This window comes from Lactuca saligna, chromosome 1 (assembly GCF_052625555.1).
Source record: "Lactuca saligna cultivar CGN05327 chromosome 1, ASM5262555v1, whole genome shotgun sequence".
In the NCBI taxonomy this organism is placed as follows: domain Eukaryota; kingdom Viridiplantae; phylum Streptophyta; class Magnoliopsida; order Asterales; family Asteraceae; genus Lactuca; species Lactuca saligna.
Window position 1 is genome coordinate 33,788,933 of NC_136417.1, and position 71,859 is coordinate 33,860,791.

Consider the following 71,859-nt stretch of genomic DNA (forward strand, 5'->3'; position numbering starts at 1 on the left):
TAGGATCGTGCACCCTGAACTCGACACCCACTTCCAAGCCATTTTCATCTTCAAGGTGTTCATGCTCAAGCTCTTCCTGGTGAATGTCTTCAACATCAGCTTCATCGTCCCCTTCAAACTGATTATTCTTTAACATTTTATCATCACATAAAATGTTAAGAAAAGGGTCGTCACACAAGTTAGATGTAGGATTGAAGTTATCTGGTTCAACATCCAACAATCCTAAGTCAAGACGATCATCATCAGACTCTTCTTCATCACGTACGTATCTCAACTTTGTCTTCTTTGTCGCCTTTGATTCTTTACTTTTCATTCTCCGTGATGATTCTGCCATCGAACCCTTGAAAACCTTCAGAAACCCTCTTTCAAAACCCTCTTGCAAAACCCTCTTTTGACGATGATGTTATCGGGATACCCCTTTGTTAGTCAGACATGAGGGACAAAGGTGGTGGCTACTATGCACGTTCCCAAGAATTAGTAATCAAGTGAAGAGATGCAACCGGCAAGGAGGTGATTACCGGTTGTTAACCGGGTATTAACGGTGGCAAATAAGTAACAAATAAAAATGATAGGGTTAAATCGAAACGGATATGTATAAATAATGGTTTTTAAGGTATTAACCCTTAAAATATCATCTGAAATAACAAAGTTTTTTTTTTTTTTCAGTGGGGCGTCTTGTTTTCTTTTTATTATCCGAAAGATTATGTGTTTACTGTTTAGGGTTCACAAAATAATCGAATTACATTGTTGCCCTTGAAACAATTTAGCCCTAAATCAGATTATCATTTATCAAAACCTCACTCCTCTTCAGTCTGTCACTCTCCTTGATTCTTCCCTTTTCACGCAACCATCGTCAATCGACCTACGTCTGGTCCGAGTCGCCGTCGGAATCGTCGCAGACCTGCTCGGTTCTCCCTTTTCACGCAGCCATCTCCTTGTGCTTACAGGTAATAATTTTGCCGAATGCCTTGCTCTTTTATTTTGTATTAGAAATACAATTCATAGTTTTTGCACTGTTATTTTCATATTTTCGGTGATATTGATTCCTGAATCCTGATTTCAGATGCTTTACACAAATTTTACTTATTAGCGTATTATTCCTGAATCCTGATTTCCTGAACACCACAGATTCGTTTATTGTTTGATTATTGCATTTTTTTCCAGATTTTTTTAAGTTTCCAGTGTTCTAGTTTCGGGGATTTCAAACTGGGTTCAGGGTGTGGGGAAAATTGCAGATTGTTAATATAAATGTAAAATAAGTGGATTTAACCAAGTGATGATTGATACAAATGTAAAATGACGTATTTATCCTTACCGTTTAATCAGCTATAGAGTAGAGTATAGAGACATGAACAAGAAGGAGGTATTCAAACTAGCGAAAGGTTTCCGGGGAAGGGCAAAGAATTGTATCCGGATAGCTAGAGAAAGGGTAGAAAAGGCACTTCAGTATTCTTATCGAGATCGTAGGAACAAGAAACGTGACATGCGTTCCCTTTGGATTGAACGCATCAATGCTGGCACTCGCGTCCATGGTGTATGTTATACCTCTATCCTTTTGTATGGAAGAAATACCAATGATTTGTTTATTATATTTATAGCCTCTTACTTTACTTTATTTGTATGTTGAAAAATCTACATAAGTATATAGCAATATTATCTTAACTTCAATGTATGTCACTCATTTTCTCAAATATTGCACAGGTGAATTATGGTAACTTTATGCATGGACTAATCAAAGAAAACATCCAAATTAATCGTAAGGTTTTGTCAGAGCTCTCTATGCACGAACCATATAGTTTCAAGGCTCTCGTTGATGTTTCTCGCACAGCTTTCCCTGGAAACCGCCCACTCTCAACCACACCAAAGAAGGAAGGCCTTGCGATTCTAGTATGATTTTTTTTTTTCCAACAACTTGTAGTCAATAATGTTTTAGAGTTCATCATTATAATAAAAAACGTTATACTTATACCCATCAGTATCTTGTGTTGACATGGTGCCTTTCTTAGAAGTAGACTAGAGAGTGCGGTAATCTTTCAATCTTACAAAAATTCTATAAAAATATATTTATTACTTTAATAGTGTAGATTTTTATAACATAGTAAATGAACTTTTTAGAAAATTCTATATAAAAGAAATTAATAGTCGCGCTACCTGGTCAGCCAAAAAGCTTAGAAAGTTCTGATATTGTGTGTAAATACCATCATAAGAAGTTTGTATTAGCTCATAGCTATATGTGGATATTCGATACTATATCTTATATACAAGATCAGTAACTCAACTTTTCAATGATTAAACTAGATCAGTAACTCAACTTTTCAATGATTAAACTCGTACACTTATTTCGTTTTTTTAAAATATGTAAGTTGTATACATAATTGGTCGTGAATGTAGATTTGACTATTTTTTAGTACGATAAAAAGTGTAAGAGTCCAGGCAATAGGAATATGTTTGATAGTTTAGATCTTTCTAAAAATAATGCTATCATATACCTATTCTATTTCGATTACTTATTTTTTTACTTCTTGATTACAATAGTTAGTGGTACTATCGGTGGTAAGGAGAAAATGTCTCCTTCTCTATGCCTTGTTCCCGAGTTATACTTAAGGAGGGAAATGGATAGGATACGGAGGGAAAGTGAGGCGTACCGAAGGAAAATCGTGTTCCTGAGTTTCATTAATGGAAGGAAAGCAAAGGGAGGGGAAGGATTTTGGAGTCATATTTTCCTTTCAAATTTTCCTTCTAAATTGAACGGATTTAGAAAGAAAGTGAAGGGAAGTGAAATTTCAAGTTTTATTTTCTTTTTCCTCCTAACTCGGGAACACGAAAACATAAAATTTTCCTCTCATTTCTTTTCATTTCCTTCGAACTCGGGAACACGGTATAATGAATATTTTCCTTCCCCTCCTTCGAACACGGTATAATGAATATTTTTCTTCCTTTTCCTTTGATGAATTTACAAAAAAACTGGGGAATACATTGACACGACCCAACCCAACCTATATTAAACAATATAATCATTTTTTTTTAAAAAGTGTTTCATAAAGCAGAGCTGAAAATTTAGACCTGACAATTGGGTTGGGTTCGAAGGGTCAGAATACATTGACACGACCCAACCCAACATATATAATATATGTGTTGGTGGGTTGAAAACATCAACCCAACCCAACCCATATAATCCGTATAAGTATATGAGTTCGTGGGTTAGTAGTCGAACCTAATCGTATAACATATTTAATAAGCAACAAATTTTAAAATCAAATTAAAAATTACAAACAAAATGAAATCATAAAGTCTTAAATATTCAACATAAAATCATAAACATGAGTGACAACAACGAGTGGTGTTCGATAATCGGAGGATGCGAAGACGAGTGATGTGCATGCGACACTACGACAGTTAGTGACTCAATGCCTTAATCAACGGAGATGGGAGATACAGAGTCGTGAGTTGGAGATTGATGATTGAATTTCTTTTTTATTAGGGAATTCTTAGGGATTAGGCATGTTAATTCAACTTGAAGATGCTTTGTAGTTTTGGAATTCGAAAAACGATTAAAGGATAATCAAATATTCAAAACTGATAAATAATTAAATATATTTTTTAAACATTATATATATATATATATATATATATATATATATATATATATATATATATATATATATGGAAAAAAGTTCAATAGGGAACCATAATTATTGTTTCTTCAAGGAACTAATTTTTTTTTTTTTTCAATTTCTAGAGTTTATTCTTTATCGAAAAAAAAATATGAAAATATCTAAATTCATATATTAACATTGTGAAGGTAAAAAATATTTTTCGGATTCACCGTGTGAATCCGGATTCACGTTGTGAATTTGACGTAAAAAAAAATCGAATTTTATATCATTGAAAAAATAATAAAAAGTTATGAATTTCTATATTTTTAGTTTTTTTTTTTATAAAAAATAAGTTCTAAAAGTTGAAAAAAAATTTGGTTCCTTGGTTAATTATGGTTTTCTATCTAACCTCACCATATATATATATATATATATATATATATATATATATATATATATATATATATATATATATATATATATATATATATATATATATATATATATATATATATAATCTGGTTGGCGGGTCAAAAATCTCAATCCAAACCTATTTATTTTCGTGTTGGGTTACGAGTTGGATCGAGCATTCTCACCCCTATGAAAACTTATGTTTTTAAATACTAGAATTGCATTAAGGCTATGAGGAGTGGTTATCAACAACCCATCGAAAAAGCATTGTCATATCTGTGTACCATGTCAGCTTCACCACCAACTCACTGAACATTGAAAATTGTTATAACTTAACATTTTTTTTACGATTAAATTAAATAAAAACATAATAAAATGTTTTACATTAATTGAAATGACATTACATCAAACATAGAAAAATAAATCTAAAAAAATAGAAAATTAAACCTAAATTACTAAAAAAAAAAAAAAAGAAATTTAAATTACTAAAAAATAAAAAAATTAAAAAAAATAATAAAAATAAACCGAAATTACTAAAAAAACATAGAAAATTAAACATAAATTACTAAATAACATAAAAAAAAACATAGAATCTTGTGATATTTGTCGAGAACTTCTTGTTGAATTTTAAAAAATGCCCTTAAATTTTCTGGATCGAGATTCGGTTGCGGCACCGTATTTAAAATTTGAAGATCGGTGAATGTCATTTTTCGCCGACGGGCTTCCTCCGTTCATTCAAATTTTATTTCTAAAAAACTTAAAGTTTTGTCTATTTTCTTCGCTAGTACGTCCTCGTTGGTTGATTTTCCGCTTGAAGATGCCACATTTCTTGCTTTGTCCCTTCCCGAAGGTCGACAAAGTTAGACGTCCGGTGGACCCTCCCCCTTGGCGTCGAACTCATCATTGAGGTCGAGGCTAACACTAATGTCCTACTCGGACGTTCTCGCCCTTTTGTTGAAGTCGGTGGTAGATCACGAATGCGTCGTATCCGAATAAAGGACCTGTTTTGGACTATTACGACAAACTTCCATTTTGCATTGACCGAGTCGTATGTCCGAGTCGTTTGCCTTCCTAATAACGCGTGGAAGTGATCTAAAACACGATTCCAAAAACTTTGTCACGTTTGCGCGTTGCCGACATCCCCGTCTTCTGATAATAAAATCCAAACTTTAGCTGAAGTTTCCTCCTCGTCTTCGGTCTATTGCATACTTTTCGTTTTCCTTGGATCTTCTGATTTTTTTTTTTTTGCCTTAAACGACTTCGTTGTGTTGCTTCAACCCGTTCGTTGTCGTCGTCATTGTCGATGTTTATAGGTTGAGATTGAGATAATAAAACTTATTATGATTGTGAAGGTTGTTGACGTTCAGAAGTTTAAGGTTGAAATTGCGGAGAAGGTTGTTGTTGAATGGCTTGAAATTGGGGTTGATTGAATTGTAGTGGTTGTTATTGTTGGTAGTAGTGTGGGTAGTATGAAAAATTGGTGAATATAGATTGTTGTTGGATTTGAGATGTTATCAATTTGAAGTGTTCGGGTGTTTGAGTATTTTGATTGGATCCATAAAATCATGTGAGAAAGGTGTATTTTTTGTTGAATAAGAGTGTACGTATGTTTGAGATGTAAAATGTGTATATATAAAGAAATTTATTAATAATTGAGTGATTATTTATTTATTTATTTTAATTATCAAGCCGTCAAATATCACCCAACCCCCCTCCTCCCCCCCCCCCAACGGTCAAAACGAGAGGCCCAATCAAATCATCCGTCTTCGCATCCACGCCACGATCAAAGTGTCGGTTTTGGGGGCGGTGTTCACGCGCCTTGAAGGACTCCACGTTAGCCTCTCACGCGTCTTCCACTTGCTACACCGAATAGCCTAAACGAAAAGTTAAAGGTGGTAGAAGAAGCCACAAATTCTTGGTGTCTCCAAAACATTTAAAGCATCTCGTTGTTAAACCTTCAATGCATACAACTTTAAAACCTCGTAAAATGAAAAGCTACCAAAACGTCTATTCGATATCATGCAAAAATCTTATCAGTATTTAAGGAAATAATGTGGCATTAACTTCCATTTCCTTTGAGATCCACATCGAGCCTTGCAAAAATTTTGCAAAACCAAATTGAAAGCGGATTTCCACATTTTGGGGAACAAATTCTTATGCTACAAAATCGAAGTGATTTGGGAGAAGAGAAAACTTGAAAATGAGAAAAGAAGAATCTATTAGTTTTAGAAATAGAATGAGCTATTGGAGAAGCAATTTTGAAAGATTTTTACATCAACAATATCAACAAGCATATTCTTCATCTAATTAAGTGAAATTCAGTGGTTTGTTTCTTTGATCTTGTGGCATAAGCACTTGATCTCCGAACTTATTTTTTTGGCTTTATAGGGGCACAATATAAAAATTTTTGGTCTAAATGGTCACTATCATATGGTGAACTCGCTATTACAGGTTGATAGAGATTAAAGGAGCAGATCGTTTTTCTAGTTTAGGGACCCATAAAACTTGATAAAAACTTTAGGGACTGAATTGACCAACCCTAGAAACTTTATAGGGTATTTGTGTCATTTCCCCAAAACTAACTTTATAATATTTTAAATGGTTATTGTGTAAAATTTCACAAATGATCACTAAGTAAGTTTCATAAAATGACAAAAATTATCCTTATCTACAATTCTTTCAACTTAACGAATCTATCTACGGTAAGGATCATTCGTGTGCAAGATTTGCTCTTTAAGGACCATTTCATAGAAAAAATTTCATAGGGACCGTTTCAAGGAAAACGGTAAACCTAAAGGACCAATTTGTGAATTTTTTTCAAAAAGCTTTATCTTATACGACACGCTTCTTTTTTCAAACTAACGCGGCTCTTTCTATAACCTGCTTCTGCCCTCCTCCCACGATCACACAAGCAAAAATGGCTCACATATCGACTTGGCAATTGCAAAGAAAGTTGGTCCCTGCTGAAATGGAGGAACCAAAACTTGACCCCATTAAGAATTCAAGGAAAAGGAGAAAGACGGAGAAATCAGCTTCAACGAAGGTGAAAGCTCACAATTAGAAGAAACCCCGTCCGAAAAAACCCGGATATCAACGTAATTCAGTTGTTTACGACCGTTCTTGCTCGTTTTCATACGGAATCATCACGCAAGTTGCTATAATTTTAGTTTGATTTTTTGTAGGTAGGAAATGGGGCTGACAAGCAGCTGAAATCGTGCCATCAATGTCATAGGAGTGAAAGAGATCACGTTGTTGAGTGCAAGAAATGTCAATCGAAGAAATATTGCGTCACATGCATGACTAAATGGTAGTAATTTTGAACTTGTAATTACATTTTTTTAAGAGAATCATGTACAACTTTGTGATTATGTGTTCGAATTGAAATAGATACCCCAAGATATCGGAGGAGGAGTTTATCAAGGCTTGCCCTTTTTGTCGCAAAAATTGCAATTGCAAAGCATGCTTGCGTGGATATTCACCTAAAGTTAGTTTTTTTTAAGCAAACTCTTGGTTATTGTTAGTTTGTTACCTGTGTAATTCCACATACTCATAACAAAATAGTTTATGCAGGTGATGCAGGGGTATTCTTGCTCCAAACCTGATAAAATTCAATACTCAGAGCATATCATACAAAAAGTTTTGGCTTTTGTGAAACGTCTGAATGCAGACCAACTAGGGGAGAAGTTAATAGAGGCTAAGGTTAAAGGTAGCTTATTTTGATTCCTTTTCTAAGTAAGATATTCAAATACTTAAAACTATAAACAAAAACCATATTTATTACTTTCCTAATATTATCTCATTGGACAGGATTGTCTCTATCATACTTACAATTGCAAGACGCTGAATGTGAGGTGGATGATAATATATACTGGTAGGAGTCTTGCTCTCATGGGATGACTACTTAATATTGTTAAAGAATGTTATTGTGTTAATTATATAAAGGTATTAGAACTTATCTTTTTGTTTAATGACAAATGTGGAGCATATATCTTTGACTTATATAGAAGCTGTGAATGTGGTAATGATTTATGCCTTGTATGTTGTCAAGATTTACGTGAGGGAAATATGGGTATGAAATCTGGATGGAAGTTCTCTATAGATGGTAGCATTAATTGCCCACCAATTTATATTGGTGGGTGTAATGAGGGGATCCTTGAGTTGAAACGTATAATGCCTGTTGATTGGGTTGTAAATATGTTGGAGAAAGCACAAGAGATATACAAAATCAACACAAGTGATGATATTGATATTCATCAAACTTCTACCAAATGTGGCATGTGTTGTTATGATTTTGAAGCTAATGAAGAAAATTCTAATGGATATTATTTGTATTCTCTAAGTGCTAAAGACATTCAACCTCAACAAGACATGCAACATTTCCAATTGCATTGGTCAAAAGGCGAGCCTATAGTAGTCAATGATGTGCTTTCAACTTCCTCAGGGCTAAGTTGGGAGCCAATGGTTTTGTGGCGTGCTTTTCGTGACATCACAAAAAATAACAATCGTTCCCATACATGTGAAGTGAATGCAATCGACTGTTTTGATTGGAAAAAGGTGAGTGTTGATCTTCACAAATTCTTTAGGGGATACTCAGAAGGTGGATTCAAAAAGGAGATTTTGAAGTTAGAAGATTGGCAACCTTCTTGCTTATCTGAAGGAGAATGGCTACGTTATTTTGTTGAATTCATTAGCTGTTTGCCATTTAAAGACTACACACACCCTAAAACTGGCTACCTGAATGTGGCTGTTAAGTTGCCTGATTTGTCTTCCAAACCTGACATGAGTCCACGTATGGATATAGCTTATGGAAACTCTGTTACAAAGCTTCACTATGATAAATCTGATACTGTATGATTTCCTTTCTTCTTAAAATCCTATTATGCGTATGATTCTTTCTTCCTTGCATGTTTTTTTTAAACTTGCAGGTGAATGTCCTGACACATACTGGATCTCATATCCTTGCATCCACAAAGCTTAATAATACCAAAATGGTGAAACATCAAGATGAAGCTTTAGTTTGTGAGGAGGAAGGTGCTCTGTGGGACATATTCAGGAGGCAAGATGTACCTAAATTAGAGAAATATCTTTAGAATCACTCGAGTGACCTTATGCATGTTGATTGTCTTGCATTTGAGAAGATTGTTCATCCTATACATGATTGGATATTTTACCTGAACATAGAACATAAAAGGAAGCTGAAAGAGGAATTGGGTATGTCTTGATCTTGAGTATGTATTTCACTATTTTGGTGATTGTTTGTTATGTTTATACAGATTTATTGATCCTGATTAGGAATTGAACCATGGAGCTTCAAACAAAAGCTTGGTGATGCTGTTTTTATTCCAGCTGTTGTCTGTATCAAGTTAGAAACTTGAAGGTCAGATTAGGTTCTTGCTCACTAATACTTAATACTTGCATGAATGCAATATCGTTTTGTTTGTTATTAATTTTGCTGATTAAAAAAAACATCTCCTTATAGTCTAGTACGAAGATTGAACTTAACTTTGTTTCACCCGAGAGTCTTGGTGAATGCATCCGCTTACAACACGAATTCCGTATGCTTCCCAACAATCACAGGACCAAACAAAATAAGCTAAATGTAAAGTCTCTCACGAATTATAGTATTACTGATATTAATAAGTAATTTTATTATCTAACTTGCTACTTTTCTGCGGTATATTTAGATTGGGAAAATGATGCTATATGCATTAGACCATGCCATGATGGATTTGGCAGGGTTTAGTGATTCAAACAACCCCATTTATGATCTGAAGGTACATGAGACTTCAAACGGTACATAAACCATGACAATTAACCTATCTTTTAAATTTTCAATAATAGCAACGGTTGGGTGAATGATACTGAGAGCGGTGACAATTCTGACCAGACCAGCAGTAATAGTGGTTGACTGATCATACTCATGAAGCTTCTAGAAAATTGATGCCTGATGAAGGATTGTGTCGGGGGAATGTTGTTGGGACGGAGGTGAAAAAGCTACTGGAGGCTGTTGAACACCAATACCCAGACACATTTCAAGGGGTTCAAATTCGTGCAAAAGAAATGTGGATTTCCATTTTGAGAGAATTCCATGTGGTCATCAAAAGTTTTCTGGAAACATCCGTGGGTGAACTGGCGGAGGACCGGTTCGGGAGGATCTTAAATTTGAGAGGTTTGGATTTGATCTGTCGCGGGCCCATAAAAGGATGGACATGGTTGAGAAGCTTAAGTTTGGAAACGAGCCTTTACAACAAGAGTTGATGGTGTTGAAAGAATCATTAGAGCCATTGAAGGAAAGGTTATGTGGGAGATGGAAACAGTTTGTGGAAGCTCAGGAGATGTTGAAGGTGGCTCAGTTAGAATATGATAATGCTTCAGATGCTCTAAAGAAGAAGGCACGGGAGGTGGCACACAAATTTGGTGATGAATATGATCAGGTATTGAAGGGCCATCTTGGTTTCGGTATTTTGCAAGGCTACTAAACTAGCTCACTTGTGGACTACAAGTATTCAAAATCTATCTTTTGTAATATCTAACTTAATTATTAGAAACAAACCTCGTGCCACGCCATGTTGCGGAATTTTTGTATATTTAGGCAAGAGATAATTTACAGTATGATTAGATCTAATTATAACAAGTTAAAAACTTTAAAAATAATTTAAGGCCAAAAAGAGAAAAATGATAAATGATATGAAATACATCAATAAATTGGAAAATCCATCCATTTTCATCATCTTTGTATTTATCCAGTTTTGATGTGGTAGTAATCTTTTTGTGCTAAATAAACAAATCGTAAAAAATATTTTATTAATAAAAGTACATTTCAATGATTTTACTGATGTGTAAAAATTAAAAAAGTTTAATTGTAAAATCTCATAAAAACTATTTTAAACGAAATAAAGATAATGCTTTTAATGTGGATATTACTATTAGCCGAAGATATCTTTCAGATATCTTTCCTCATATTGAGAAAGTATTGTTATAGTTGATAAACTCTTCATTATAGATAGCGATAGGATATTGTATAAATATGGATTGTAAATCATTGGAATGAGACGGGTGGAAAATTATCAATTAACATGGTATCAGAGCACAAATATCATTAACCCTACCTCGCCTCCTGTTCTTTCCTGTACGCCATTTTTTTTTTCTCTTCTTCTTCAATGGACCCAAAATCTCACCCAGCCATCACAGTCACAAACATACGGAACTTCATTCCGTTTATACTGGAGATGGAGAGCGGACAGTACACCTCATGGGCAGAATTATTTCGCATCCATTGCAGGGCTTTTCAGGTTGCAGATCACATTGATTCTACCGTCATCCCTCCTTCAAAACCATCTTCTTCTTCTTCCTCAACCTCAACAGAAGCTGATAAAACCTCCACTGAAGCCGACAAAGCTAAAGCATCTGAGTTTGCAGCATGGTCACGACTCGATGCTATTGTTCTCCAATGGATCTACAACACAATTTCTAATGATCTGCTGCACACAATTTTGACACCAAACACCACTGCGTGTCAGGCATGGACTGCCCTTGAAAACATTTTTCAAGATAACCAGAGCACTAGAGCTGTCTATCTTGACAGCAAATTCGTCTCTACAAGACTTGATCAACACCCTAACATCTCCTCCTATTGCCAAGCCATGAAGATGCTTGCTGATCAACTGGCAAATGTGGGAAACCCGATTTCCAACCAACGTCTTGTTCTTCAACTAATTGCTGGTCTCAATGAAAGCTATGAAGGGGTCGCGATGATCATCCAGCAAACAACACCCTTACCTGATTTCTATGCAGTTCGCTCCAAACTCATCATGGAAGAAGCACGAAAAGCTCATCAGGCTGCTGCCACTGCTGTATCCCTAACCGGAGGCACCTCCGCTACCGCCTTGACTGCTTCAGCACCAATGACTCATCCAAATTTTGGAGATAGCAGCCGCCTTAACCACCAACAGGCAGATCCCTTTACCTCTCGTGGACGCGGACGGGGTCGAGGAGGACGCGGTCGTGCACGATCTTCCAACGGGCGTGGACGCGGTACCAACAATAACCAAACCCAACAGACATACAATCGGGGGTCCCGTCCCTATCAGCCATGGACTACACCGCCACCATGGGCTTTTCCCAACTATACACCATGGGCTTACCCCCCTTGCCCATATCCGACCCAGCAATATGGATCCTCCAGACCTCCATCAGTTTCCCCTGGGATTCTAGGCAATCGACCTCAGCAGGCCTATCCGGTATCAGAAATCAGCCACACACCAACCGATCTTGAGCAAGCTTTTCACACAATGGCATTACACCCACCTGATCAGACTTGGTATGTTGATACCGGAGCAACGTCACACATGACTCCCAACACAGGTAACTTCACGTCTTATATCAATAATGGTCTTTCTCAGAATGTCATTGTCGGTAATGGTTCCACTATTCCAATTCAAGGCACCGGTAATCAAACACTTCCTTACCCTTTTCCTCCTTTTATTCTAAAAAATGTTCTTCACACTCCAAATGTCATTAAAAATCTTTTATCCATTCGTCGCTTCACTATTGACAACAATGTTTCTGTAGAATTTGACAAGTTTGGTTTTGATGTGAAGGACTTCCAGACGCGGACTCTAATCCTCCGTTGCAATAGTACCGGTGCTCTCTACCCTTTCAAGCTCCAGTCAAATTCCCAAGTTACACAACCTTCTACTTTTGCTGCAATTACAAGAGACCTATGGCATCATCGCCTTGGCCACCCGGGCGCGGATGTTTTATCTTCTTTACGTTCTACTTTAAATTTTCCTAGATCAAAACCTTTTTCTTCTGTTTGTCGTTCTTGTGTGTTGGGTAAACAAATAAAACTTCCTTTTATTACTTCTCAGTCAATAACTCATTTACCTTTTGACATTATTCATACGGATCTATGGACCTCCCCTGTGTTAAGCTCTAGTGGTCACCGCTACTATATTTTATTTTTGGATGACAAAACCAATTATTTATGGACTTATCCTCTAGCCAATAAGTCCCAAGTTTTTTCCATCTTCATCCAATTCTTTGCTATGGTCAAAACACAATTCCATTACACTATTAAAACCATACAATGTGATAACGGTCGTGAGTTTGATAACCATCAATTTCACAATTTTTGCTCTCAAAATGGCCTTCAATTCCGCTTTTCTTGTCCGCACACATCTCCTCAAAATGGAAAAGCTGAACGTAAAATACGATCCATTAATAATATCCTTCGCACTCTTCTCACTCACTCAAACGTACCCATGCATTTTTGGCACCATGCCCTCCAACATGCTACGTACCTGTTAAACATTCTTCCCACCAAACTTATTGCCAATCTAACCCCTACACATCTTCTATATAATCTTCAACCCTCATATTCACACCTTCGTACCTTCGGTTGTCTATGTTACCCACTTACTCCATCTCCGACCATCCACAAACTCCAAAAACGTTCCCGACCCTGCATTTTCTTAGGCCACCCCATCAATCATCGAGGGTACAAATGTTTTGACATGCAAAATAAAACCATTATTATATCCCGCCATGTAATATTCGATGAAACTATTTTTCCCTATCTTAACCTATCATCATCGACCCCTACAACCCAACTACCATCAGACCCACACCCATTAATGTGGTCCGACTCCATTCAACCAACCCCCAACGCAGCTACGCCTCCCCCATTGGTTGACAACAATGCTCCGGCAACCACCCCATCACCTCCCCTAATCACTTATTCACGTCGTACAAGGCCTACCCTTCAACAACCGCCTTCCACAACAACAACCCCTTCTGGTTCGAACCCCCTACCAATCACCTCACAAACACCTTCTGTTCCTCCTACTCGTACCATCCACACCAGAAGTATGTCTGGCATTTCGAAACCCAAACAACACTACAACCTCCATACTTCTACCTCTCTCTCCCCTATCCCTCGAAACCCAATAGAAGCACTTAAAAACCCGGATTGGAATAAAGCGATGACAGACGAGTTTCAGGCCCTTATTGATAATAAAACGTGGGAGTTAGTCCCGAAACATAACAATATGAATATAGTGCGTAGTATGTGGATTTATCGTCATAAAACTAAGTCTGATGGTTCTTTAGAGCGATACAAAGCTCGTTTGGTTTGTGATGGCAGGTCTCAAAAAGCAGGTATCGACTGTGGTGACACTTTCAGCCCCGTGGTAAAGCCGGCGACAATTCGGACTGTTTTGTCCCTAGCTCTTTCTAATGAGTGGCAAATTCACCAACTCGACGTGAAAAACGCATTTCTACACGTACATCTACATGAAACGGTTTACATGCATCAACCCCCCGGATTTCGTAATCATTTGTATCCAAATCATGTATGCCTGCTTAAAAAGTCTCTCTACGGACTTAAACAAGCACCACGAGCTTGGTACCAAAGATTTGCTGACTACGTATTCACTATGGGGTTCAAACATAGCAAATGTGACCATTCACTATTCGTATACAAAAAGGGAACCCATACGGCCTTCCTCCTTCTATATGTAGACGACATCTTACTCATCACCTCCTCACCCGGATTACATCATAAGTTTATGATTTTATTAGCAAAAGAGTTTGCCATGAAAGATCTTGGACCCCTAAGCTACTTTCTTGGAATTTCGGTGTCTCGTCATAAAGATTCACTTTTTTGTCACAACAAAAGTACGCCACCGACATTTTGGAACGAGCAGGCATGACCTCATGTCACCCAACTTCTACACCAGTTGACAGTAAGGCCAAATTAAGCAGCACCGATGGAACTCTTTTGCCTGATGGGGGAATACAATATCGCCAGCTGGCAGGGGCTCTCCAATACTTGACCTTCACACGGCCAAACATAAGCTACGCAGTTCAACAAGTTTGCATGCACATGCATGCACCCCGAACATCTCATTTTAATGCTCTTAAACGAATTTTGAGGTATATTAAAGGTACTCTTGCTCACGGGTTGTATCTTCACAAATCACCTTCTAGGAAACTTATTGCCTATACCGATGCCGATTGGGCAGGTTGCCCGGACACGAGACGCTCAACTTCTGGTTACTGTGTCTACTTGGGCGATAACCTAATATCCTGGTCCTCCAAGCGTCAACTAACACTCTCCCGATCTAGTGCAGAAGCAGAATACCGGGGAGTTGCAAATGTCGTTTCCGAAACATGTTGGATCCGAAATTTGTTGTTGGAGCTTCATGTCCCTCCAACTACAGCCACACTAGTCTATTGTGACAATGTCAGCGCTGTTTACTTATCATGCAACCCGGTTCAGCACCAACGTACCAAACACATCGAGCTGGACATTCATTTCGTTCGGGAAAAGGTCGCTCAGGGTCAAGTCCGTGTATTCCACATTCCCTCTCGTTATCAGATTGCGGATATCTTCACAAAGGGTCTACCTTTCATTCTCTTTGACGATTTCAAGCACAGTCTCAACGTTCGTCATCCTCCCGATTCGACTGCGGGGGTCTATGAGACGGGGGGAAAATTATCAATTAACAATTACCAAATGAAATTTATGGAGAAAATATCATAGTAAAATTTAAATATTTAGAACCCTAAGAGTAAAAATTGGATAAAGAAACTAAAAACATTTGAAGGATGTTGGGGTGTCAAACCAACAAATGATGGGATAAAATAATATTAATATAACTTAAATCACTGCTTTTTCTAATACTAAAGATAGTATAGAGTAAGCTGGGTCGGTCCACAGAGATACGGGACTTTTTATCTTGCCATATTTTCACACATAATACAAGTAATATTGAAATGGGGGTTTGTATTTAAACTTGAATTAAACTTCATAAATAAGAAAGATTGAAAATAAACGCAGTAGAAGAAGTACATTTCCGATTCTGACTCTTATATATGTATTATGTTGAAAGATGTAATATGATTATAACTCATGTTCAATCTAGGTTGGTAAGTTGGATATTAATAAACTCTAATATCCAAATTGGCAAAAGTATTTTATTCAAAATAAGCTCTTTAAATAAAATTTCATTTAATTGATTCAACCCAAATAAGCTCTTGCATTAAATCATTAAATGACATTATGTTCTTGCATTAATTACCAACAATGTTTAACATTCCTCTTAAGCTTGGGAATATAAACATTTAATCTTTGATTGCACTAATTTTGATCTAATTACAACCAAGTAAGTGAGTGTTACTAACATCAAATCATAAAACATATACGAATTTCATGATTTGATTAACTAGATTGAATAGAACCCTAGTTCATTGATCAAGTGAAAAAGAGAACTAATCAAACACATGATTAAGATCAAATCAAAGATTACTAGATGTTAAACATAAGTCAAATTCAAGTTACAGTCTAACAACACATACTTAAGAATTCAGATTCGGAAATGATAATAAAATCAACCACACATATCTAGGTTGGACTACAAATCAAACAGGTTTAAACTTCAAATTGACTTACAAAAAGAAATTAAAGTGTTTTCCAAGTGTTAATCTACTTGCAAAAGCTCTGAAAATCGTCTCTTCTCCTCCCAAAATCCGACCTAACTCCCATAAAAACTGATTGTCTCGATTATAAGAAGACAAAAACCACTTTAAAACTGTCGAGACGTTTACACGGCCCGTGTAAATCAAAGGTGAGGGTTTACACGGCCGTGTAAACAAGAAAAGTAGAATGCTTAATTCTTCCAGGTCTTCGAAGTAGAATGTCCTTGCATATACGTTTACACGGCCCGTGTAAATCAAAGGTGTAAATTTACACGGTCGTGTAAACTCCTGTGAAGCCAAATTCTTCATTTCTTCATTCTCTCTCTTCAAAGCTCCAAAACTTCTACAACTTTGTCTCCAACTCTTGATAACTTCCTCCAACAAGATCCAACCTTCATAAGTCCCTGAAATATCCTAAAAGCGTGTGAATGGAATTGCATCATGAAAAATCCCGAAATTATACAAAATGCATGAGTCTAAACCTAAATGTAATGCAATTTTATGAACTAAAACTATAAAAAATGAATGCATGAAATGCACCTAACAAATCTCCCCAAGCTTAAACCTTTCTTGTCCTCAAGAAAGAACAAGAAGATTTAAACTAGAAAAGAAAAAAAAAGAAAATAGAATAGAAGAAAAGAAAATTAAAGTTAAGACTATTTATAACTTAATGCATGAAATCAAAACAAGCATGAAAAGATCCAACCCAATTACCCTGTTTTGTACCATAGTTGAGAATGTACCTGTCATGCCTCGAGTTAACTTTGCTTTAGTCTCAAAATATTAAATGATAATAGAAACAAGACTTTGGCTACTCCCTAGTACAACTCAACAGAATTAAAGATTACAACACTTATTCCTTTTCAATATTATCAAGTCAATTCTTGGAACAAATTATGGTCTTACTCTCGTGAAATTATATATGACAAAACATGCTCAACCATCTTTGTTTCATAAAATATAACAATGTTCGATTCCAGCTATTTGTTGGTCAACAACAATCTTTTTCTGAAAAATCTTTTCTAAAAATTCCCTAATATTTATCTAGATTGGTTACAAACTTCAAACCACTTACACCAGTTGAAGTAATTAACATTCAGTCCAATGTCATAAATTCAAATCCAAGTCCAAGGGAATCTTTTGACAGCCATTTATTTTTCCTAAACACAACATCTAATTAAACTATAAACACAACTATGTACAAACTTTCTAATTACACATTTTTTTTTATAAATAAAGCGCATGGCTTTCTTTGAAATCCATGTAGCAGGCTTTCAACCAACACATCCAAATCAAATGACCTTAGTGTGCTAGATTTAAAGAAATCCCTCGGGTTTACTTGCCCGAACCTCAAAGACCACAGATTAGCTTTATTTACTATTATTAAGTTCATGACTTTCTATGGAACCCATATAGCGAACTTTCAACCCAATCAATCCCAAACAATTTAGCTTTAGGTGATTAGGTGTAGAACACCCCTCAGAGTTTACTTGTTCGAATCCCAAAGGTCACAGATTAACTTAATAATAGTTTTTTTTTTTTTTTTTTTTTTTTTTTTTAGAACAATATAACACATATACAAATAACTAAGTTAACACATAACACTCTTATTAATTTGTTTATTTGGCCAATTTCCTTATATTTCCGTCCTTGACTTTTCTATTGTGGGACATCTCACGGTCTATTACCGTGAGGACTTCTAAGACATTTTTCGGCGGACTAAATGTTAACATGCAAAAACCCGTAAGTATAGTTGAAATCTATGTCCTCAAGCAGGGTATATAAAAGGGAATAAGTAGAAAGGACTTTTAAGAGCGCTGGAAGGTTGGACATTAAGATTTTGCATTCTTTTTATGAACTTTTGAATTTGGCATTTTAAGTTCAATTGAGCATTACTACTCATAAGACCGGTCATACGTCCCAAAGAATTAACTCACACCTGCTGTTATGCTTCAGTGTTGACAATCTTCTCATTTTCTGTTTTGCACAAGTAGCTTCGGGAGATGTGCTCGTGTGTGATTAACTTGCTTTTAGATTTTTTTCAATAAGAAAAGCAAGCCAATTTCAAGGCACATGACTCATTTACCTGCTCAACTGTTTTGAAAAGATTCGGTTGCTTGGGATTGGATCTTTTTTTTTTTTTTTTGAAAAATTTTCCATGCAGAAAAAAATGAAAACGAAAATGAAATGAAAATTAATGCAATATGTACAAAACTACATGCAACCTACATGCAACGGGATTTATGCATGGATGGATACCCCTCCCCAAGCTTAAAGTATAGCATCGTCCTCGATGCTTGGAGAGAGGCGAAGCCGTCCTATTGAGGACCGGGCGGAGGATATGGAGGGAACTGTGAAGGGTAATCTGTAGGATAGTAGGGAGGCCAGTGGGGTTGGGATGCTGATGGCTGCTGCGACTGTGTGGGGAGCACAAGAACTCTATGGATATCACTCAGCAGATGGTGAATGTTGCGGTTGTGCTGCTCTTGAGTAGCCCATCTTTGATCTTGCTCAGCCCACCGCAACTCTTGTTGGGCCCAATGCTCTTCCTGTAAGTTACGGTAGTCCTGAAAATCAGAAGTGATTTCAGCGACACCCGTATAAAGATCCAACGGTAACCTAGTGGCTTGCTACCTGGAGGTAGATCTACTAGTTCCCATGTATGATTTTGTAAGATAGATTCTACCTCATTTTTGATGGCTTCTTTCCATTGAGGTCCCTCAGAAGAAGTTACCGCTTCTTGGTAGGTTTTAGGTTCACTTTCCACCACATAGGTGAAAAAATCATCACCATATGATTTTTCAACTCTAGCCCTCTTACTTCTTCTGGGTTCTATCTTTTCCTCCTCGGATTGAGCTTGTTCTTCCTCTCGAACAGCTTCGTTATTTGGTAAAGATGGGCTTTCAACTTCTTTGTAAGTGTTGAAAACACTTTTGTCATGACACACGTGACGAGTAGCTCCCGTGTCAATCCACCACTCCTTTGAATTTGTGTTCATAAGATTCACTTCAGAAACCATAGCCGTGAGATCAGTTATCATGGCCACCAACTCCATGTTATCATTCACCATGTTTGCTTGACGGTTTTCCCTCTTAGGTTGAGGGCACTCCGAAGCCTTGTGACCCGGTTGGCCACAATTGTAGCACTTGAACTTCTTCTTGAAGGTTCCTGCCTTTGGGCCTAGATTTTTGCCCTTTGCTTTCCCTTTGTGAGGTCCCTTGCCTTTGCTTTTGGAAGTTTGACCAACTTCCACCATATGAACCTTAGAAGATTCAACTTCACTGCCTTTCTTCAAGGCCATTCTATTGTCTTCCTCAATGCGAAGATGCACCACCAGTTCCTCCACAGACATCTCCTTTCGCTTATGCTTAAGGTAATTTTTGAAGTCTATCCAACCAGGAGGAAGCTTTTCAACCATTGATGCAACTTGGAATGATTCATTAAGATTTATCCCTTCTGCATTGTTATCATGTATGATGACCTGAAGGTCTTGGACTTGACTCATAACAGATTTTGAGTCAACCATTTTGTATTCCAAGAACTTAGCAACAACATGCTTCTTAGTTCCAGCATCTTCTGTCTTATACTTCCTTTCCAACGACTCCCATAGTTCCTTAGCAGTTGCAACTTTACAACAAACATTGTAAAGTGCATTTGTTAGCCCATTCAACACATAGTTGCTACACAAAAATTCTGAATGCTTCCATGCATCCACAGTAGTCACAGATTGAGCATCAGCCTGCCCCTCAGCAATTACAGGAGCAGTTTCTGTTAGGAACCGAGCCAGGTTCAAGGTGGTCAAGTAGAACAGCATCTTCTGTTGCCACCTCTTGAAGTTCAGACCAGAAAATTTTTCAGGTCTTTCAGCATGGTTAGCCATAATGTTTGGAACTGGTGCATTTGGGTTCACAGCAGGGGTAGCACCAACAGCAGGAGTTCCAGTACCAACGGGAGTTGCAGACATACTGAAAAAATCGCAATGACAATCAAATATATTATTACAGGAAAAAAAATCGATAGAAACTCGATTTTAGAATAAAAGAACAGAAAAACGAAAATGTGTAGAAGAAAGAATAAAATCTGTTTAAGACTGTTAGTATAAGGTCTTCGATTTTCGTCTTTGAGAGGTTCCTGTAAATTAAGATTAGATGCAAACGATGTAGTTGAGGCTCGAGTTGGACTCGATTCCCTTAAACAGATTCGCCGTCTGTTCCCAGGGTACAACAACCTAAACAGTATTGTGTACTGCCGGAGATAACGACTTGCCTGAAATGCAGAGAAGGAAGAAGGAAGAAGAAGAGTAGTATATTCATTCGTGTGTCTGAATGAGAAGGCAATGGTCTTCTTTTATAGTCGAATTATGAAACGGAAAGAAATCACTAATTGATTGAGCATTTAGTAATAAATGTCATTAATTACGCAATTAATGCATCCGTTACAAAATTAGGGACCAAAACTACTGTCAACTTTGATTGAGCATTTAGTAATAAATGTCATTAATTACGCAATTAATGCATCCGTTACAAAATTAGGGACCAAAACTACTGTCAAGTTTAGCAAAAACGAGGGTAGTGCTCGCCCGAGTTTTCGGAGCTGCATTCGTGTCCATGCACGAGTTCGGTGTTTTGGTCTACGGAACCAAGATTTGAACCCCCCCTGCGTGCGGGTAGGAATTGTAACATAACCATAGACACAAGCTTGTAAGCCTTTCATGCAATGAAGCTTATAAACCTTGTTGAGTTTGGTCTCTCTAACAATGTGGGACTCATTCCCACATTCCTCTCTTTTGCTAAACTTATTCTCAAATACCCATCTTTGAGTATCGATATCTCATTCACTTATACTCTATTTTGGACATATAATATATCGTTTCGAAGCCCTCATGGAGGAGAACACAAACTCACTTAGAGTTTGTTATATATACAACATATGTATATATTTATATATGTCCAAAGTTAGTAAAAAATATAAATAGTTTTACTAAATTTCCAACATATTTTACTAGCATTGTTTTACGGAAAAATTGTGGTAAATTTGTAGGATCGAACTGGTAAGATCGTAGGATCGATACTATTTTTTTCTTGAATTAACTACGTATAATATATATATTTTGAATTGTTTAATGATGTATTGGATATGCATTTTTATATTTTAACCTATTTATTGTTAACTGAATAAGTAACAGATTGATGAAAATGTATTTGTTATGTACTAAAATATTTTTGGTAGGATCTTATCATCACGATCTTACAAAACGGAAAAAAAAAAATTATATAAGATCCCGATCTTGACAACTTTGAATAAAATCAAAAAATACAAATTTCAATGGAGCGAAAGTAACTTAATATGAGTCTCTCAAGTAATAGATAACAAGATATTTCATTGGAGTGAAATGAAGGTAATTTGGGTCTCCCAAGTGATAGATAAAAAGTAACAAGTCGAGTAATAAAAAAACATAAGAATTTATTTGTAAGAAGGGAGTCGTACTTGATAGTCAAGATCTTTTACAATTTAAAAACTGACACAAACACACAATACTTACACAAATTAATAAGATGGTGATAAAAATATTATTATAATTATTAATCAAGAGTTAATAAAAACCGACACAAACACACAATAATTACACAAATTCATTGAATTAGAATCAAGACTAAAATATGCGCATGTTTTGCCATGAGATTAAAGTTTTTTTTTATTTATTCAAATAAACACACTCCCAATCCACTCCACTCACCTTACCCTACCTATCCAATCATCTTTCCCTAATCAAATAATAGTCTTTTTAGGTAAGATGGGGACCAAGTGCGTAACAAAAACAAATAGAAGGGACCAAACACTTAACAAAAACAAACAGTAAGGACCTTCCGAGTAAAAAAAGTAAGTTAGGGACCAAACGTGCAAATTACCCCAAACCATAGAGACCATTCGTGTAATTTACTCTAGATATATTTCTATGTATTTTATTTTAGAGTATAAGAGTTCATCTAAATATAAAAATAATTAGGGATTTTTACATTCATGTCCTTATAAACTTTAAAAATTACTTCAATATCCTTATAAACTTGAAAATTACTTGTATATCATTCTAAAAATATAAATATTACATTAATATCCAAATCTATATTTTAATTAGGATTATATCTATTTTTTAATAAATTATTTATCTAATATTCAAAATTATATTTTACTTTACCAAAATACCCTTGCCTAATTAAATCACAAACTAAATCACAAGGTAGATTAGATTACGTATCATATACCTTCTTGATCAAGTATCTCTTCTTCATACATAAGTAGTTTTGCATCTTCATCACAACAGGTAAACTTCTTTGAATTAATGCTAATCTGATTAGATTAACTTTGCGTTTGATCAATTGTGTATCTGTATTGGATTATCTTTGGTTCACAAAATAGAATTTCTTCTCCATCTATTTCTATCGCTGCCTCATTCTTCATAACAATAGATAATCTTTAAAAAGAATCATAAGTTGTTTTATAAAAAAAAAAAAACTAAAAAACAAATGGAATTCTTCTTCCTTACCCCTACTATCACATCTCTATTTTCTTGTTCATAATAGTAGATAATTTTTGTTATATTCTTTGAAGTAATTTTAATTTGCATTAGATTAAATTTGCATTCGATTGTATCTGATTGGATTAATTTGGGTGCATAAAACAGATTTTATACTCCACCTTTTTTTATCACTACATCTGATTAATTTTGACGGATGATATAACACTAAACTTTTCATTTTTTTGAATGGCTAAAATATTTTAAATATAACAACCAGCAAGATGCTAGGAAAGTTACAATGCATACAAAACAAAAAGCTTCAAAATTAGATGAAAGAAAAGAAAAGCCACCAAAAACATGGTGAAAAATACCAAAATAGCCTAACATGTAAAGACTCTTTAAAAAAACTAGAAACAATAACAATATGGCACTCTACTTGTAGAAGTGTTTCCAAAATAGCAGTCTACTTATGAGATGGCTTCCAGAGGCGCATAGAAATAACACCCTACTTCAAAAGCAACACCCCTTTGTAAAACCCAACATACCTGCAACACCATTATTATAAACAATCCAGTTGATGTTTATTGTTGTAAGTTTGATACGATTAAGGAAAAGGAACCTGATGCCAAACTAAAAATCCAATATTAAACCCAACATACCAATGATCCCTCTGATTAAACAGCCTCTGGTCCAAATTCTGATGTTGAGTACCGCCACCACTCCGACTCCGGCCAACCTCCCGTCTTCCTTGTGTTTAAAGCCAAAATCTAACCGATCATCACAGACCCAATCATCTGGGCTCCGTTCATTCTGTTTAATCCTCTGGTAGTTGGTAGAGGGTTGTAAGGGAGAAGAATGTGTGGGATACTATAAAGGGGGTGTTGAATCGTGGGAGGAAATAGTGAAGAAGGCAGGGGTATTTTGGTAAAATAAAGTACAATTTTTAATATTCAATAAATAATTTATTAAAAATTTGATATAATCCTAATTAAAATATAAATTTGGATATTGATGTAATATTTATACTTTTAGAAGGATATGTAAGTAATTCTTGAGTTTATAAGGATATTGAAGTAATTTTTAAAGTTTATAAGGATATGAATGTAAAAATCCCTAATAAAGAACATAAATAGATAATTCTATATTTCTATGTATTTTATTTTGCAATGTCGAATTAAAACAATGTGTTTACCCGTGCAAGTGTATGACACGTGTGTTAGAGGAGCGTGGATAACGCGCTAGATCCCTGGGACACCGTCGCCAGCAGCTCAATGTTGAAGAAGCGCTCCTGCCCTTCCCTGCAGTTCCTCCCCACCGCCGCAGCCGTCATGTCCCTCCGTCCTTCCCCCTCTGTAATCACCCTATCTATCCCCTTAAAACCTCACACACGCATTCATTCACTCGCCCATATACTAATGACACTTTATCCAATTTCCACTTCATACTAATTGAGTTTTCCTTGTTGTTGTACATGGCAGTACAGAGGCGGCCGGAATCAATGGCGAGGCAGAGGATTCTCCAATCGTCCGCACGCAACCGACAACATTATCAGCGGTAATAACGACGATAATGGTGAATTCCGGCCGGATTATAATCCTCCGCCGCCGCGTTCCCATTTTCGACCTAATTCCGATCCACGTTTTAATCAGGGCCAATATGTTCAGCCACGGGGACAGCCACCTCCACCGTATTCAAATCCATACCAACAGTTCGCGCCACCACCTCTATACTATCAGAATCAACAGTTTCAACAGCAAGGACAACCGCGCCCGCATTTTAATCCAAATCAACAGTTCAGGCCACCTCCATTTTACAATCAAGGCCAACAGCAGCCGGATTTTGATCAGAACCAACAGTTTCGACCGCAAGGACAGCCAACACAGCCTTATGGACAGTTTCGCCCGCAACAGCGGTTCCGGCAGCGTCCGTCGAAGCCATTGGACTATCGTAATTGGGAGCAAGCAAAACCCGGGCCTCCTCCTGGATGCGGTAAGTAATGTCCGTGTAAAATTCTTTAACTTTCTTCAAGTTGGCATTGACATATTGGTAAACATTTGTGCAGAGCGATTTACAATCCTTTCTTACAATATTCTTGCTGATTACCTTGCTATTAATCATCGAAACAAACTTTACTTTCACATACCTCGCCATATTTTGGATTGGGAGTTTCGGAAAAGAAATATCATGTTTGAGCTGGGATTGTGGTCGGCTGATATATTATGCTTTCAGGTTTCTCCTCTGTCTCATGTTCTATTAAGCTTTCTTTCTATTTCCTTTTACAGTCTGAGTGTCCCTACCCTATAAAATAGAGTTTGAAGTAAATAAAAGCCTTAGCTTTCAATAGTCTGTTTTGGTATTTGATTTGAAAGTAACCCTGTTTTACAGTAGTTTATTCATTTATGCAGGAGGTTGATAGATTTGAGGATTTTGAGGAAGACTTAAAGATGCGGGGCTACAGTGGTATTTGGAAGGTAAATGCTGTTAGTGGTGTCAATGTCTCTGTGTGGGAATTTCAAATTTGTTTGTTTGTTTCTAATTTTTCTCCTTTTTCTGTCTATCAGATGAGAACTGGTGAGGCAGTTGATGGTTGTGCAATATTTTGGCGTTCATCAAGGTATCCCTTCATTTTCATCATATGATTTAACTATGAAATCAGTTGTGAGATATAGGCTCTTATCCTAGATTCAAGCTTCTACATGAGGAAGCCATTGAGTACAATAAGCTTGGACTGAGGGATAATGTGGCTCAGATATGTGTTCTAGAGGTGTGTTTATGCTTAAATGAAGTGTTAAAAACTTGCAAAATACATATTTGTCTTCATTATTTCACTAAATGTTATTCTTACATTGAACAGTCACTAAATGGCAAAAGTTCCACTGACTTACCTACACCAATATGGTAAGTTTAAGTTTAGCATATTCTTCTATTTTTGTAAATTCTTCTATTCTTACATTGAACACTTTTTATGTGACTGCAGCTCTAATAAAGTTGTCATATGTAATATTCATGTGCTTTTCAATCCTAAAAGAGGAGAGATTAAGCTTGGACAGGTATATATCTGTTTATGAAAAGGCATCCTGATTTTTGAACCTTGTAAATTTACTTCTCCTTCACATTTCACCAACAGGTTAGGGTTCTTCTAGAAAGAGCTTATGCTACATCAAAACTTTGGGATAATGCTCCTGTTGTTCTTTGTGGAGATTTTAACTCTACCCCTAAGGTATGTATGATGCATCTTAACTCTTCCATTGTACATATCTAAACCTCAAATTTTGTCTGTATTTATTTATATCCCAATAACTCTTTCCTCTTTTTTACTTCAGAGTTCATTGTACAACTTCATATCAGATCAAAAGGTTAAAATTTAACTAACATTCCAAATACTAAAAGTTGGTTAAATTTGTTATTCTTTGCTAAATTTACCTCTCCATGCAGTTAAATGTATCTGAACTTCCTAGAAATAAGATATCAGGGCAAGATTCCGGTGAAATTCGACCCAAAAGACAGTTTACTAATACTTTCAGGTATGTATCATCATATCATAATCTATTTAGAAATTACAAAATGATGACTAAAAATAAATAGGTTGCATATTTTTGTAGAACTCAGCCAACTGATAATGCAACTCAATCTCCTGATAACAAGGAAGTCCAGCAGGAAGACGAAAAAACCACTAGCTTACTTTCTGATAAAACACATGAACATGAAAAAGTTGAGGGCGATGCTGAAAACACTACTGTGACATTATCAACAGAAGAAATACTTGAAGGCATGGAAGATGTATCTGTAAGTGTGTGTGAGGATTCGACTTCATTTTTGTCTGAGTTACATGGGGCTGATGGATCTGAGTTTGTGGGAGTGAACATGAGCTCTGAGGGTGGTGAGCTGGATTCAGGAGGAACTCCTGAGAAGTCTGGTTATGGTTATGACCCATCAGGGTGGACCCCAATGGAAATAGAGGCTGCAACAGGAAGTTCAGAATGCACAACTATGGAACATCCTTTGAGATTAAGAAGCACATATTCAGAAGTTGAGGTGCCCATCTTTCTCGTCTTGTTTGCATCCAATTTATTTATTTTAAAAGTTGATGCGTTTTTGTATTTATGTTTGTAACTTTGTATTGTAGGATTATTCAGGAACAAGAGACTCGAATGGGGAGCCCCAGGTGACTAGCTACCATCGGACTTTCCAGGGGACAGTTGATTACATCTGGTGACTCATCATCTCCTTTCATATATATATATATATATATATATATATATATATATATATATATATATATATATATATATATATATATATATATATATATATATATTTTAAATTATAAAAAAAACAAAGTGTCAACAAGACTTGACTCATTTGTTTACATGAAGGCGATCTGAGGGTCTCCAGACTGTGAGGATACTTGCTCCTATACCAAAACATGCAATGCAGTGGACTCCTGGATTTCCTACAAAGGTATCTTTTACTTGTATTTATTCTTATGAGAATATGTTATATTTGGATTCATATATGATATCAACATAAATTTATGTGGACAGAGATGGGGAAGTGATCATGTTGCATTGGTTGCTGAGCTGGCTTTCAATAAAGACGGGAATGATGAAACATCACAAGATGTTTAGGTATGGATCTTTTCATCTTCCTTTTATGGTAGTGGCAAGTAAATTAGGCTTAACTCTTCTAGTCCAAAACACAATATTCATACTTTCTTTAGGCTTCATATCAGTATAACTTTTCCATGTATATGGATGATAATTAACTTTTTACTGATTTTGATGGATTCTTGTTTGATTATATCAGTTTACGAGAATCGAGGCTATACGTGAGGATCCTACAATGATAAGATAACAAAGAGGATTTGTGTTTTGTTAAAGCCTAAAAGAAAATCATCTTTTGAATGTAATTCTCACCTAAAATATGTTTTCATGGGTTGATTTGATAAGTAAAAGGTTAGGTTATATATGTATATTTATACATTCCTGTTGTGACTTTTTAAGCAATAGGAATGATTAATTGCAAATGACATATTAATTAGCTCTTTTGCTTTGACAGTGATGCTGTGCTAACTTTTACTGTATTTTATATAAGTTTTACCTTAATGTGAATTATTCTGGATTGAGGAAGCGATTCTTATTGTAGAATGTAGACTCACATCGCATGATAGCTGTTATGTTATTGATTCAGTAAGAGGTAGATGATCGTCCCAACTGCCCCAAAAATTGTTCACTCCCAGCATATTGAAAATTCAAAAATTATCTGTATCTAGAATATCAGCTTATACAAGCAGAAGTTACCAAAAGCCAATACAAGCTCAAGGTTATACGAATAGATGAAGCATATTACTCGTTACTGAATATATGTGTTGATTCCATATCACTATGTTGAATTCTAGAATTGATGTTATTATTATGTTTGAATAGAACATAAAAATATCATGTGAAACACAACATTTTGAGGAAAAAACTGCTCGTTTTTTGTGGGTACAGTCTAATAACCTTCTAACTTGCAAAAATAGTTGTTTTGATGTGGTTTAGTTGTCGAATGTCGATTTGAACCCTAACAATACTGTTACAAAGTTCAACGGGTCCTACAACAATTTGAAAAGTCAACAAAAAAAGGGGGGAAAGTGATACAAACAAACCCTAACAATACTGTTACAAAGTTCAACGGGTCCTACAACAATTTGAAAAGTGAACAAAAAAAGGGGGGAAAGTGATACAAACATTTTTGAGACAACGATAGAAATATTTAAGATCAAAAATAGGGGGAGTCCGTTCAAATATGTCGATATTTGGAAGTTCTTATTCGTTTGCCAGAAATGGAAGGAGTTATCTGAAAAAAAAAAAAAAAAAAAAAAAAAAGCTGGTTCGAATTTGTCAAAACCCTTGGGCTATCATGAGTTACACCCAGTCTCCCATCCTAGATGTATACATATAAGGATGCTCCAAATTATAGTTTTCAATCAACAATAGCTCAATTGAGCAACATACTTCTCAAAAACAGATTCTACGCTATACACAAAAAATACATATAGTAAACACATTACACATTGGAAAGACGATTACAACTCCTCAAAGCATATCCAACATATAGTAGCATAGAAAACATCTTAAAATAAGAAATCAATATAGGACTTGTACTTATGGTAAACTCACATGAGTTGCTTTCTTTACTAGTCCACCTTGCTTCTTATACTCCAAGATTTTCAAGATTCACCTATAGATGATCAGAAGTTACATATCCACCAAAATACCCCCAATAAGGGTACACAACTCAACTTATACATTTAGTTGTCATTATATACTTATATGTTGTTAATGGAAGCCATTGGAGGCCAAACAAATAGGCGTTACAGATGTGCGAACCTGAAACAAAACCGATTGAAACCACATTCGGTTTTCGGTTCCTTGAATTTCCGTTTTGTGGTTTCAGTTCTGGGTCATTTCGGCGCTGATCCAAAATTGATCTCATCCCAGTATAAAGGAAATTGAACATAAAACTGACCGAAACCAGAACCAGAACCAATTGGAATCACATAGGAATATTTGGTTCGGTTCTCCGTTCCTTAAATTTCCATTTTTTATTTTTGGTTTTTTCGATTCCAGTCCAGATCTAGTTTCGGAACCACTCTTATCGGTATTGGATGTAATGCTCGTGTCAGATACACATAAGTGAACGAAATCTCTCATATTGAATGTCACAACCGGTAACATATAGAATGTGGTACAGTTTTTCCCGTTAAAATTCACTCTAATAACGTAACCATAACGTAAAATTTGGTTATTGGTCTATAGAGTAAGGTCAAAAGTTAAATGATCCGAAAACGGTTGTTATTAGTTGTCATGCATGATGCATTAACCATTTTACTTATTGTAAATTTATTTTAATCAAAGCCGCTACAGGATCCACGGGTCTGCATGCCACATTGCCGCACAACGACGGTTCCGTCGCTCAACATTACACAACCACCGTCCTCGGCAGTCTATCTATCTTCTTTCCCTAACTCTCTAGAATCAAATGGAAATGGAGGAGTAAAATGGAAACGATTGAACGATTCATCTAAATGTAAATAAAAAAAGTATAAAGAAATAATTGAACAACTTTGTGCAAGAGGTAATCATCTCTAATCTCGTCTGTAATCGTCTCCCCCGGCCATTCGCATGCGGGAACGCTTATTTCTTTCCTGGATCTTCATCTATCCCCGGTAATCGTCCTACTTTGTTATTGTTACGTACAATGCCTCATATATCTCTTTCTTTTTATCACGAATTAATTCCGTTACGTAAATTTTGAATTTAAGGAATATTTAGGTTTTATTTTTCAAAATCAGATTATGAGTCCCCTTTTTCAAAATATCTATAGTTGTCTGCATTGCTGTAGTGAATATGAATTCTACAATGTATATACAAATGTATTTCTCCTATTAGTTTTTGCGAGGAAACCATATGTACATGCACCGATTTCAGAAATAAAGTAACATAGAATCCAAACCGATTTCTTCAGGATTCTCTTTTTCGTAGAAAACTTGGGGGAAGATCGGGAGTGTGACAACATTTTTTTTAAACAGGAACTCTATCTCCATTAAATCTTCCTTTTTCCCCTTGCATTCGTGTATTGTTATTAGTCTGAATCAGGACATTTTCAAGTGTATCGAATGTTTTCAGCATATTAAGATTGTTAAATATCATGACTCTGGTGGTTGAGAAATAGGAGTGAAAGCATTTTCATGCATAAGGAATTGCAATATTCAGTTTCTCCAAAGTGTTTTTTTATTTGTTTCTATTATAGCACCACAGATACTAGCAGAGTTTCAGTTGATCTAAAATCATACTTTTCTTACGTAAAAAACATTTAATTTCTTCTTGTTATTCTAATGAAAAGATAGGCAAACGTAAGCTCTAGATAATTTATTTCTTCTTCTCATTTTTTAGTGGTAGAGCTGCTTGATCGTATCTGCAATGGATACCCCTAAAACTCCCTTTAGTGGGATTAAGAAAGATCTTCAAGGAAGATTGCAGTGCTACAAGCAAGATTGGGTCAGGGCTTTAGATTCAGGCGCAAGGTATATATAATTATATATCATTTAGCTATAAATTGAAAAGTTAACTACTTGCATGAATGCCTCTTATATTTAGTTCACTGTCACTAATAATCATATATCTATTTTTTAGAATATTAGCTCCAACAGCATACATATTTTTTGCCTCCACCCTTCCGGTCATTGCATTCGGTGAGCAGCTGAATAAAGAGACAGGTACAGATAGATACGATATGCGTAATATATTCACAAATCATTACGCTTATTTGGCTTAAAAAGTTATATGTTTTGAGGACAGATGATACCTTGAGTGCAGTGGAAACTCTCACCTCTACTGCTATCTGTGGAATTATTCATGCAATATTCGGTGGACAACCTCTTTTGATTTTAGGCGTTGCTGAACCTACTGTTATAATGTACAATTACTTGTATGCTTTTGCTAAAGAAAGACCAGAATTGGGGAAGAAACTGTTTCTAGCTTGGGCTGGATGGTATTATAGAACCTTCTAGAAATGTCTCAAGTATAATTATCATGTGTTCATCTTATTCTTTCCTATCAAGCATATGATAATAAATATACATATTCTTCTTGTTTTTAGGGTTTGTGTCTGGACTGCTGTGATGTTGTGTGTTCTTGCTATACTCAATGCTTGCACACTCATCACAAGATTCACAAGGGTTGCTGGTGAACTTTTTGGCATGTTGATTTCAGTGCTCTTTATGCAAGAAGCTATTAAGGTATATGCAGATGCACTTGTTACTGTTTTGACTAATATAGTAGTATTATTTTTTTTTTTATCTATAAATGTTGGATAATTTATTTTAGGGAGTTATTAGTGAGTTCCATGTACCAAAAGGAGAAAATGAAAGAATAGAGGAGTACCAATTTCATTGGCTATATACAAACGGGTTGCTTGCAATTATTTTGGCATTTGGTACCCTCATGACTTCCATGAAGAGTAGAGGTGCTAGGGCTTGGCCTTATGGTGTAGGTAATTAACGAAGTCATGTAATTTTTTTTATTTTAGATGCATTTACTTTTTTATTTAATATGTTTTATATATATATATATATTTTTTTTTGGTAAGGACAGGGTGGACACGTGGTCTTATAGCAGACTATGGGGTTCCTCTAATGGTGTTAGTGTGGACTGCAATATCTTATATCAAACCTAGAGAGGTTCCTCCTGGTGTTCCTAGACGCCTTTTTTGTCCCCTTCCTTGGGAACCTGGATCTTTGTCCCATTGGACAGTCATTAAGGTAATTTTTTTAATTTTTACTGCCGGTAATAACATACTTACATTCCATTACCAATATGGGAATTGTACCTTTATTAGAAAGTAAAGATTAATGTTATTCCAGGATATGGTGAAGGTTCCAGCAGTTCATATTTTCACCGCTATAATACCAGCACTGATGATAGCTGCCTTGTACTTTTTTGACCATAGTGTAGCTGCACAAATGGCACAGCAGAAAGAATTCAATCTCAAAAACCCTTCTGCTTACCATTATGATATATTGTTACTTGGATTCATGGTATTAAATATTATAACCCTTAATGCCTTTTTCCCTTTTCTCCATTTTATATATTATTATTATTATTATTTACATTTCAACAACCATTACATGTGTGAAATTAGACTTTGATTTGTGGTCTGGTTGGTGTCCCACCATCAAACGGTGTTCTCCCACAATCACCCATGCACACAAGGAGTCTCGCAACTCTTGAGAGACAGGTTACTATAAAACAACTTTTTTCAACAAATTATAAGTTTCTTTTTTCTTCATTGATAATAAAATGTTATACTTCATGGTTTGTGGTTTTTTCAGATTATGCAAAAGAAGATGGTAAAGTGTGCAAAGGAAGGCATGAAAATGGAAGCAAGCAACTTAGAAATCTACGGAAAAATGCATGCTGCTTTTGTACAAATGGATCCTCATCCACAAGTACTGTAGTTACAATTTTAAAATGTCAAATTTTTTAAAATCACAGAATTTAAAAAATTTCCTTCATTACAGAGTCCTGCGGTGAAGGAGTTGGAAGACTTGAAGGAAGTTGTGCTGAATCAAGAAGATGGAGGCGAAAACAAGGTCAAATTCGACCCTGATAAACATATTGAAGATCACATACCAGTTCGTGTGAATGAGCAAAGACTAACAAATCTATTACAATCCCTGTTAGTGGGGTCCGCAGTCTTCGCTATGCCTGCAATACGGAAGATCCCTACCTCTGTTTTATGGGGATACTTCGCCTACATGTCAATCGATAGCCTTCCCGGAAACCAATTTTGGGAAAGACTATTGCTCCTTTTCATCCCTTCTGGACGCCGTTTCAAGTAAGTTAAAAAAAAAAAAATTATAAATTTGATTTAATTTGCGACTTATTGTGTTGTGGTGTATTTGGGTCAGAGTTTACGAAGGGCCTCATGCTTCATATGTGGAATCAGTGCCATTTAAATACATAATGATGTTCACATTCCTCCAGCTTGTGTATTTCTTGATTTGTTATTTGATCACATGGATACCGATAGGTGGTATATTGTTTCCGTTACCCTTCTTTTTTCTAATTCCAATAAGAGAACATCTTCTTCCAAAATTGTTCCCTCATCAACATCTTCAAGAACTAGATGCGTCTGCTTACGAAGAATATATCGGGCCCCACGCTAACAGTGGCAGTCTTTCACGCAAGGTAAGAACTACGAACACCGCCGTTATCTTTTCCTGCAATTTGCCTTTTTTCTTTTTATGTTATTTTGGATGAAAAGGTTAAAAATTAAGTAAATTATAATGGAATATAATTAATTTTTGAAAGTTGGATAAGTATTTAATTATTTGAAGGTGTTTGAACAGAGAATTGAAGGGTTTGATGAGGAACACTCGGATGATAGCGAATATGATTTGTCTTCCACGGAGATATTGGATGAAATGATTACTCACAGAGGCGAGTTGAAGCTAAGATCGAGTTTTAACGATAAACAGTTTCATGTTAGTAAATAATAATCTCTCATTTTTCTCTTTGTGTTACAAAAATCCAAAAAGAAAAAGAAACTTAAAAATGGTGAAATTGTAAAGTCGTTTCAGGTTCACCATCCGGATAGCGACTCACAAGCCTAGAATGACATCATCAGTCGACTTACTTATGATTCATTGCTGGACAACTTGTTGTGATAAGTTGGCCTCATCTACAATGGAAAATGAAGTACACGTCATCCATGAAGCAAATTGAGAGGGAAAATGAGAAAACAGGTTATGACAAGGAGAGACAACCAAGAAGGTGAAGGTTTTGGAAATGATAAGCATTCTACTTATGTTAGAGCCTTTTTTTTTTTTTTTTTTTTTTTTTTTTTTTTTTTTTATCTCATGTTATTTTAGCTTTAAGGAAGGCAGGTGAAGTCGTCTTTGTCTAAACTAGAAGTTGTCTTTTTTTATTGGATTAATTTTGATATATCCAAGTTGTTGATTATATATATCCCACAATCCTAATTGGAAGAATTAACAAGGATAAAGAATTGTTAATCTAATTAAAAAACTATATATATCATGTAAGTGTCAACCTAGAACTGAATTTACATAAACGAAAGGATCCCAATTAGAAGCATTGATTGCAACACTATTAATGGAATATTGACTCAAACCACCACCATCCCATCCATACTCACACTGCACCACCGGTTGATCCGATGGCCAAACCCCGGTTCCAGTTAACTGGTTAGCCTCGGTTGAAACCAGCGGCCACATGGAATCCATGAGACTAGACTCAAACAAGCCGCTTGATTGGTTACTCGCCACCCATGGAAATTCACTAGACCATGGCTCCGTTGCTGGAGGTAGCGGCTCATAGCATGGTTGGATCAACCCGTCGTAGTGGTTAGGACTCGCGACCTCAATTGTATCACAAACACGATCTGGATCAGGCGGCAAAATATCAACCACCACCTTGCCTCCGCCACACTTCACCGCCTGATCAGGCGGTGATGGTGGTGGTGACGATGCTTTTCTCTTTTTTGTACTGTTAAAACACATCACATTAGTCGTTTTCGTATGTTTTGAGCTAAGCTTTGCCTTGAGCACACCTATAAGACCTTCATCACCACCCTCCGAACTACACGCTTCCTCAAAAGAAAACGGCTCAGTGTCAAGTGACACACACGGAACATCGTTTGTATTCGGTAGCTCAAAATTGGTACGCGCGTTATCTCCACGTAAAGTTCGGGCAGCTTGGTCATACGCCCGGGCAGCGTCCTCGGCAGTGTCGAATGTCCCTAACCATAAACGGACCTTCTGTAACGAGTCCTTGATCTCCGCCACCCACCGCCCCGACGGCCGCTGTCGTACCCCGACGTATTTAGGGTGGCCCCTTGAGTTGGGCATCTTTCGTCTTCCCTTAGCACCACCGCTGACTGGCGACACCGGTGATGTTGAGTTAGACATGATCTGTGGTTGGGTCGTTGGAGTCTAGTTTTGTGATGAATCATGGGGTTGGGTTCTTATAGAAATGGATCTTGAAGAATCTAGGGTTTTCGAAAATGGACAAATTGGAAGAAGTCAAGAAGATGGTGTTAAAAGACTTGCAGGCCGTGGCTAAATGATAGCGAGATAGATTGCTATAATATAGTTAATGACACCACATAAGTGAGCAAACAATGTTCATGTCTCCTAAGATGTTATCGATCTATGAACCAAAACAAAATAATAATATTTTTTTTAAGGGAACAAGAAGTTAAATAGATGAATGTTGGTTGATGAGTAATCCTATTTGGCTGATTTTCTTTGGATTTAAACTAAAAAACATTGTGATTGGTAGACGATACACAACACCCATTTCGTTATTTTTGTTTAGATTGTTATATTTGATTTGTATATTTTGTTATTTATAGACATGTTTTTGGATTTTGCAAAGAGATATAGTCACAAAAACATAATTATTTATATGTATTTATAAGCAAGAAAAACTCTAATATAATTTCATTTTATGTTTAGAAAACCTTTATATTAATGGTTAAAATTTTAAAATGGACAAAAATATGAAATTTTAAGAGAAATTGACGACTACAAATCTTTTATTGCTTATATTCTTGTTTTTTATTATGACATTGATGTTCATTATGAAAAAAAAAAAAACGATTAGTTAACGAGAAAAAAATCTATCGTATAATTTCATATGGATAATATAATCGAGCAAAAATAATCGAAATAACTATAAGTTTTGATATGTTTTTGCATATAATCAAGAAAATACAAGGGATATATTATATATGTCTTATCATATTTTTAATCGGTTATTTCTTTTAAAATTTTGCAATTTCATTTATTTTAAACGTAAATAATAATATAAGAGTTTTTCTAAACATAAAATAATAAAGGTTTTTCTACATATACATATATAATTGGCTGTGCCTTCATATATATATATATATATATATATATATATATATATATATATATATATATATATATATATATATATATATATATATATATATTCCTTTTGCAAAACCTTTTTTGAATCATGATTCCAGTTACTCGGTTATAGAAATAATTAACTTTTACAAATGTATCTCGTTTGTTTAGATTGTACGGAGCGGACATAGCAAAGCAAAGGTTGAACATATTTGGCATGGCAAACATCTCACTCTTTATACACAGAGTAAGGACATCATAAGGTATTTAGTTGAGTTGGAATTAGTCATTCTTTCTATATCCATATTCACCCCCCCCCCCCTCCCAATCCCCCCTCTCTTTTTCTCTCTCTTATTAGATCGTGTTACTTTGAAATTCAATGGTGTTTTATGTAGCAGTGTGAGGGGTTGGTTTACTTTTGGACGTGCTTCATTTGCTTTGTTCTTCTTTTTCGGACATATTTGACATCTCTCTCTCTCTCTCTCATGACAAAGTGGTACACCATCCCTTTTCTATGGCAAAATGATATGGATCTGGGCATCATTTACAAAACTACCACCACTCCCACCAGCCTCATGAACAACCTTATTAACAAACTAAAAAGATAATGGTATGTTTCAATATCAAAGCAAGATGCCATATCATATCATTTTTTATCGGTTGAATTTTGTAACTAACAAATAGCTAAGAAGCAACAAACATTTTGAAGTAATAACCAAGATGAGTTTGTATGACCAAAAAACACCGATGGTTTAAATCTCGAAATCTATAAGAAAACAAAATAAAATAGTTTGTGACTATGCTATAAAAAAACATGTTGTTTTCAAACTTTCTTTAAGCCACTAAATAGTTCCAAATGGTTCCCCACATCGTGACAATGATCGTTTCTACCGCCGCTTTTTTAACTTAGCCATACGTAACACATCTACCCACCTAATAACTTGTATAATTGAAAGAAAACGTGAGGTCCGTCACATCACACCACTTGACAACCCGAGTCCAAGTTTGTCACACCCCCAAACCAGGATGGCGGAAACGTCTAGAGGTGGATGACTTTCATGTATTATATCATAAAATATTCCTATAATATTTTAAACTTTATGTTTGGTTCTTAGTGTTTCTTTGTATGGGTGATGGTAAGTTTTAGACTCGTCATTCACTACGACTATTCCCAAACACATGTTAGTCATATCTCGCATAAATATAGTTGATCAGGCTATATTTATCCCAGATATGATTACATAACTATCTAGGCTTAATCGTAGTGTTCAACTTATCTTTCTACTTTTGTATTGTTCTTGTTATGACTCTATTCTAATATATATGGATGTACCTATACTTTTATAAAAACATCGATATATTTTAAAAGCATACTTGTGTGAAAATGTTTAGTGAGAGATTTTTAGTCTCACTGTATTTATAGTTGTATATCTTACATGGTTTGATATACTTAGCTAACTATAAATAATGCTCTGATACCAATCTGTCACACCCCCAAACCAGAATAGCGGAAACGTATGAGGGTGGATGACTTCATGAACAGTATCATAACATAATGAATAATAGTGATCAAAGCAACACAACCATCATAATCATAATTGGGAAAATTACATTGTATCTGAATGTTGTTTGTTTCAATTCCAATTACATTACGACAAACAAAATGAGTAGTGTGACGTTGTAACGTCCATCCTCACAACTTTGTAATTACCATGCTCAACGATTCCCTGAGAATACAAGTAGTTTGAAAAAGTGTCAACAATTAAGTTGGTGAGTTCATAAGAGTTTTGTAAGCGAAAATCTGTAGCTTTTCATTGTAAAATAATAGTGTATGTTTCCAAAAAATCCAATATTTTCTTAAAAATAAGTTGTAGTCTTAAAACCCTAAGACCAAAAATGTATAAGTATTGTTGTTGAGGAAGTAGAAGTCCCAAGTGTATAAGTATTTCCAACACATTTTTAGTATAAAGCTCTAAACTTGCTTAGTATTGGCTTAGATCTCTTCTTGGATTTATTTGTAGGCTTTTAGCCATGGTTGGGTGATTGTTGAGGAAGTAGAAGTCCCAAGTGTTTATCCTTTCCAGATCTATGATCTTCATGAGCTCTTTGGCATAAAGGTGACAACTTTATGGTCCTAAGGGCTTCATGCATTCATTAAGTCCTTTTATTGGTCTCTTTTATGCTTTTGAGTTTCTATTAATCATGAATAAGTGTAAAGTTGGAAACTTTACATGGCCATCTAGCTTCATATGGTCAGATCTGCATCTTGGAGTTGTGTCCTTATGGAATAAGTGCTTAATGATTAAGTCTTTACCATTTTAAGTTTAGGGTTTGGGTTTTGAACCATTTTGGTGGTTTTTAGAGCTAAAGTTGGAAATTTTACCCTTCTTAAGGTCATTTCAGTTAAGATCTGAGTGGGAGAAGCTGTTAGTTTCGATTATGTCGGCTTAATGGATTAAGTTGTTTGGTCTCGGGTGAACTCGACGAGTTGTTTTGGTTTTCCCCGATTCTGAGATGGTGTGGGTCAACTCGGCGAGTTGTACCGGTTTCTTCCCGACTTTGCGATTGTCAGAGGAACTCGACGAGTTGAAGGATAAACTCGGCAAGTTGGGTCGACTAAGGCCATTGAATTTGACTTTTGAGTTATGCCTTAGATCAAGTTTGTCCCAATGGGTGTTTGAAACAATCTGAATTGTAAAATATAGGCTTAGGATAAGGCCCGTATGGGATTGGGCCTAATTTGGAAAATTAAGCCATTAGTGGGCTTTTATGGATTTTGTGGTTTTGGATCTTGTTGGATTTGGGCTTGGTCCTTAGTTATGAAGCTTGTTGGGATAGGGGTAAAATGGTCATTTTACCCCACGTATGGGTTATAGATCCTGGTTTGGAACCCAATTGCTAATTGGGTGATATTTTGGTATTGTTAGCTCAAGAAGCTGTAAGGGCAGCAGCTAAGGATTTCTTGCAATGAGCTTCAACATTCGAAGTGAGTCTACTCACTGTTGTATGGGTCGAAGTCACCAATATCAGCCTATTTGGTTTATGTTTTATAGGAAGACTCGGGGGGTTATCCTTTGGCATTATGTATGAAAGACCAGGAGGCAGCTCCTGGCACACTGTATGCAAAACCAGAGTCTAAACTCTGGCAAGTAATTAGTTAAGTAGTATAATTTTGTATGCTAGTTGTATTTGTGATGCTTGCATAGAAGACCAAGAGGTGGCTCATGGCACTTGTTTGTAAGACCCGGGTAGTGGCCCCCGGCTTGGCAAGAAAGACCACGAGGTGGCTCGTGGCATAATGGCAAGACTATGGTTGGCACATAGCACTCTTATTAATTATGGTATATGAATGATATGTATGGCTCACGGTTATATACGACATGTATGGATCGTTGGATATGTATGGTATGTGGTATTTGGGGAACATACTAAGCTTTATGCTTACGGTTTTCAGTTTATGTTTCAGGTACTCCAGTTTTCAAATGAAAGAGCTCGGGACGATTGCAGCGCATACACCCGTGTTTTCCGCAATACGTGATCTTTGTGATTGGACTCTTATAATTGTGTTAATTGAAATGTTTTTTCAATGTTTAGAACAAAGTTACAATAGTGTTTTGATTATAATAAAAATGAAATTTTTACTTTGAGTTTTTGGGTTGTTACACTTTTGGTTGGAATTTCGTGGCCCACAACCTTTCGGTTGGCTTGCCCAATACATAATGCGTCCACAACCTCCTGGTTGGATTACCCCCGGCCCACAACCTTCCAGTTCGAATGCCCTGGCCTACACCCTTTCGATTGGAATGCCTCAGTCCGTTGACTTACAGCATAAAGCAGAACAGTCTCAACCCAACCATACCATGTCAACATATACATAACAAATAACATATATCCAGTAACAGATAATCATATAAACAATTAATAGACTAGCAAACAAGTTTACAGATCTTTATTATATTGCAACATCATGTATACCAGGATACATAACTAAAGGGGTCGGCATTTGTGCTTTCAACCCACAAGAACAGTGAGGAAGCTCGCCTCACAGTCTGAACGATAGTTTATAATGTCTCAGCTTCGAATCTCAACTCTAACTATCACCTATCCATCAAAAGTTACAAATTCTCAAACACAATCCAAAATACCTTTGGGTCAAACTTAGTCAAAATCCTGTTCAAAGTCAACAACCCCTAATGTTAAATATCCATCCTCATGTCGAGACCAGACCTTGGTCAACTCGTGATAGTCCACTCGATCCGATTACAACTTGACTCGACCCAACCTAGCCAAATCAGACAAAGAAATCACCGAAGCTGACATCACGACATGAGCACCCACTCTCACATCATGAGCTCCAAGGATCTTAACAGAAAACGGGGGTTATTTAAATCTCACATTGTGAGATCTTATGTCTCACGTCGTGATCAGCGTCTGAAGCTAAAAGTCACCATTATAAGTACTTATTCCTTTAAGTCCTCGAATCCATCTCATCCAGAAGTTAAACAGGACTCCTAAAGTCCATAAAAATGTTTCCTTTATGGCCATGCTTACACCATGCATGACCCAACCCATTCTAGGTAAAAAGTGAAGAAATATGCTTCAAACTCTCATGCATGCCTCTTATATCTCACCAACTTCCAGATCGGAACAATATAATGGTCAAGGAACTCCTGGAATCCGTAAAGTTGCTAACTTTATGGATTTACTTCACTCAAGCATGATACACATGAAGAAAAGTGAACAAAATCCTAGATTTATCCATGAAATGTAATAAAGTTTGGATCTTTGACACTTACAAAGGTCCAAAAGCAAGAAGAGGTGATGATAATGTTGCTACTTTGTCCACTCCACCACTAGATTACTCCTTTCCTCTTCTTCTATCCTTCTTCAAGCTAGAAATGGCACCAAATTGTCTAAGAACTTCAAGGATGATAAAACTCAGGGTTCTTTGGGGTTTAGAGTGTGAGGGAGGTAGAGGGTGGACAACCCTAGCCCCCTATTTCCTTTAAATACTGAAAATTAGGGTTTTGGTTCTCAAACTGCTCTCACTTCTTGAGCACTAGATTGCTCACGTCGTGAGCCTCAAAATGATGCGCAGGTCCAAATTACTCCTCATGTCATGAGAAGGACTAAAATTGAAAACCTTTAACTCAATAATATATATATGTGTGTGTGTGTGTGTGTGCGCGCGCGCTCGCGCAAAAAAAAAATACAAAATGTCAGTTTTTTATGACTTTGCGAACAATCATTAATAGAGAAGAAAATTTTTAATAGCAAAAGATCGTGAAATGAGTATGGTATTAGATATCATATATTCGTTCAAAAATGTTTGTTCTTGCAAAAAACAAATTATAAGGGGTGTTTGGGATTGTTTTTAGAGTACAAAGTTCTTTTGATGGATGTATCTATACAATGAAACATCTGAAAATTCTCAAACTTATATCTTGTGAGCTTGAGAAGTTACCTAAGGATATTGACCGATTAGAATGTTTACACGATTTATTAGTTACCAAGTGTAAACATTTACGAAATCTCCCGAACAAAATTTGTAAGATGAAACGTCTAAAATATCTCAATCTCTGCTATTGTATTCAAGTTGCGAAATTGCCTGAGGAAATTGGACTTTTAGAATGTCTAAAAGAGTTGGATATAGAAGGTACATCCATAAGTTATCTTCCAGAGAGCATTCTTTTGTTGAAAGGTGTGCACATTCATGGGTCGAGAGAGCTTCTTCAGTTGTGTGGCTTTACATCCGAGATACAAACCTCAGGATGTGGATTCTACTCCTACGTAGAGGTGTAAATTACCATGCTCCAACTACTATTGTAACAAGTATATTTACTGTTACATTCTGTATTTTCTGATAATCATTTCATCTGTTGTTCTTTGACCAATCACGTAATTTTGTACTTAATATATGTTAATCTTATTATATTATTCAAAATTTGGTTTATAATGAGAAATAAGACAAAAACTTGTATTTTCATAAGCTTTGGTAAAGTGCATTTTTTTTCGTCCCTATGCTTATATAAAAATTACGGATTGGGTTCCAACCTAAATTTCCTTAACATTTTTCATCCCGTAATCAAGATTTTGTAACATCAAACTTCAGCAATCACTCAGTTCTTTTCATCAAGAACTCAACTAGCTTCTTTTATTCTTCGTTTTGTTCATCAATTGCATCCTTTTTTTATCTAAAAAAGAATCAGCCATTTCAATTGATTGATTGCCTTTCTATTATGATGGTTTCAATTCTTTCTTGTTGGATCATAGAATTCATCTTCATCACTATCATTTTGTGTTCTGTTTTTCAATCAACTTATTCAGGGATATAACATAAAATGGAAAAAAAGAAAATCTGTAAATACCCCTAAATAATGTATTCATCTCTTTCTTCTTACTCAACCCATACTCTTTCATTCCTTCGGCATTTCCTCCAAACTTTTATACTCCCATCCACCCCTCAAAGGGATCATCATCATCATCATCTAACCATCTCATCTCACTTATCAACTCATCCAACTTCTCATAAATCTGTTTACATCTAGGATGAGCATTATCTCCAATAACAAACATATGCAACTCCGACTTCACCTCAATCCAACTACACCCCGGTTCTTTCTTTAACCCACCAAACCTCATCTTTTTCCTTACCTTCGACACCTCTTCCCACATCCCAACATCCGCATAAATATTCCCTAAAAGCACATACGCACTCGAATCTTGCGGGTCCCACTTCACAAGCCAACTCGCCGCCAACTCACCCACCTCCACATTCCTTTGTAACTTACAAATTCCAAGTAAAGTCCTCCAAATAACATCATCCGCCTCCATAGGCATATCATTTATAACCTTCAACGCCTCCTTCACTTTCCCCGCCCTCCCCAATATATCAACCATACATGAGTAATGTTCTAACTGAGGCTCCAAACCATAGTTAGTAGACATCGAGTTAAAGTAACTCAACCCCTTTTCAACTAACCCCACGTGAGCACACGCGCGAAGAACCGAAACAAAAGTCGCATGGTTTGGCTTCACGTTGTTGACTTTCATTGACTCGAAAACACTTAAAGCTTCCTCTCCAAGCCCATGTTGAGAATACCCACAAATCATCGCGTTCCATGTTACAAAATCTTTATTTAGGGTTTTCTCAAACATCAATCTTGAATCTTGCATGTTGCCACATTTTGAGTACATGTCCACAAGAGTGCTTGAAATGAACACATCGGATTGCATTTCCTGTTTGATGATTTGTGCGTGTATTTGTGTTCCTAGATTGATGGTTGCAAGATTCGCACACGTGTCGAGAACTGTCGCGAATGTGAAGTTGTCGGGTTTGGTTCCTGATTCCAACATTTTTGAAAAGAATCTTTGGGATTCTTCGCTTTGTTCTTGTGTTGAGAACCCTGAAATGATTGCATTCCATGACACCATAGTTTGTTCTTCCATTCTTTCATGGAGTTTCTTTGCATCTTCAATGTTTCCACATTTGGAATACATGTCTACTAGAGCACTTCCAACAAAAGATTCAAAACTCATTCCTGATTTCACAATTCTACCATGAACTTCCATTCCATGTTTTAAAGATTTCAGACTAGAACAACCTTTTAAGACACTACCAAAGGTGAATTCATCGGGTTCAAAACGTGAACTTAGCATTTGAACAAGAAGTTGAAGGGTTTCATGTACGTTTCCGTTTTGTTCATAAGCAGCAATGATTGTGTTCCATGAGACTGCATCTCGTGTTGGCATTTCATCAAACACTTGGTGTGCATCAGCTAAAGCTCCACACTTTCCATACATGTCAAGAATCGCGTTTTGTACACAAACATTGGATAGGAACTTACTTTTGATTGTTAACCCATGTAATTGGAGTCCAAATGTATACGCTTTGATTACAGCACATGCGCTAAAAGCACCAGATAAACTAATGTCATCAAAACCAAGATCAGTGTTTCTCAGGTTATGAAACAGCTGCAATGCTTCAAATCCTTGATTCACACGAGCACAACCTGTGATAATCGCGTTGTATGATTGTAAATTATGGGTTGATAAAGTGTGAAATAGTTTTTTGGAATCAGATAACTGGCCACATTTTGCATACATGTCTAAAGTTGCAGTTCCTACTATGGTATCAGAACCAAAGTCCATCTTTAATGAATGAGCGTGCAATTGAGAACCAAACTGTAAAGCAGATGAGCATGCACATGATCTGAAAAGGCTTGCGTAAGTTGATTGGCTAATTCCTAATCCTTCTTTTTGCATATTCTTGAATAGTTTTAAGCCACTTAAAAACTCATCGTTTTGAACACAACCAGCAATCAAAGCACTCCATGAAACCCAGTTTTTCACAGGCATTTCTTCGAAAAAGGTTATGGATTCCTTCAGTTTCTTACATTTTGCATACATATCTACAGTTGCACTTGCAGCCACCACATCATGAACAAATCCCATACGAATTAAAAGTCCATGAATCTGAACACCTAAATTATAATCCTCCAAACCCAAACTGGCCTTCAGAACCACAGCAAATGTAGTCGCATCCAACCCCACACCCTCCCTTCGGATACGCGTGAAAATTTCAAGGGATTTCCAATAACTTCCATTATGTAAGTACCCTGAAATTAATGTATTCCACGAAACCACATCTCTCTCAGGCATTAAATCAAACATCTCCTGAGCAATATTCAATAGCCCTATCCCTGCATACCCGAAAATCATAGCGTTCCAAGAAACGGTGTCTCTTTGAGGCATTCTATCGAACACTCTGTGAGCATACTCCATGTTGGAACACTTTAAGTACATTTGGATTAAACAATTCGTAACGAAGACAGTGGGTTCGAACCCAGATACAATCATATGAGCATGCGCTTCTTTTCCATGACGAAGGTCCTTTCGATCTGAACATTGTTGGTATATGTGGGAGAATGTTCTTTTCACAGAAGTAGTCAAGGGTTTGGCAACGGTGTGTGTATGGGTAGAGTATTGTTTGGGGAAAAACGGGACAACGAAACTTGCAAAGCAAAGCTGAGAGATGTTGAGTGGCTTGAACATATGAAGTAATTCTTTAGCGCGGTGACCGTTAGGCATTCATCATTATATATTATCCATTTTCCCTACGGTGGGGATTGGGGTTATTTCAGGGTATATATGATCATTCTATACCGGTTATAAAGGAGGTCTGGATTTTCATTCCTTTCCAAGCTTCAGTCGATCTGGGTTTTCATTCCAAACCAAGCTTCAATCGTCTGGTGACAGCGGCGTTGGTATCTGAACAGAGAAAGAAGTTGCGATGATGGTGCGCTTTACTGTTTCTATATCTCTACACAATGAGAGAGAGAGAGAGAGAGAGAGAGAGAGGGGGAGAGATGATGGGTTCTCTATGGCGGTGGTGGTGTGAGCGGTCTGGATTTATACTAGGAGGTGGTGGTGACTGTTCCTTGTGCAGAACGGCGGAGTGAGAGTTGCGTTGCAATAACGGTTGTGTTAGGTCGTGGACTGGTGGGGAGGAGCAGAAGGGGGTGTTTCGTAGTTTTTTTTTTTAAGTTTTTATGATGTTAACCTAAGAGGAATTGTATTGTATTTTGTGCTTAAAGTGTGGCATCTTTTGTTTTTTTTTTTTTTTTTTAACAGCAAAATATATTGAATAAAGCAAAACCAGCAGTGGTTGGAATAGCACAGAACCAAAGCAGAAATGATAAATAAAAGAAAAACAAAACAAAAACAAAATATAATGAAGCTAAACTACAAGGCTAACAACACCAAGTATAAAACCTCAGTTGCTATCACTAGAACGTTATCATTGAGGGAAAATTCGCCCACAACACTCATCGAATGAAGTGACCAACCACTGAAGTTTCTCAAATCAAAATCAGGACCCATTGTTCAGCTATCACCCTGAGAGGTTAATTCAACATTCAGGAAAGACCAGGAGTTACATACTTTTGAAGATCCAACAATCTACACATATGCAAACTCGCTACCCCTAGCAAGAAATCGATTGAGGACAAATGTACAAAGACCACATCCACTCTGTGGATTTCATAACAAAGGCAGGTTCATCAGAGCTAAGATTGTTTCAGAACTTCAACTTCTGAAAAGCACAACCAGACTTAAGCGCAATATCATTATGCGATCATAGCTAAGAGACTTGGTATAGCTCATTGACAACCGAAAATTAGGAGGAAAACGTATCTCACAACAACCAAAAAAAAAAAGAAACATACTCACGCCCAAAGGAAATACCCGAACCCAACTCACACACCCATGAACGAAGATACACAAAGGAAGTGCAACTACTTACAGACAACGAACCTACAGAAGACTCCCCATAAGAGCAGAAACACACGCCAAACGATAGTGGCGGCTACACTGTTCCAACCAACCACCAACCACAGTACCGCTTAAATGGGTAAAGTTCACTTGTTAAGTAAGAAGTTTCTCAACCTTTCGTTTCTTGTTACCCACTTGTGCCATATGTATATTCATTTAGGTCGGAGGAATCATAGCATTCATAGCATTGGACACATGTTTTTTGTTGATATATAAGTTTAGCATGTATAGGTTGAAAACTATAGGAAGTGATAGTGTGAAGAGTTTAATAAATTCTATTTTGAGAAGAAAAAAAAATAGTCATAACCAATTACGATATACTTATAATGTGAAGAGTTTAGTAAACCAACTAATCTCTCTCTCTCTCTCTCTGTGTGTGTGTGTGCGTGCGCGCGCTTAGCGAGTGCTTTATAACAAGCCCCCTAGTGAGAGCTAGGGGGTGGTGTTCCTTTTCCTAGAGAGCTTCTAGTGATGGTGGTAGCGACTCCACTCCCCTTATATCAAAATGCACATTAGAAGATATAGATTTTCAGGTGTCAATTCATTCCTCAATCTTCACCTTCTATTATTTTCTTTTTAGCCATTTGTACCATATGTATATTAACTTCTACTAAATTGTTGCGGTTGGGAGAGAAGGAAATAACAAAAGAGTGATGAATGACGTGACTAAGCGGGTTGGGGTTGGGAGGGATGGACACCATCCACCCTTACATCCTACCTTACTTGCTCTTGTGGTAACAAATCAAAATATTCAAGCTCTTGTATCACGTCACGTTAGACCGTTTTCAATCTTTAGTATTATCTTTTACATCTATCTTAGACATCTTCAACCTTTCACGTTATTTTTTACACTAAACTTAGTGTAAAAAACAATAGAAACACTTAATTCTCTCCAACTCATTACACTATTATACTTAACAATAAAAAGAATATTCAAGATAATATCATATTTTATCCAACTTTTATAATATAAAATATACTGTTGATGAATATTACATTAAATTTAATGTAATACTATTCAACAACATTACATAATAGTTAAGTTTAATATGGGGTTAAAGTATTTGTGTAAACTTTGGATATAAAAGTGAATAATAAGGTAGGATTACAGGCGCCCTTAACCCTACTTTTTGGTCTCCACAATGCCTTACACATAAGACAATACTCACACGTTCAATGTGTTACAAACTCTGTTGTGCTTGTATTTAGTAAAAAACTAGAACATCCAACTGTCACACCATGAACAATGAAAATTCGACACTTTAAAAGTCATTTGATGACAGAAGACTTGGTGTCTGTCTTTCGGAAAACAAGTAGGGACCACATCCAACAAGGTGCAACGAACACACAAAAACTAAAGACATGAACAAATCAAACAAAACCACACATTTTGAAGTAATTGGGAGCTGATAAAAACTCAACACCCGCACATTGCTTCACAACAGAAAATACTCATGTTCTTCTCACAAACAAATCATCTCCTACCAAACGTTTTTTTAAACCATTCCGACATCATCATATCATCATATCAATAATCCAAAAATCCACAACACAAAACCCTTTTCAAATTAAACAAAAGCATTCAAATTTTATAGACTCTTCTCTATTCAAAAGCATCATCATCATCATCTGGAAGTGGCTGGCTTGCAGCTGCAGCAAGCTCTGCCTCATGCCTGCAAAAACCAAGTTTCAAAACATCATTCATCACTCATTCCACACCAAACACAACTTAATCAGAAAGAATTTAACAAATAAAAAATTAAAACAAAAGCATAACAAAGTCTTACTGTTGTTGAGCAGCAATGTCAATTTGCACCTCTGGTGGAGCTAGAGCAGGAGACTCAACAAAATGCAAGTTGGGGTCACTAAAAACAACAACAATTAAAGATTATATCAAAACATGCAACATTTTTTACTTAAAAATAAAGTCAAACATATTCAAAGTAGCAAATAAGTATGCATTACCCAGCAAGTTTCCTAGCAAGATAAAGGAAAGGCTTCTCAAAGTTGTAATTACTCTTGGCTGAGATTTCATAATACTGCAAGTTCTTCTTTCTGTGAAAAGTAACTTGTTTTGCTTTCACTTGACGATTCTTCACATCAACTTTGTTTCCACATAGCACAATTGGGATGTTCTCACAAACACTATAAAAATCCATATAACAATACATCAAGAAACAATAAAGATTCATGATTAAAAAAAATACGCAAGAAATAAATATCACAAAGCTTACCGGCAAAGATCACGATGCCATGTGGGAACATTCTTGTAAGTCAACCTTGCAGTGACATCAAACATGATGATGGCACATTGACCATGAATGCTGAAACATCATTCAAATAGGTTAGTAAATAAGCTTATTGTCGTAGTTAATAAAGGGCATTTTAGACATTTGATAAAAAAAAAAAAAAAGAATGGCTGATAGATACTTACTAATAACCATCACGAAGACCACCAAATTTCTCCTGTCCAGCTGTGTCCCAGCAGTAAAATCGAATCTTTCCACAGTTGGTGAAGAAATCCAAGGGGTGAACTTCAACACCAATGGTTGCTATATGAAAGAAAAAAAAATTATTAATTACTAGAGTTGAAATGATAAACTTTGATAGATAAGAGAATGCACTTTTATGATTACTTACGTTCATATTTCTTCTCGAATTCTCCAGTTAAATGTCTCTTCACGAAGGTGGTTTTTCCTACATGATTCAAACAATGACGATTTAAGATCATGGCAACAGAAAAAAGCATCTACTGCTATAGAGAGTTCTCTATGTGAGCTAGTTGTCGGTTTCATAAAGATTCAAATTGATTTCTAACGTGAAACTGTATGTAAACACAACAGATATAAACTCTTAATGGAAAATTAACCATCAGTCGAAAATAAAACCTAGAAAAAAATGTTTGTGGCAATAAAGACCTAGAAAATATCCAATAAGTAACATAATACATGATATTAACTGTCAAAACTGTTCTTTCCTCAAATATGCTGCAATTTATGTTTCGTTTTTTCAAGAAAAGTGGTTTATTTCATTATTTGTATAGCAAATGCAAATACATTCCAACACACAAGATCACTGATTTGTTTCTTTTTTGCAGCACAGTGGTTTATTTCATTATTTCTAAAGTTGAAACGTTCTATACAGGGTATTTATGTCCTAAATGTATTTTTCACATATAAGCTGTATAAACCGTAACCCTAACCCCTAACATAAAATGAAGATCGTACTAAAATAACAAAACCTTGTTAACACAAGATCAATATAATAATCCTAAACAAATTAACTTTCACAAAACAAATTCAGATAAGTAGCAATAACAAAAATAAATCATGAATTTCTACCAGTTCCACCATCGCCGACAATTACAAGCTTGAAACTCGGGTAATCAACGGTTTGCTGATTCGGCAACGCCTACAACACAAAACCCATAAAATTAAACGTTTTCGATCAACCAATACAAATTCGTCGGTTTTCATCGAGAAAATAAAAACGACTACGAAATAGATCGATTAAAACAAACGAATAACAGCAGATCTAAGAAGAAAAAGAACATACCATTATGAAGGGTGTTTATAGTTCCAGAAGAGGGGAAGAGAGGCGGAGTAGAGCAAGTGTGAGGGTTGTTATAGTAAGAGGCTGAGATTCTGCGTTGAGTGAGAGACCCTAAATTCAGAGAATACGCACAAATAAATATTCACCGAAATTTGGTCTTTAATGTTAGCTTTAAGCTGACGCGTTCATCTTCACCGTTGGATCAAATGCCTTTTATGCGTACCGTTGATTGGATGATCATGTGCAAGTCACGTGATTATTGAAAATTGTTTTGAATTTTGAAACCCTAACTTTGAATTTTGTCACACCACCACATGATATGTTATTATCTTTTTAAAACAATAATAATAGTAATGAATATTATAATTACTTCATTTATTATGAACCAAATTATTTGATCATAAATTATAAAATAAATAGAGTAAAATTCGGATTATTCTTTCTTTTGTTTAACTTTATATAGGTTTCGTTCCTCCGAACATAAAAATACTATTTTACTCTTAATGATTTCTTTTTTATTTTTCTTTTATTTGTTTATCAATTTTAAATAATAATAATAACTATATGAGGAACCCCGTTTTACGGGGTATGGATTTGTAATAATGGGGAATTAAGGGTGACTGAAATTTTCAGACGTAAGATGTATCGTTTAATGTGGCAATGTATTGAACTAAGTGTTTTTTATATATGTGAGTAATTTTGAGTGAATACAGAGATTGTATCATAACAATTTTTAACATAATACATAAAGAAGATAGAAAGGATTACATAGTTAGCATAACATTGATCAAACATGTTCCCTCATTTTAATTTAAATTTTTAAGTACAAATTGGTTACTATTGTTATAAGCTTAAGTTCTACACCACTACCCTACGTTAAAACACACAAGTTTTTGTGCATTAGTAAGTGATTTGCTTCATCGTCAAATCCTCATTTGCTTTGAAAAATAACACATACCCTGCAAAGAAAAAAAATACAAAATGAAAGGAATAGAATGACCAATTCCATTCCACGTTTCCAACATGGAAAGAAGTAATTTTTTTTATTCTATTCCTTAGTCAATTCTATCACACCAAACTATAAATTGAAAAATAAAGTTGACCATAACAAAAATATTTAGGAAATACAAAAGTTTTGGTTTCGTTTTGGATATGTGGGAATAGTAGGTACTTTCATTTTAGAACAACCCATAACATGAAATAAATTGTTATACTAGCAATTATAGTGTGATATAACATAAAATTTTAATAAAATAACTGATTTTTTAGGCATACAATACATAAAGAGGGTATCAAGAAACTTAAATATGTTTGCACCACCAGCTACCCGATGTTTACCTCCACTCAGACAACATTCAAACTGTTCAAATAGCAAATCGTTTTCGTAAAAGTCACGCAATAGAATAAAATATAAATAGGGCTCATTTGGAATGTTCGTGACCTCATTACTAGTTGCTCCATTTGATGTTTCCTGATTAGTAGAATCTACCTAAATGAAATCTATAAGTTAGATTTGTACACTTTAATTTATAGCATTAGCATCACACTTGGTACATGAATTGTGACATCCCCATTTTTACGGCCAGAAAAGACCGATTTGTTTATGCTTTGTTTTATAAAATAAGAGTAATCTTTTAAAGAAAATGGTTGCGGAATTTGTTCCCAAAACAAGATAAGATAATAACTTATCAAAACATTTCTCAAAGAGAATGTATTTTCATTTAATAATAAAACCTCGGGATGTCATGTTCCGATACAGACATATAAGCATAAACAGAACTTACATTTAATTACACAATTGATTTATATCTCCTTTAAATTTCTCTGTGAAATATGTCTTCGTATTAATACATGTGATATAAAGAAAACTGAGTGGGTCAGGCTTGGGAGCCTGGTGAGCATATAGGGTTTTCATCCCACAACGTTATATCATATATTTATAAATATAGAACATTCAAACTTGTACAATTTCACCATATAAAGGCAACTCTTATCCCACCCATCGATCCTCACAACGACACGATCTAAACTCTCGTATCTAAAATTTTCCTCTTTACCTGATCCCTACTCACGGATCTAAAACTAACCTTTTTCACCTGATCCATACTCACGGATCTAAAACTAACCTCCTGATCTGATCCATACTCCCGGATCAATAATTGTACCCAATCCATACTCCCGGAATAAGGACAATTAACTATACCCTAATCCTGATCTGATCCATACTCCCGGATCAATAACTGTACCCAATCCATACTCTCGGAATAAGGACAATTAATTATACCCTAATATTGATCTGATCCATACTCCCGGATCAATAATTGTACCCAATCCATACTCCCGGACTAGGGACAATTAACTTAGTCTTAATCCATACTCCCGGACTAATAACAAGTTTTATCTCTTTACCTGATCCATACTCCCGGATCTAAAACTAACCTCTTGGTCTAACCATACTCGCTGAATAACTAGATCAATAATAACAACATCGGGGCCTCTCATTTGTTTATCACACATCAACTATCTACCCGTGTTCTACCCAATATATTAGTAGATAAAAATATATATTTTTATACATAGTTTAAAACCTGTATAACATTCTCATTCAATACCTATTCCACATAACAGATGAGGCACACCCACATAACACGTATTTCATAGAGAATAAATCAGATCTATGAGATAGAAGAAAGTAAATATACATTCACGCATATAACAACAAAATATACACATAACACGTATTTTATATTAAATACTTAATAATTATGCGTTAGAAGAAAGTAACCACACACTCACTTTATTATAAGATGATCGGACAGCACTACGACTTGTAGAAGTAGTATTCTTCGGTAGATCTATAAGATCTTCACAAAAACCGGGCTCCTCGCGGGCAGAGCTTCGGCTCGGGAATCGCACTTCTCGGGATCTTCGGGGTCTCGGAACTTGCTTCGGGGCTCGGGAATGATATCGGGGCTTCGGGATGTTTCTTGCACGAAAAACGATGCAAAACGCGAGAAAACAGAAAGAAATGAGCAAACTACTCGGCTGCCCTCGACACCCTTTTATAGGGGCTGGAAGGCCAATTTACGCGGGGCGTAACCTGGATAAGCCCGGTGACTCCCCCCTTAGATAATATTGAAAATTTATATTTAAATAAAATATCGAAAATATTAATAAACTTCAAAAATTCATATCTTCCTCATACGAACTCCGTTTTCGACGTTCTTTATATCCGCGCGTAGGTGAGACTACGATCTACAACTTTCAATTAGACTCCGTCGGCTATTTTTGACTTTATTTTTATTATTTATTTTTAGTAGGCCGGGACATGAAAACTCCGTTATAAAATCATAACTTCTTTATCCGACGTCCGTTTTCGCCTATCTTTTTATCTTTTTACTCCTATTAACGAGACCTTCGATTCTCATTTAGATTGTTTTGGCTAAAAACCGCTCGGTCTCAAATCGAGCATTTGGGCTGCATACCGCTTAGTCGAAACTTCGAAAAATCATAACTTCCTCATACGAAGTCAGATTTGAGCGTTCTTTTTATGCACACTCATGGTTTAACGTATTCTACGACTTTCATTTAGATTGCTAAGGCTAAATATTGCTCTAACGTAAATTCACTTTTTACGTTGCGCTGTGTCGTGCCGGTTCTGTCGCAAAACTTCGACATGTCATAACTTCTTAGTTATAACTCGGATTTCGGCGTTCTTTATATGCACGGAAACCTTGTAACATATAATATAACTTAATTAAGATTATTCCTTCAAAATAATCTTCCATCAAAAAAGTCAATTTACTTAAAATGTTAAGAATATAAAAGTAATTACAAGATAATTAACCAAAATTTTATTTGATTCCATGTCTGCAATAAAAGTTTGCTCCAAAGGATTCCGAAATCAACACCAGAAGGCCTAGAAAAAAGAGAATAAATATAGACCATATAATGTGATTTTTAAGTAATAACCCTCATTATACTGAAAAAAGGACTTACCTCAACTTCAAGCAACTGTTGTACCGACCCTTTTTTTTTGTCCAAAATTTTCATTTTTAATTAAACACCTTGCAAAACATTTGAAAATAAACAACATTCGATCATATCGTTTCTTAAATACTGTTACATGTCTAAAAACCAATACATGGAATCAACCATAGTGTCAGAGTACAAATCCCAGAACAATATCATAATGCGGAAACAAGGGGTGTATATGATGTGCCGCTACCGTGCGAGCTCCTTCCCCTTCGCTGAAGAGGTACCTGAAACCAAAACTCTAAATTGTAAGCATGAAGCTTAGTGAGTTACCCCTTAATACCACATACCATACAATCATATAATGAACAGCTAAGAGATACGGGCCTTACCCACACTCATGGAGATACGGGCCTCGCCCACACTCCGCTAACTAGGAGATACGGGTCTCGCCCACACTCCACTATCTAGGATATTCGCCCACACTCCGCTATCTGGGAGATACGGGCCTTGCCCACACTTCTCTACTAAACCATAACATATAAGTATCACACAGATAACAAGTATAAACAATTCTACCACACTAACATATATCATCATCAAACTCAACTATGAGATACAGGATTTGTCCACACTCCGATACTATCATATCGTCTATACGGGCCGACCTTGGTGCCTTAGACCCGTTCCTACTGGTAGGAAACTCACCTCGAAGAGTAGCTACCAAAAGTCTGGCTGCCGGACGTCTGACTGCTGCACCGGAAATCCTTCGGCTACAAATCCATAAACATAGATTAGCCACTCATAAATACCCTCAGATCAAATGACTGACCTACCCCTGGTCCAAGGTCAACTCCTTGGTAAAAGTCAAGTTCCAGTTGACTGGACTCGCCGAGTCATGGCACAGACTCGCCGAGTCATGGCACAGACTCGTCGAGTCCTTCTCTTACTAACATGGTCCTACACGCCAAGTCCCTCTTCCCACTCACTGAGTCACCCTTAACTCACTACTTGGGACTATAGAACCGACTCGCGATCCAACTCACCGATTCCAAGAACAACTCGCCGAGTTTAAAGAACAACTGTCGAGTTCCAGGCAATATTCATATGACTCGCCGAGTTGTTCATCCAACTCATCGAGCCTAAGGCCACCTTCATAGAACTCACCGAGTTCCACTTTGGGACTCGCCGAGTCCCTATGACCCATTTCCCATACCGACCAAATTTGAGACATGCAACGCTTCCAAACCATAGATCCATGTTCCTTGGTCATGCTTATCACGTAAAGTTGCAAACTTTACGTGCATGCATGGCCCTATAAGCTCAAAAAGGCAAACCCAAGCTCTTAATGAGGTCATACACTCAATGGGGACCTCAATCACTTCAACCACATAAACTTTATACTTCTAATATGCCCATAAGGTCCAAATATGGAGTCCTTTCAGAACATATAGCATAAACACGTGGAGATTGAGGTTTTAGGGCTTGAAAACCACCAATCTGGGACAAAAGGGGATCTAATGAACTAGTGATCAAGGTAAGAACTTTTCTACCTTAATGGAAGCTTCTCATAGTGTAGATTCCGGATCTACCTCCCCTCCTTGCACACTTCAATCTCTTCCTTCTTCTTCTGAGCTCCAAACCTTCTTCACAAGGCCAAAAAACACTCTCAAGAACAATATGGGGGCTAGGGTTTCACTCTAAAGCTCTCTGGAAGTGTTAGGGACAAAGGAGGCCAAGTTAGATCGTTTAAATAGGGTGCAAACATCGGATTAGGGTTTTTGCCCAAATAGGGTCTACTCACCGAGTCCAGGGACCGACTCGCCGAGTCCAAAGTTCAGTCCCCGTGCCTTATCCCACTCCTACTCGGCGAGTTGGCCCATCAACTCGCCGAGTCCAATGCAAAAAAAATGCACTATTTAAAAATGTAAATTGCAAGGAGTACGTACCGGGAAACAGGTGCTACTACTGTTCTACACATTCAACACATTAAAAAGTGTAGCCTCCCTCATCTACCAAAATTAATTTTTGAAATAATGATTAATATCATTAAATCAAAATTTTAGGAGTAAAATCAATTTATATAAAGAATGAGAGACACCCAAAAAAATGGTATATTTTGTTTGTAAGGCCCGACCATCACCATTGCATCCTAAAAAACCACAATCAAAAGCATCAAATATCGTATGGAAAAGTTGACAAAACATTTTAGATTATTAGAATCAATTAAATGCATAAAACTTCCTTAATTATTACTCTAATTTACAAAAAAAATGATGTCGAAGGAACTTCCAATCTCCCTATATGTAACACCCATAAAATTTAAACCAATTTAAACATTTCAACACAATTAAAAACCATTTAATCATTACATAATTTGTTTTTTAAACTCATAATCATCAGAGTATCTCAGTTTTCCAATCATAAAAACATAGCAACAGGAGGAGCGGTACGATCATGTCTTCGCCTTTCCTCAATCACCAGAAGTACCTGAAACAACAACTGAAACTGTAAGCCCAAAAACTTAGTGAGCTACCCCCAAAATACTACCCGTACATATCCATAATCATATCATATCAACAAATATAGGACAACATGCATAATGAGCCTTCAGCCTGACTGGACCACCTCACAGGGGCTACAACTTATCTGTGTAACATTCAAAATTTTGGTATGTCTTGGAACCCTAAGGAATGATAATTTTTGCATAATTGGTCCCTTAAGTACAATGGGCATACTTAAGTGTACGCTTAGCGTACTGCATGGTTGTGGTCGCGGAGGAATTAGGGTACGCTGGGCGTACCTTGAGTTACGCGGGGCGTACGCACCAGGGATGCAAAACCCTAAATCTCATACTTGTGGCCTATTTAAACATCTTTAATTCCCTTGGACTAGACCCCATAGAGCCTCCCCAGTTATAGAATGTTCATATACCCCTGGAAACCTTGTAAGATCATTCTTGAGCCTTAAAGAGTGCATTTGTGGCCTTTTTAGTGTGTATTTCAAGAAGAAAGGGTGGTCAAGCAAGCTTATATCAAGTGGGTGCTTCAAGATCCTGTACCAAAATCATCTTGCAATGCTTTTGGAGGTAAAAAGATTGCATCTTTCCTTTCTAATCTTTAGATCTAGCTATGGTTTTGGTGGTTTGTACCTTTGGTGAACTTTGGACCTCTTTTGTTGAGCTAAGCCTCCCCTTCATACAGAAACATGCACTACTCGACCACAAAATCCTGCATCACCAGGTCCAACCCTTAGCTTAGAAGTCTCTACCGGTTCCATCCTAAATTCCCATAACCATCCAGGCTTGCCCCCGAATAACTGATTGGTCAACCACTCCTGGTCCTGATGCTAACTAAGTTGTGGCTCCCCCACAACCATGCGAACTAGCCTACCCTAGTCCAAATCACCTAAAAGAATCCGTGAACGCTACAACACCCCCACAGTCTTACAACACTCTCTATTGCTAGTGAATGCTACGACTCCCTCACAGTCTTACAACACTTCCCACACTATCTGACCGATAGTGAATGCTACGACTCCCCCGTAGTCTTACAACACTTTCCACACTATCCGACTGCTAGTGAATTCTACGGATCCCCCTAGTCTTACAACACTTTCACCCTCACATTATCACTGATTATACCCCTATCACTCATCTATCAATCCAAACACATCTCAATGTTGAATGCCCACAAGGTCTATCCTCCCAACTGAACTCAAACACTGAATGGAACTCTACCTGGTCCCCCCCCCCTAAAGCCTGTTATATGACATAATCCAAATGTTTGGGAGTTTCCCGAACTCCCATCCGTGACATCCTATATTCAGTCAGCCCTTAAGGTCGACTTTCCTCCTCCAAAGGGGAATGTGAGACGCATCCTCGTCTTACACTCGCTTCTACCCTGGGTATATGTATAACTCTCCCCCACTTAGATCCAAATAAGTCCGCTCAACATATGAGAATTGAAAGATTCCCCTCTTCACTACGTTCCAATGTCCACCATGCGGACGATTGGTGCTTACCGGAGTTAGAACACCATGAATAACCCTGCCTAAAGATCACACTACCTAAAATCCATTTAACACTTCTTGTATCTCAACTACAACAATGACTTCAAACGCTTAAAAGCGACACCATGCTCAGATCTCTGAGTCCAACAAACGGATAGTCTAACCAAAACCTCAGCAACAACTCTCTCTTCCCCCGACAATCCCGATGGCTCTCCTAAACATAAATACCAAGGCTACTGAAAACTAGTCATAACCCCATCGTTCAAGCCCTTGGACCAACCCCAAAAATAACTGGAGCAGGTGCACTCACTACTCCTCCCTGACCGTCAGACAACCGACCTCATTGTCGTCCACCTGAACACAACGAAAATGAAACGAGATTTCTCCTTATGGCCAATCCCTTATGATGTGGCCCAACCTGCTACACCTATTGCAACTCAGATCACTGAACATATTCTGACAATGACTCGAAGTAATCATGGTACACACGGAATCCGCTCCGCAAGATACATCTGTCTGAAGATCTCTCAAAGATTACTCGACACGCTGGATGGCATCTACCAACCCTTGCTAACCTAGACAACAGCAGAAAACTGACATGAGATCCATCTTATCACAATTCCCCAAGCGTTACAAATACCCAACATTCACCAACATGACCGAAGATAGCATATCCCCGAACATAGGGATGAGCAGTTTGTCCCAAATCCCGATCCCGTACCGGTACCATACCGGAACTGGTACCGAATCGTACCGAATTTAAAAATACGGGACGATACTTGGTACTCCAAATACATGAAATTCGGGAATCGGTACCGCCGATACTGGTACTAGTACCGAGTACCGGTACCATTCTCTGTATCGGTACCGGTGATGTTAATTCGGTTTGGTACTCGGGATTAACTTTCGATCAAATTCGTTATTTGGGAAATCGGGAACGGGACGGGTCGGTGCCGGTTTCGTCCCACGCTCATCCCTACCTGAACATCTGAAGGGTTCCTGACCACCTCCTTCTGTGGTACCCCGACCACCCTGAGAACATAATGTAGCACCTTATTTCAATCCCAATAGCAGTCCAAACCCTTGGAATGAAACTTCATCGTGAAACTTCGACAAGCGTTGCACTGGGTCCAACCCTACTGGCCTCTCAAAAGTTGATCCAAACTCTTGGGTCTTTGCTCGAGACCCACTAATCAATTCACCTGGTCTGAACCTCTCTCATGAGGTACTCCTAATCAATCTTCCGTCCTCAATTTTGAGATTCATATCATTCAGGGTCTCACACCCTGACACCCACCCAACTCAATCGCCAACGTCTGAACTACAATAGTTGGAGCATCCTCTGCTCTAAACCGACTATAAATTATTCCCATGACATAGTTTTAATTCCAAAGCACAAAAAAAATCGCACAATCAACCCTTTCCGCCTGATACGAGAGATATAAGGCGAGCTCGAACTCTTGGCAGTCCTCCCGCTAACTGGTATGCCACCGGAGCTGGGACCAAACCCTGTCACATCCCTGCATGCTCATCCTCATTCTGGAAAGCAGCTAATCCCACGATCAAGGCATAACCAAGAATTCTCCTTCCCAAGCTTCTTAGATTCTCCAAGAATCTCACTGATTCACGTACGGATCCTGTGCTTTCAATAGTACGGGCCCATACTGTAACGCCCATGTTTCCAGTCTAGGTATTGTCATTGATGTAATAGTCTTGGTTAATCCTTGTAACTCTTTTTGAAGTATTAATGATGAAATATTTGAGTATTATGTGAATTATGTGTTTATTTTCTTAATTATTATAGTTTAATGAATTAAGAATAAAATAAGTGTTAAAATTAAAGTCTGAGATAAGCCCGATATATTTGCATAAAGATGTAGTGGTCGAAACAAGGATTCCGAAGATATAAAGAATGCCAAAATCCGAGTTATAACGAAGAAGTTATGACCTGTCGAAGTTTAGCGACAGAACCGACAACGCTGAATGACGTAAAAAGTGAAATTTACGTTAGAGAAATATTTAGCCTTAGTGATCTAAACGAAAGTCGTAGAGTTCGTTAAACCGAGAGCGTGCATAAAAAGAACGCCCAAATCTGACTTCGTATGAGGAAGTTATGATTTTTCGAAGTTTCGACTTAGCAGTATGCAGCCCGAATACTCGATTTGAGATCGAGCGGTTTTTAGCTGAAACAATCTAAATAAGAATCGATGGTATCGTTTATAGTAGTAAAACGATAAAAAAATAGGCGAAAACGGACGTCGGATGAAGAAGTTATGAATTTATAACGGAGTTTTCCTGTCCTGGCCTACTAAAAATAAATAATAAAAATAAATTCAAAATTAGCCGACGGAGACTAAACGAAAGTTGTAGAGCGTAGTCTCACCTACGCGTGGATATAAAGACGTCGAAAACGAAGTTCGTATGAGGAAGATATGAATTTTTGAAGTTTATTAAATATTTTCGATATTTAATTTAAATATAAAATACCGATATTATCCGAAAGTGGGGAGTCAGCGATCCTATCCTCATTACGCCCAGCGTAATTTCAATTTACGCCCAGCGTAAATCGAAGTTCCAGCCCCCTATAAAAGGATGTCGAGGGCAGCCGAGTTCTTTGCTCATTTCTTCCTTTTTCTCGCGTTTTTGCATCGTTTTTCGTGCAAGAATTATCCCGAAGCCCCGGTATCATTCCCGAGCCCTAAAGCAAGTCTTGAAGATCCTGAGAAGTGCAATTCCCGAGCCGAAGCTCTGCCCGCGAGGAGTCCGGTTTTTGTGAAGATCTTCGAGATCTGCCGAAAAATACTACTTGTATAAGCCGTAGTGCTGTCCAATCATCTTCTGATCAAGTAAGTGTGTGGTTACTTTCTTCTAACGCATAACTATGAAGTATTTTATACGAAATACGTGTTATGCGTATATTTTTGTGTTATATGTGTGAATGCATATTCACTTTCTTCTATCTCATAGATATGATTTATTCTCTATGCAATACGTGTTATGTGTATGTGTCTCATCTGTTGTTTGGAATATGTATTGAATGAGAATGTTATACAGGTTTTAAACTATGTATAAAAATATATATTTTTATCTACTAATATGTCGGGTAGAACATGGGTAGATAGTTGTGTGATAAACAGATGAGAAGCCTCGATGTTGTTTTTGATTCAGTCATCTAGCGGAGTTTAGATGACGACCACAAATTTTTCTAGACAGTCTTGTGGAATGCTAGCAGGTTCGCCACCTGTAGGTGTTAATGAACTTGGGTGTTCATTCGCTGTACTCCATCCCCCTCATGGTTGCCTTATTTGACATATATTGTCGGGAAACCCCCGAATGCTTGTGTTGTCGCCCCAATGAAATATTCTTAGACTAGGTCCCTTGTGTTAGGTATTTTAGGGACGTAAAGCGAGAATAACAGGAATGAGTAATTGGGTTATTGTTGGTCGATGAAAATTAATTTAATTATTTATTGTGGGTCGAAAACTCTATATGGTCACCAGGCTCCCAAGCCTGATCCACTCAATTTTATTTGTATTACAAGAAGTGGCGCAAGGGCATAAGATGGATGAATCATCAAGTTGTTTTGTTTACAAGTCTGGATATATGTATATTTGTTGAATGACTTGTAATGTTATCGTTTATGCTTTATGGTCTGCATCGGAACATGACATCCCGAGTTTTGATTATATAATGAAAATACATTTCTTTTATGAAATGTTTTGGTAAATATTATTTTACAACGTTTTGTTTTTGGGAACAAATTCCACAACTCTTTCAAATAAAAAGGATTTACTTTGAAATTATTTTAAAAACATAAATGAAAATCGGTCTTTTCTGGCCGAGATTTTGAGGATGTCACACATACTACCTTCCACACCTATCCATACTTTCCTCAACAATCCTCCCGAATCCTCTAGGTCACCTACCCTATTGATGCACCGAACATCCGTTAAACAACAATATAATATCCACCGAAGCACCTCCTAGGCTCCCAACCTTACCGAACCGCCCCACTAACTCACTGGATCACATCTTAGGCTTTCTTAGGTTCCCAACCTCGCCCTGCTATCAGCTGCTTAAGGATTCTCCATGATTCCATCCATCTACCTCCTAGATATCGTCACATCCACTTAGTAGCTGACTCCCATCACTTAAGAGTTCCACAAAGCACAAAGCAAGCAACATTCGTGTAGGAGCACTATGATCCAAAGAACTATCATAGAACATTCCGCCCACATGTCGCGACTTGCGCTGTCCACATCCATCCATCCTCACTGTCGGCTGCCTTATGCATGCAAATTGTACACAGAACAAGAAACGAGTCCTAACCGTATACAATTTTTTAAAACATACACTTAACAGTTACAAATACCAGTTATCATTCTAATTCCAACATGACATCCAATATCCTCGTGGCTACAAGCACCACATATTAGGCCAACCTATTGCTGACTACTCAGGACTAGCATGTAAGTCTACCAAGTCATACATCATATAAAGGCATCTCTCCTAGCCCTAACTAGCATGCGATTCTCAGATTCATAAATGTAATCATAACAAATAACAATCGTGGGTATTCTGGGAAACTTACTTGAGCTCGGCCGATTGCACTCACCACACCCTTTCTTGTCTTATAAATTCTTTACTCGAAAACATTTTTCCTTTGAAACCTTACAGATCCTTAGTTTTGAGTCCAGACTCACCAAGACTCTGATACCAACTTGTAATGACCCAAAAATCAAGTGTAAAATTTCATTTTTAATATAATTAAAACATTGATGCCATTTATTCTAAACAATTCAAATCATCAGTAAGTAAAACATTTATCAGAGTTTATCCCAAAATCATTCATTGCGGAAATCATAGGTGTGTGCACTGCGATCAATCCGAGCCCTTCCTTATAATGACCAGCATTCGAGCCACCGCCTTAGACTAGGAGTCAATTCGGAACAGAGCGTTACATATAAACTACTTAGACTTGGGGAAGTGATGGAGTTCAGAACCACAATTTTGCCACCGTGGCAATTGAACACCGCTCCAAGATGCGGTCGGGTGCAGTTCAGGCTGTAGTGTGGCACCTTTTGGCCACCCGTTTTGATTGGTCCAAGCTTTTTGATCGTTTCATCGGTCTTTTTTTTATTTTATTTTTATTTTTTTTAAGTAACCCTATTTATACATATATATATTTTTTTTTACAAAAAACCCATTCAAATTTCTTAACATTTTACCATCTTTTTCTTAAATCCTCTCAACATGTCTTCTTCCAAAAGCCTACCAACGAAAAAACACTCACTAGAAACACCATAATGCTAAGAATTTCATATTATCAACTGATTTATTCGCCTCCATATTATCATTATGGCGGTATGCTTTTGCAGTATCCACAACAAATCTCACAATCACAACGACCACAACGACCACAACCACAACCACAACTCGACCTAGAAACACCATAATCCTAAGACTTTCACATTATCAACTGATTTATTTGTCTCCATATTATCATTATGGCGGTATGCTTTTGTATATCCACAACCCACCACAAACATAACCACAACTCGATCTAGATTTTAATCTGGTTGAATTTTTGTCTCAATGTGAGTTTGTTCAACAAACACAATAACAACCACGAACAATCATTTCTGATTCTGAACCGGAATTCGTTCTAGAAACTCAACCCACTCGAGCAACAACTAAAAGAAAAGAGAATGTGACCACTAAAGGATGTGAAACCCTAGAAGTGTTAGCGTTGGCACAATCATGGAGCGATATTTCAAAAGATGCGATGATTGGAACAAATAAAAAACATGGTTGTTTTTTGATTCGGGTTTTACATAGCTTCCACTATGGAATGAATCGTGGAGTCTATCGTTCAAAACATCAAGTGTATTCGAAATGGGGGAAGGTGAATAAGGAAGTCATGTTGTTTAATGATTTGTATACCACTATGAAATATCAATGGAGAAGCGAATAAGGCGATGATGTGATATTGCAGAAAGCGAAGAAAGTGTATCAAAAGAAAACGTGAAAGTTTTCAAGTTTCTTGAAGTTTGGAATCTTGTGAAAGATAATAAGAAATGACAAAACAACAAAACATTCGATGGACATATCGATAGTGGTTCAAAACGTAACAAAACATCCGAATCCGACCACACTACATCCGAAGTCCATTTCAATTCGACTTCAAAGAAGATGAACCCGTTCCAGTTTCACCACCTTCCCTACTAATGGAAAAAGACAAAACAAAAAATAAAGACAAAGACAAAACGTCGGATTCAGATGAGTTAAAAGAAAATATGGGATGATATGAATGATATAAACGATAGAATAAACAAGATTTTGCAATTTGTTTCCGAAAGAGGACTTCAGATGCAAAGAGATAGCGACTCAAAAAATGTTATGCTAATAAATATGTTTAAAATTTCTAGTGTGTATGTTATGCTAATAAATATGTTTACATAGCTTCCACTATGGAATAAATCTTTTGTTTTTTTTTTATAAATTAAATGTCATGTTATTTTTTTTAAGTAATTGAATGTATAGATTTTAATTTTTAATTAATGAAATGTTATGTTTTTTTTTGTTTAAAGTTTTTATTTAAATTAAATTGTTAAAAAAAAAATATTATACCACTCCTTAGATGTGGTAAAAAAACCACACTTTGATTATGTGCGGTCTATGTGACACTATTGTAAAATAAGAGAGCGTGACACTCTTCTTCCGCCTAAGAAATGTGAATGGTGCCTTTTTTAAAAAGTTGGCGATTTTTATGATTAATATTTTCTTTATATCGTGGATCTAGAAAACCGCATAACTTTGAAATTGTATTAATTCCTATATATTTAAACGAATTATTTTGTTAATTTTGCATTTATAGTATTATAATGTTAGGGAAAGTTTGTGAAAAAAAAAATGAAAATACGAATGGCATGAGTTAATGATCTATTTAATATTATTCTATTCTAGTTATATATTGATAGTTGGGAAATTACTTATTTACCCAAACGAGCTAAAATAAGCCTAGTAAGCCCAAAACTCTGTATAACTCCACCATGGCCCAACAGGCATCGGCGTGACGCCTGGACAATAAGCCCAAACTATGTCTCATTACACATAAATGGTACATGTGAAGTGTGAACTGTGAAGTGGCCTAGACGAAAATGATTACGCTCTACCTTAATATTTATCAAAGATTTTTTTCTAAATTTTCTTGGACTTGTTTAACTTTTTCATCTCGTCTTGTCTAAGGGTGGTATGACAGAAGAAAAGATCGGTTGTAAAGCTTTCTCGGTGATCTAAATGAACTTTTGACCGGATGGAGATATCAAAAGGAAGACTTTCTTGTATGACTAAATTCATACATAACTCGTGTGCTACTTGTGGATCATAATCTCGTATTTGACCATCGGTACATACTTATGTTTGAGTAGATAATACATAAATAATTTTGTAAGACAAATATGAGGCCGAAACTACTCCTTGAGAGCACTTAAAGACCATATGATACACACTACTCTTTGTTTAGACTAAACTTAAACAACTTTGAACTAGATCGGTCCGGTTTGAGTCCAAAGTTTGAGACCGATCTAAACTAGTTATAATGCTCATGCTTAATTTGTAGCCATTCACAATCAAGATTGGAAACACTTTTGCATTTAGTTTTATGCTAGATCTAACCAAAAAAAAAAATCACTTTATGTTTATAAAAGTAAATTATTCTTGGTAATATTATTGATGATGCATCAAATAAATTCAAAAAAATGAAGTTAAATATCCAAATGTTTGTTATGTTGCATTTTATGCATAGTTTTATCATGTTTTATGTGTTTGCTTTTCATTCCTCTATAAATAAAACCATACATATTCATACATTTCATGATATGGTATGTTCAGAACTGGGATCGTGGTTTTGATTTAAGGTTCAAACTAAATCATGTATTTATTCAAAAGATTATTTGGATAAAGTGGAACACGTACATCATATCATATTACTTGAGGGTTAAATTGAGAAGGTCCAAAGACGTGATAGTACAAGAATAAATTATGTGATGATAACATTCTCTATTGGTGTTTAGGATGACAAAGGTTGTGTTTGACGCGCCACCGTTAGCTTAATTTTTGAGCTTTTTTCTGTTGTTATGTTTGGTAAACTAAAAAATAGCTTACAAACTAGCTATTTAAAAGCTACTTAGGGCTTGTTTGGCACGGAGCTTTTGGAAGCGTTTAGGAGCTTCTAGCTTTTAGCTTTTGACAAAACGCTCTAGTTTAAACAAAAAGTTTCGTTTGGCAGTACGATTAACAAAACGCTCCGGAGCTTTTGAAATCAATTTTCATAATTACCCTTAAAAATATATTTATATATTTTTTTATTTTTAATCAGTTGTCCTTTTATGTAATTTTATATATTTCAAAAGCTTCCAGCTACTTTTGCCAAACATTCATATAACAAATAAAAGTTACAGTTTCCCGCTACTAGCTACCAACTACACGCTACCAGCTACCCGCTTTTAGCTAACAGCTACTTTTGCCAAACACGCCCTTAGACTAGTTTTTTAAGAATGTTTTTTTTTTTTTTTTTTTTTTTTTTTTTTTTTTTTTAATTTCAAATATACCACTTAATTAGTTATAAAAACCTATTTTTTTTAAATGTTATTTCATATTTTTCAGTTAGCTTTTCACCTAGTTTACCAAACGTTATTTTTTATCAGCTAGTACGTCAAATATAGCCAAAGACTAAAAAATATGACATTATCGATGAAGACGGAAATTAAAATATCCAAAGCTAAGACAATGTTAATATCCATGACGAATCTATTCTTCTCAATAAATGAAGGTTTTTTGTCACTTGTCAATCTCTCATGAATTTTGACACTTGTGATTTTGTGGAAATTTTAAAATAAATATTATCCACTTGTCAAATTTTGGTTTGTTTTAATTTTTAATTAAAATCATATACTTATATACACAAAATATTAAATATCATATATATGCTATTAAATTCTAATAAATACGTTTTCTTTATTTCTTATTTTATAGTTGTACATTAAAAATATTTTATTTTTATACTTTAAGTTTAATCATTTTTTAAATCAGCTCGTATAATATACAAATCTCACACCTAGTATTACAATATATCAAAGACAAGGATCATAAAATCCAACACAAAAAGAAGTCAACAACATACCGAATACATTTATATCTACTCCTATTAAAAAAAAAAATTGGTATTTTTTATATTTTATAATTATACGAAATAAGAGCTTATTTATAGGAAGCAAACAAATGATTAAATATTTAATTTTTAGTGGACTTATTTACGAATGAAAATAATAAAATTGTTTAGGGGTGGACGAAATCAAAACCGGTTATGCTAGAACCGATCAACGATGCTAAGGTACCGATTAATTTGTTAATATATTTTAGGGTCAGTTAGTTAGAATCCAAACCGGTTACCATAACTCGGCCTAGTGTCCCTACTTCAGACCAAATGTGTTCTGTTTTATGCACTTTTATCAGTTTATGGGTATGCTGAAAAATCATACCAACAAATTATATAAGACAATCTAGCATTGACCTTTTATTTTATTAAATCGGGATTTCTTGGTGGCTTGGCTTTTTGTTTTAAAATTAAGACTAAAAGCGATCATGCCCATCTAACTCACACTTAATGCTGCTGTAATATATATACACAGACTAGATGTTTGCCTGTGCAAAATAACGACGATAAATAACTCTTTTGGCGAATACCGAATAGGTTTCTTATAGGGAAATAATTATTAAAATTTATTATTAATTATTATGTAATCAAAAATATCATTTTTAAATAAAATATTTATGTCTACACTTTATATTTATATTGCATATTAATACATTTAACGTAGATTAAGGCATATATCTTCAAGCTTTTGTGGATTTAAGCTTCAAAAAATCCATGTATGTGATTACAACCTTTATTGCTCTATCTAACTAAATAATCGGACTCCTTCCCCCTGTTAGATCCTAAAACAAAAAGTTAATTAAAACAAAGTTAAATTATTGAAATAAAGAACTAAGAGAAATATAACAAGAAAAAAAATCTAGTTTTTACTTACTCAATATATTCGACGTTAATTTTTCCCCTTTGAGTTTTGGAAATGGCAGAAAATGCATCATTTGACAAGACAATCGTTGAAGGACATGGTCTTTTGGAGCAAAAATCGACCACCTTAACATCAATTGTGCCACCTTTACACGGTTTATTATTTCCACTCAAACACTTCAATCTGTAACGCCTACCACATGCCGCCCCATTATCCCATAGTCCTTCACTCACTGATACAAATAAATTCCCCAATGGAAATTGATCTGCTTGGTTGCCATTGCATCTCGTAGCTACGTTATATATACAAAAAAAAAAAAAACCAATCATTCTTAATAAATTTTTATTTATTTCTTTGAAATATACAGTTAAAAACACAACAGAAAAATCACATTTGAAAACACCAAGATTTAACTTTCGACAATCGAGTAGCAACTTACGTGTATAAGGAGGACCATAGGATGACGCCGTGCCAATTTCACCCAAACAACACTTATTGTTACTGAAGGCTAATAATAATAAAAATAAGCTCACAATAACACCAATTTCCATCTCTCAAAAATACTATGGCAGTAAGATGCACCCCCGTTGGATTATATATTATATCAGAAGATAATGTCACGTGTTTTTGATGGAATTTTGTATTCAAGTAAATGAAAAATTTGTGATCGAAGTGGATAAACTATGTGATCATATTACCTTTGCATTTAAGTTGGTTTCTATAGGCTTGGTCAATCAACCTACCCACCACTAATTGGTATATGTGAAGATGACTTGTAATGTAAACATAAAAACAACTTTTAGTCTCCTCTTTTAAGTCAGCGACTCATCATTGACAATTGCACAAAAAATTAAAACATACATGATAATCCATATATCTTAAATTCTTAATTTATTTCCATATCAACAAATATGTAAAACTATCGAGATAAAACGATAGTGATTTGAGTTGATGTTTGTCAACTCCATTGTTGGGGTTCAAATGTATCAAACCAATTTGGACTATACGTCGGCTGACCAACACAGGCGCACCTAGTGGGCTTCCCACAATCACCACTAACTATGGCCCTAATAAATGAAGGTCGTATTTGAATTCGTCACCTCAAAGGTATTACATAATTAATTATACTAAATGTTTGATATATATATATATATATATATATATATATATATATATATATATATATATATATATATATATATATATATATATATATATATATATATATATATATATGGAAACTTTTTGGGACCGTGATAATCATAGCCTTAAAGAATTGATTAGGAAGCTAAGTTTTAATGATTTTAGGTAAAACACGATTTATATTGATGATATAACTTTTGATTAGAATTATTTTTCTTATACCTCACATTGCACCACAAAATTCTCTACCTACATGAAGAAGGGAACTATATTTTTCTAGTAGTATCTCCATTGGTTTCCATCAATAAAAATAGATGAAAGCAAAGCCCAAGAACCAACTCATAAAGGATCATTTGGTGAACTTCTTATATGATCTAATGCGACTATTCCTAATAGTGAGCTTTGGTGTAATTCCTATTATATGTGATTTCATATAGAACACATTTTGATGTACTTCCTCTTGCCAATCTCCACCATTTGCCATGTGTCAAGTATCCCCAAACTCAAAGGATTAGTTTTATAACAATAGGATCTAAAGAGCTTACAACAAGACATAAAATAATCTAAATTTATGCATGTTGCATAATATTTTCATAACTGTTACCACTTTATTATAAACGGAAAAGAATGCTTAGTTGGAACCTTTTGATTTTTTACAATTGCATGATACTTTCATACTGTTATAATATATACGCTTTTTTTAGATTATCATGAAGATAAATAAGATTTTTTTTTAGGTAATCTTTATCTGTAACACGTTACAACAATCTTTAAAAAAAATGACAAACCTCATGTAACCTTTGGTCCGTTATCGAAAATTTCATTTAAATGCTTATATTATTATAAAAAAAATTCACTGATAATATACCACAATGTTGAATGAAACAAATAGTAGATTACAAACCTGGTCATATTTGAGGACACTCTTCAAAAACTCTCCCCTACAACTTTTCGCCATATATGTCAACTTCTTTAGGTTTAGGTTCAAGACGTAACGTCTCGTTAAAAGCAAGAACCTACATGAATAAAAATTAAATGAATAAATAAAGAACGAAATCAAATAATTTAATAGATTTATGGATAAAACTCACTTTGGTTGTCCTTTTGACAAAGGTGTCGTTGGATTATTATAATTGTTAATATGATTCATATCCACATTTTTTATGGGCATGGGCTCAAAAGTATTTGAGTTACTTTGTAGGTATGAACTGTTTTATGGCTCTAACATTACAGGTCACAAGTTGTTTAATTCATAGTCTATGCTAATGCTAATGCCAATGTCACACAAACTTGTGTAACTACAACTGTAAATGCGTAATTATGATTTATCAACATTGATTGGTTCTATTAGTTCTTGAGAATAAAAAAACATATAGAAAATGAATTAACACAAAATTTCTCTCATTTAATTAAAACGTCAACAACAACCATCATCAATAACTATGTGTTTATAAATCCAATGCTCACTTTGGTAAAATGTAATGATCAGCCTACTCGAATAGGTCATTCAATTATATTTCATTATTCAAAGTATATATTGTTTTTGTTTGTTACGCATAACTACTACACACCTAAGAAAATTGACAAATAGACCAAATAATTTAATAAGCAAACTATAATCAAATTAAGATGTATATCTGACTCTGAACTAACAGAAGTTATATACAAATATATCCAATGTTTGTTTCAAATATATCTTGTATATTTTTCACAATTAATCTAAGAGATTTTCATTTATCATCTTTTAAAAGTATGTATAATGGCGTAGTAAGAAAATTAACTAAATAACATATCATTATATCAAAAAATAAAACTTAAAAATAACAAAATCCAACTGAATTAAATTTTTGTTTTTTTATATAAAAAACAATGGTGTTATTAAACAAACTTTATTTATAATTCCATCATAATGCTTCATTACATTCCAGTTCTGATATCTTCCTACCAACACTACCTAAGCATGAATAGTTCATGATTGAAAGATTTAGATTACATATATTATTTGAACCAAGTCATGGGATAGATACTACACATGTTGATAGGACATTGTATTTATGGTAGACCTTTTGTGGTTCTGACATGGTTGACCTAACCATATACAATTATGCTGTTAAACAACATTTTGTTAATGGTAAATGCACTAACAAAATGGTCCTAAAACAAAAAAGAAATGAAGTACCTAAGATCTTTGCTATTGATCCCATACTTAAGAGTATCCAACTGCGCCTTTGATGCATTATTTCCAAAATTATAACTCCATATCTCTGAATTAGTAGTGATGACCATATGATAGAACAACTTTTGCACTTGCTTTGATCA

The 71,859-nt window shown here is 35.9% G+C and overlaps 8 protein-coding genes and 1 pseudogene across 9 annotated transcripts in view; 4 read left to right on the top strand and 5 right to left on the bottom strand.

Annotated features, from left to right (window-relative positions):
• The window catches only part of LOC145032092 (uncharacterized), a 3,592-nt gene extending 3,184 nt beyond the window's left edge, over nt 1-408 (bottom strand). Inside the window, exon 1 of the mRNA XM_078980773.1 lies at nt 1-408. This exon is cut by the window's left edge and continues 839 nt beyond it. Within this exon, the coding sequence (XP_078836899.1) occupies nt 1-334 (334 nt within the window). The 5' untranslated portion in view covers nt 335-408.
• Nucleotides 409-759: 351 nt separating this feature from the next.
• LOC145032101 (uncharacterized) lies at nt 760-1,975 on the top strand. The gene is made up of 3 exons (XM_078980785.1): nt 760-947; nt 1,327-1,534; nt 1,702-1,975. The coding sequence occupies exons 2-3, from the start codon at nt 1,349-1,351 to the stop codon at nt 1,891-1,893; spliced, it is 378 nt and encodes a 125-aa protein (XP_078836911.1). The 5' UTR covers nt 760-947; nt 1,327-1,348; the 3' UTR covers nt 1,894-1,975.
• A 4,846-nt stretch (nt 1,976-6,821) lies between these two features.
• On the top strand, nt 6,822-10,632 carry LOC145032107 (lysine-specific demethylase JMJ27 pseudogene; annotated as a pseudogene). The gene is made up of 8 exons (XR_013677076.1): nt 6,822-7,102; nt 7,190-7,314; nt 7,395-7,491; nt 7,578-7,713; nt 7,815-9,218; nt 9,300-9,384; nt 9,487-9,606; nt 9,692-10,632. The product of XR_013677076.1 is annotated as a lysine-specific demethylase JMJ27 pseudogene (transcript).
• Nucleotides 10,633-24,194: 13,562 nt separating this feature from the next.
• Nucleotides 24,195-28,044, top strand: LOC145032115 (DNAse I-like superfamily protein). The gene is made up of 16 exons (XM_078980810.1): nt 24,195-24,356; nt 24,483-24,993; nt 25,067-25,233; nt 25,410-25,475; nt 25,566-25,618; nt 25,687-25,768; nt 25,859-25,902; nt 25,982-26,054; nt 26,132-26,224; nt 26,328-26,360; nt 26,440-26,528; nt 26,607-27,039; nt 27,131-27,216; nt 27,381-27,465; nt 27,549-27,632; nt 27,811-28,044. The coding sequence occupies exons 1-15, from the start codon at nt 24,276-24,278 to the stop codon at nt 27,630-27,632; spliced, it is 1,980 nt and encodes a 659-aa protein (XP_078836936.1). The 5' UTR covers nt 24,195-24,275; the 3' UTR covers nt 27,811-28,044.
• A 2,924-nt stretch (nt 28,045-30,968) lies between these two features.
• On the top strand, nt 30,969-34,358 carry LOC144997086 (putative boron transporter 6). Its single transcript, XM_078956916.1, has 13 exons — nt 30,969-31,072; nt 31,182-31,264; nt 31,347-31,539; nt 31,648-31,786; nt 31,875-32,040; nt 32,142-32,308; nt 32,411-32,584; nt 32,689-32,784; nt 32,879-32,995; nt 33,068-33,384; nt 33,458-33,737; nt 33,899-34,033; nt 34,121-34,358. The coding sequence occupies exons 1-13, from the start codon at nt 30,969-30,971 to the stop codon at nt 34,160-34,162; spliced, it is 2,013 nt and encodes a 670-aa protein (XP_078813042.1). The 3' UTR covers nt 34,163-34,358.
• A 143-nt stretch (nt 34,359-34,501) lies between these two features.
• LOC144997079 (uncharacterized) lies at nt 34,502-35,518 on the bottom strand. Its single transcript, XM_078956905.1, has one exon. The coding sequence runs from the start codon at nt 35,477-35,479 to the stop codon at nt 34,598-34,600; it is 882 nt and encodes a 293-aa protein (XP_078813031.1). The 5' UTR covers nt 35,480-35,518; the 3' UTR covers nt 34,502-34,597.
• A 6,929-nt stretch (nt 35,519-42,447) lies between these two features.
• Nucleotides 42,448-45,991, bottom strand: LOC145032126 (Pentatricopeptide repeat (PPR) superfamily protein). Its single transcript, XM_078980822.1, has one exon. It carries the CDS (start codon nt 45,536-45,538, stop codon nt 42,893-42,895), a length of 2,646 nt encoding a protein of 881 aa, XP_078836948.1. The 5' UTR covers nt 45,539-45,991; the 3' UTR covers nt 42,448-42,892.
• Nucleotides 45,992-48,151: 2,160 nt separating this feature from the next.
• LOC145032131 (GTP-binding nuclear protein Ran-3) lies at nt 48,152-50,480 on the bottom strand. Its single transcript, XM_078980835.1, has 8 exons — nt 50,336-50,480; nt 50,122-50,191; nt 49,421-49,477; nt 49,215-49,332; nt 49,015-49,104; nt 48,746-48,925; nt 48,568-48,645; nt 48,152-48,453 (listed from the first exon to the last, which is right to left on the bottom strand). Exons 1-8 carry the CDS (start codon nt 50,336-50,338, stop codon nt 48,384-48,386), a joined length of 666 nt encoding a protein of 221 aa, XP_078836961.1. The 5' UTR covers nt 50,339-50,480; the 3' UTR covers nt 48,152-48,383.
• A 17,682-nt stretch (nt 50,481-68,162) lies between these two features.
• Nucleotides 68,163-69,206, bottom strand: LOC144997097 (EG45-like domain containing protein 2). The gene is made up of 3 exons (XM_078956924.1): nt 68,837-69,206; nt 68,410-68,689; nt 68,163-68,317 (listed from the first exon to the last, which is right to left on the bottom strand). The coding sequence occupies exons 1-3, from the start codon at nt 68,946-68,948 to the stop codon at nt 68,311-68,313; spliced, it is 399 nt and encodes a 132-aa protein (XP_078813050.1). The 5' UTR covers nt 68,949-69,206; the 3' UTR covers nt 68,163-68,310.
• Between the last annotated feature and the right edge of the window lie 2,653 nt (nt 69,207-71,859).

What these genes read in the sequence shown, in the direction of transcription:
- LOC145032101 (XM_078980785.1), top strand. Translation starts at nt 1,349, where the DNA reads ATGAACAAGAAGGAGGTATTCAAACTAGCGAAAGGTTTCCGGGGAAGG. An exon ending in CTGGCACTCGCGTCCATGGT is followed by an intron (nt 1,535 to 1,701) that starts GTATGTTATACC and finishes AATATTGCACAG; the next exon opens with GTGAATTATGGTAACTTTAT.
- LOC145032115 (XM_078980810.1), top strand. Translation starts at nt 24,276, where the DNA reads ATGTTGAAGAAGCGCTCCTGCCCTTCCCTGCAGTTCCTCCCCACCGCC. An exon ending in GACTTACCTACACCAATATG is followed by an intron (nt 25,903 to 25,981) that starts GTAAGTTTAAGT and finishes ATGTGACTGCAG; the next exon opens with CTCTAATAAAGTTGTCATAT. An exon ending in CTCCTGGATTTCCTACAAAG is followed by an intron (nt 27,466 to 27,548) that starts GTATCTTTTACT and finishes TTATGTGGACAG; the next exon opens with AGATGGGGAAGTGATCATGT.
- LOC144997086 (XM_078956916.1), top strand. Translation starts at nt 30,969, where the DNA reads ATGGATACCCCTAAAACTCCCTTTAGTGGGATTAAGAAAGATCTTCAA. An exon ending in GCAGCTGAATAAAGAGACAG is followed by an intron (nt 31,265 to 31,346) that starts GTACAGATAGAT and finishes TTTTGAGGACAG; the next exon opens with ATGATACCTTGAGTGCAGTG. An exon ending in TTTCTAGCTTGGGCTGGATG is followed by an intron (nt 31,540 to 31,647) that starts GTATTATAGAAC and finishes TCTTGTTTTTAG; the next exon opens with GGTTTGTGTCTGGACTGCTG.
- LOC144997079 (XM_078956905.1), bottom strand. Translation starts at nt 35,479, where the DNA reads ATGTCTAACTCAACATCACCGGTGTCGCCAGTCAGCGGTGGTGCTAAG.
- LOC145032126 (XM_078980822.1), bottom strand. Translation starts at nt 45,538, where the DNA reads ATGCCTAACGGTCACCGCGCTAAAGAATTACTTCATATGTTCAAGCCA.
- LOC145032131 (XM_078980835.1), bottom strand. An exon ending in TGTCGGCGATGGTGGAACTG is followed by an intron (nt 49,478 to 50,121) that starts GTAGAAATTCAT and finishes TGAATCATGTAG; the next exon opens with GAAAAACCACCTTCGTGAAG. An exon ending in ATTCGAGAAGAAATATGAAC is followed by an intron (nt 49,333 to 49,420) that starts GTAAGTAATCAT and finishes TCTTTCATATAG; the next exon opens with CAACCATTGGTGTTGAAGTT.
- LOC144997097 (XM_078956924.1), bottom strand. Translation starts at nt 68,948, where the DNA reads ATGGAAATTGGTGTTATTGTGAGCTTATTTTTATTATTATTAGCCTTC. An exon ending in CTATGGTCCTCCTTATACAC is followed by an intron (nt 68,690 to 68,836) that starts GTAAGTTGCTAC and finishes TATATAACGTAG; the next exon opens with CTACGAGATGCAATGGCAAC.